Source organism: Lupinus angustifolius, chromosome LG04 (genome assembly GCF_001865875.1).
Source record: "Lupinus angustifolius cultivar Tanjil chromosome LG04, LupAngTanjil_v1.0, whole genome shotgun sequence".
Classification (NCBI taxonomy): Eukaryota; Viridiplantae; Streptophyta; class Magnoliopsida; order Fabales; family Fabaceae; genus Lupinus; species Lupinus angustifolius.
This window is the reverse complement of record NC_032012.1, coordinates 25,954,830-26,026,918: the sequence shown is the minus strand read 5'-3', so window position 1 is coordinate 26,026,918 and position 72,089 is coordinate 25,954,830. Positions and strand designations below refer to the sequence as shown.

General features: G+C 32.6%; 4 protein-coding genes and 1 pseudogene across 6 annotated transcripts; 2 read left to right on the top strand and 3 right to left on the bottom strand.

Annotated features, from left to right (window-relative positions):
* LOC109346664 (protein LONGIFOLIA 1) lies at nt 3,266-7,046 on the bottom strand. Its single transcript, XM_019586354.1, has 4 exons — nt 6,718-7,046; nt 5,431-6,630; nt 5,120-5,312; nt 3,266-4,085 (listed from the first exon to the last, which is right to left on the bottom strand). Exons 1-4 carry the CDS (start codon nt 6,871-6,873, stop codon nt 3,511-3,513), a joined length of 2,124 nt encoding a protein of 707 aa, XP_019441899.1. The 5' UTR covers nt 6,874-7,046; the 3' UTR covers nt 3,266-3,510.
* Nucleotides 20,214-23,529, bottom strand: LOC109346663 (guanine nucleotide-binding protein subunit gamma 1-like). 2 transcript variants are annotated; one of them, XM_019586351.1, is made up of 4 exons: nt 23,006-23,518; nt 21,494-21,546; nt 21,102-21,146; nt 20,214-21,015 (listed from the first exon to the last, which is right to left on the bottom strand). In XM_019586351.1, exons 1-4 carry the CDS (start codon nt 23,129-23,131, stop codon nt 20,934-20,936), a joined length of 306 nt encoding a protein of 101 aa, XP_019441896.1. In that variant the 5' UTR covers nt 23,132-23,518; the 3' UTR covers nt 20,214-20,933. The 2 variants fall into 2 exon arrangements, with proteins under 2 accessions (XP_019441896.1, XP_019441897.1); XM_019586352.1 differs by having other exon boundaries at nt 20,952-21,015; nt 21,102-21,151; nt 23,006-23,529.
* LOC109346662 (2-methyl-6-phytyl-1,4-hydroquinone methyltransferase, chloroplastic-like) lies at nt 26,507-29,883 on the top strand. Its single transcript, XM_019586350.1, has 4 exons — nt 26,507-26,640; nt 26,742-27,324; nt 27,948-28,254; nt 29,515-29,883. Exons 2-4 carry the CDS (start codon nt 26,759-26,761, stop codon nt 29,668-29,670), a joined length of 1,029 nt encoding a protein of 342 aa, XP_019441895.1. The 5' UTR covers nt 26,507-26,640; nt 26,742-26,758; the 3' UTR covers nt 29,671-29,883.
* LOC109346659 (protein SPIRRIG-like) lies at nt 39,315-59,097 on the bottom strand. 2 transcript variants are annotated; one of them, XM_019586348.1, is made up of 19 exons: nt 58,459-59,097; nt 57,329-57,398; nt 57,138-57,223; nt 56,443-56,578; nt 56,297-56,353; nt 55,817-55,996; nt 55,294-55,485; nt 55,029-55,094; nt 51,909-52,023; nt 50,321-51,498; nt 49,410-50,112; nt 49,233-49,335; nt 48,025-49,136; nt 46,286-47,927; nt 43,078-46,128; nt 42,466-42,774; nt 41,835-42,141; nt 41,607-41,753; nt 39,315-41,078 (listed from the first exon to the last, which is right to left on the bottom strand). In XM_019586348.1, exons 1-19 carry the CDS (start codon nt 58,632-58,634, stop codon nt 39,897-39,899), a joined length of 10,812 nt encoding a protein of 3,603 aa, XP_019441893.1. In that variant the 5' UTR covers nt 58,635-59,097; the 3' UTR covers nt 39,315-39,896. The 2 variants fall into 2 exon arrangements, with proteins under 2 accessions (XP_019441893.1, XP_019441894.1); XM_019586349.1 differs by having other exon boundaries at nt 49,410-50,109.
* Nucleotides 64,327-68,212, top strand: LOC109346660 (annotated as a pseudogene).

The following is a 72,089-nucleotide window of genomic DNA, read 5'->3' as shown; positions in this document are numbered from 1 at the left end:
TACTCATTACTTTTTTATATCTACATAAACATTTCATAATTTTTATATTTTCATTATACTGATCATGCATAATAAATAAGTGTAATTTTTTAAACAAAAGATATGATAAATTCAATTAAGTTAAACAAAACATGATTTATTGTGGAGACAAATCCAAATAATATATGAGTTAATATTTATTTATTATTTTTGGTCCGTTACAATATATTATAAGAGCGATTTAAACAATATTTCTTTAGAAATGTTGATGCATTATGTAACCAAAAATAATAAAGATACATTGATTTGTATATTATTTGGACTTGTCTACACAATATATCATGTTTTGTTTAACTTAATTGCATTTATCACATTATTTGTTTAAAAAATTACACATATTTCTTATGCAGGGTGGTCAATGTAACGAAAATATGAAAAATAGGAGATGTTTGTATAGATATAGAAAAGTGAAGAGTGGTTTGTATAATTTTACTAAAACTTATGGAGTTTCGATGTAATTTACTATTGATTTTAATACATGAATACTAGTGAATAAAGAATCTGAATAAGAAGTGTCAATAAACACTTTGGAAAGATAATTGCATATTCCTTATTGATACATACATAACTCATGTTTGGACTTCAAATTTTGATTTGAAGAGATTGATATAAACATGTATGTAAGCATGTGGAATTTCAATGAAGAGAGGTGCATGTCATTTGAAAGCATCACATTTCATGGGTGCCCCCAATTTTTGTATCACTCCATGTATCAATCATCAATTCTGATTCGTTGAAAAAATTATTTAAATTATAATTGTAATTCTTAAATATTTTTCTGACCAATCACACATCTTATTATATGGAGTGACACAAAGTTGTAGTACATATATGGTTGAAAGGGTGGTTATGATATATAACATTAATTGGAATACAAAAAGAGGATTTAAAATGCGGCAGACTGAGTTAAGGAAGAAAATGAAAGTAGGGTCTATAGAGAGACACATGACCCCAGAATAGTTGATATCTCCTTATCCAAGTTGGTCACGGCATTTCCCATTCGGAAATATAGGCATTAAACCATTTTCATAGTGTGGTGCTAGAAACTAGACAAACTCAACTTAATACCCATGTCTCCATTTACTTCTATAATTTCTAAACAACCATCATGTCCATCAAATCTATAATGTATTTTTTCTTTCAATTATTATATATCGTTATCACCTTTATCAGAAAAGAAAGGGGTTCTGATACAAAGTTCAAAACTGGCGTGTAAGACATTATATGATTGCCACCTTTTCAGATTATTGAGTTACAAGGTGGTGGAGTTCTATCTTCTACAGCTAGGAAATGATTTTTAAAACATATTTACATGTTTAAAATAGAAAATTCTTCTGCTTATAATCGTTGTAAATATAATTCTTTTGTATATCTAAAAAATACATGTTTAAAAAAGAGTAAAGCATAAAAAAAGTTACTGTCACTTTTAGTCTTTTGAAAATATAAAATCTAGAATTAGTCCCTAGAATTTATAAATGTTGGACAAATTAGTCCTCCCATTTTCATTGTGAGTCAATATTGGTTTGATTAAACAATTTGACATAAGTGACATTGCCTATTTGTCATTACTTCTTTCTTCTAGCTTGACAAATATTTTAGTGACTCAAATTGGTTATCTAAAAGAATATTATGACTAAAAATAGTCTCCCATCACATAACTTATTATGATATATGGTCCATTTGCTATTGCACTCCAAAATATGAAGAATATTTGTGCATGATACTGTAAATCCTACATTTATAAACAAAGTCATTTGATCACTATTATGCACCTAAAAAAGAGAACATCAACAAAAATATTGTACATCATATATGTATTTTCCGCTACATGTTTTAATATTCACATTAGGTATTTCACGGTGCTATAATTGGCATGATGGTTGTCAAACTCATGAGTTTATGAGTCTAAGTGGTGAAACCGAATTAAATTGCATACAAACTAATACTTGGATGAACTTTCATAAACTCGACTAACTTCACAAAAATATTTAATTTAAAAAAAAAATGAAAAATTGGATCATCAAAATTTTATTTTTGCCATGTGTTATAATAATTTTATCTACGCATTGGTCTATCCAATAATAATGGACAGAAGCCAAACTCTTGGTGAAGAGAAAGATTTATGCGGAAATATATGTATGTAGAGATAACCAATGAACTATTGACAACATATTAAAATTTAGTTATAAATAATACCACCAAAAAAATATAAATACAATTGTCTTCAAATATGATGTGTTAGATACGTCTCCATACAAGTTTTTCTCCTTAGCCAGTGTCGCAATCTAAACCAACTCTGGCTAGGAAATAATTCTATGATTAATTGTGTCCCACTCAAGTTGATTTTGTTTGTTTTTATATTATTTCTATAAGTAAATTGACTATTTAATAGTCATTATATACACAAGTATCATATGATTTTTCTTTGGTGTAAAATATTATTTGTTTATGTCATTATGTGTGGTGTATTTTGTTTTCTCCTAGCAAGATATACAAATATCTGATATGATTATTAACACATGGCCAAAAACATATAATTAGTGCAATATAGTTTTGTTAATATCTGAAGGGTCACACTGACACAAGTTTGTTTGAGTTTATTTAGCTAACAAAAATCCGACAGGTACTAAAGCTAATCACAGGAAGGCAAAATTTGGAAAACTCGTTGCATAAATTGGATGCACTTTCAAATTAATTGGTAATAGATATTATGTGAATAAATGATGATAACAAGTTGGAATTTTAAGTAGTTCAATTTCTTGAGATTGACGTGAATGACCTATTTTAACCGAATAAAAAAGATAAAACGATTAAAGTGCGTGCAAACTAACCTTGTATTATTAGGCATCATGTCACCACAATACCAAAAAAATTGAGCATCTCAAAGTCCAATCAATAGTGGAGCACGCAAGTTTTAATCTTGGTATAGCAACTTCACTGTAGTATTCTTGTTTTGCCTCTTGCTTTTTTCCAATTTATTAAAAAATGGAAAACATTTTAATGATTAGGAAGCTAATAGTAACACTGACATATGGATGATGATAGCCAAGTAGCAAACCCATATCCACATTATGATGCCTTTCAATTCAAGCATTACTTCCTTGTAATTAGCTTGCAACGAAATTGATTAACAAAGTTTCTTTTAATGGATTGTTCATTACGTTTTAGATCCTATAAAAGCAATGGAATTGAGCATTGAGCACCACACCGCAGATAATAATAGTAATAATAATCGAACACTTTATGGCTATATTGATAGAAGGAAAAGTCATGGTCAGATCAGATTTGCCTACATTTCATATATAAAATTCCTAATTCGGCCATTAACAAAAATAAACCAAATATCATAAGAAAGCAAGCAACTTTAAAAAAACAAGCGCGCGTAAATTTAAACATAGCGTGCGACCCTTTTTTTGTGTGCTTTTTATCTTCTTGTTTTTCTTTCTTATTTTCCCTTCACTGATTGAAAATTCAAAACATCAACTTCCTACGAAGTGCAGAAACAAGGTTAGAGTTGTTGTCACCAAATGAGGCAATTTGTTGAATGGTTTCAGCGATGAGATCTTTGAACACCAAACGTTCCATATCCAACACAACATCTCCCATTTCCATTGTCCATTCTCCCCATCCACTCATTTCTTCAGCCATATCTTTCTTCAACACTCCACATATCACTTCGAACAACTCCTCCGATTCCTCCCGCTCTCGGATCCTCCGAAACTCCAACCAGATTCTATGCCTCTTTTCTCCTAATGACACTGCCTTCCATGGTGGCAACTGTTGTGTCCTGTTGAGAATTTCGTTAATTGTGTCGAAGATCAATCGCCTTTGTAGCTTTGAAGCTTTTGAGGTGTCCTTTCCTTTGAGAGATTGTTGCTTCTCCAGTAAGAGGAAGATATCGATGTCTTCCGGCATGTAACTGCAAGCACGGAGGATTTCGGAAACATAAGCGAAATCACAATCCTCTGATGAAGCCTCTTCCGATTTGGTTTCACTGCTGCACAAAACTGCACTCCACATTTCATCTTCTGACTCCATCCCGAATTCTGTAATTTCAGTATGATCAATTTAAAACAATAAGGAATATAATGCAAGGTCAGTAGCACTCTTAAATCTCAATTCTGTATCCGCACTTTTTTCTTCGATTGATGATAATAGGAAGAAAAAAAATCAAAACTGTAATTGATTACAAGAAAATGTGAAATGACAATATGCACTGGTAATAACAGTTTCCTGTATTATATATATAATGATGTATAAAAATATATAAATTGTGCATTTTTTAGACGGTGAGCACATTGTGTATAAGCAGGGTACTCCATCTGCCAATATTTATAAATCAAAAAGTAATTATTTATTTTCAAATAAATATGTCAAGATCTAAAAAAGATACTCATACATTGATGTAGCTTATCATGAAAAAAAGTACAAATATCTATGGAAATATGAACAATTAAATATAGGTTGAAAATAATAAGGATATGTTTGTAATTTAATGTCGTCTAGATATTGTAAAATGAATTATATTTATAAAAAAACAAGGGAGCAAAAAAAATTAGAAAATAGAACATGTTGTTCCATCGAGAGAAGTAAAACCATATTGACTAAAGCAAAACATTATCTATCCACCTATACGTTAGAATACTCATTTCTACACATATATCTATAGAAAATGTTTTATATACATTAAAATATGGACATCAATTTATTTATACTTTTTTGTTGCCTCTTTATGTATTTTAAAATATGTGTACAAAAATATAAAATAAGAAACATAAATAAAATTTGACAATATCTAACAAACATTCAAATTTTGTAGTTGTAGCTATAAATGGATTCTATATCTATTTTACTTCAAAATAGGAAATATGTTAATATTCACTCCTAGTGCCCTACAAACTGAGCGTACTTAAAAGAACTTAGTTTCCTAAAATGAAAATGCTTAGCCATACATCACAATGTCACATCCACATGGGCTAAGTTTGGGTATGGTATCCTTTATGCCAAAGGTGTCAGCAGAGGACTAAAATGAATGAAGTCTTATGTAAGCAATGACACAAGTAAGTAATGTTAAGTATACCTTTGTAATCAATGCAGCGTTTGGTTATTGGTGAAGGTGAACATGAATCATCTCTATAGAAAGATGAATCAAGCACTGATACTGGACTTGGTTGTAATTCATTTGCTGCTGTTATTTCCGCTATACTGTTAAGCAGTTTATCACACCTATCCAACAGATTTCTCCCTTCCCTGTACTCCTCCAACCTGTACCTCTGTGTATCCACCGCATTCAATTCAATAACAACGTTAATAATTACATCAATAAATGATGACATCACTAACACTAGCAGTAGTAGTAATAATAATGAATGTAGTTAATGAATATAGTACCTCCATATCAATACGTGAAGAGGTGCTGAAACTACTCTCTGAAACTGTGGATAATTCATCCTCTCCCACTACTTTCTCCTCTTTATGAATCACTTTTCTCGTCCTGGGGGACCCACTTGCTACTTGTGCATTCCGTCTTGAAGAGTTCATTATCCTCGGTGAATTTACTGGAGACACCCTTCTTGAATCACCACCATCGTTTACTCTCCTCCGGTTTGGGCTACTTGAAGGCGAGCTCGAGTTTTTGCCTCGAACTTGAGTCCTAATATTTCGATCAACTTCCGAACGCTCAATGCGCCGAGCCTCATTCACGGGGCTCGCGCTGCGGCGAACCCGAAAGCTGGGCCCGGAAAAAGATCTAGTTGGCTTCATCACCACAATGGGAGAGTCTCTGGTTGAAAGAGTGAAATTAGTGGAATTGGAATGCAATAGACCCTTCAGCTGCAGAGCCTCTAAGATATGCTTGAGAGTGTCAAGATCCTTAGAAGGCTCATCAATCCCACGTAATTTCAACCTCTTTTCAATCTCTCCAGTGTGTTTTGGGTCTGGAAAAAAGTCAGTAGAATCATAAAAACTCTTTTTTTGTCCCATTATCACTCCTCCCTTGTTGTGTCTGGGTGAAGATTTGGCTCCATCTACCTTCCCATTTCGTACACAAAACTCTGTTCCCACTCTGCCATTATCAATAACAGAGTAATTATTGCTGGAAATGATGCCCTGACTATTCTGCTGTTGCGACTGTTTCAACTGGAAATTGTTGCTAGTATCAAAGAAACGATACTGTGGTAGATCTCTCGATACTCTCGATTCAGATGCGGATCTTCGAAGTTGCACCTTCTTTATCGGTTCAGGATCCGAATCTGGTAACGGTTCTAGCCCCATGAGTCTCACAATGACGCTTGTGGAACGACGCTGTTTCTCTACGTCGTTCTCTGTTGGGATCTCTCTCGGGTGAAGGCTTCCTTTGGCATCTACAACGGCTCTGCTATCCAGAGAAAGACGTGGAGCCTCTCTAGAAAATTTCCATGAAGACCTCGTTCCTTCCTTGAATTCCAAAACCCGAAGAGGAAGAGTCGCCTTCGATGGAGTTGAAGGAGATTGCGGTTCCCTCGCCGGACTCTGCTTCACTCGCTCCGGGGATGGTGTTGTAACCACCGGAGAGTCACCGTGTTTCTCTGTTTCCGGCGACGAATCCAATGCCTACATAAAAAACACGAAAATATTAAGGTTAAAGAAAATGTAAAAAAAGTTAACGGAGAATGAAAGAGAAATGAAGAAAATTATTACCGGAGGAGCAGAAGGAGGGAGTCTTTTGGGGGATTGGATGCGTTTTCCGGTGAGAAACTGGTGGCGATCGAAGATGTGAAGGAAACCTGACATGCACCCCATCTGTTTGTGAATATGTTTCTCAAGATTCTGATCGCGTACTATACCTGTAGTCATTTTCTACCACTTCTTTTCCTTTATTTTCTCCTCTTTCTATGCCCTCTATCTCTCACTCTTTCCCTTTGCCTTTGTCTTAGATCACTGTGATTCTCACTCACTCACTCACTCACATTCTCTCTCGCTCTCATGCTATTCATATTCCACTCCTACCTTTTTATCTCACACTCCCGCTTTTCTGGTCCTTTAAAAAGGGATGGGCACACTATTATCAAAAACATACATTTGCCCTTTACTTTTATGCAAAATGCCTAACATGTCCTCTCTTTTTTTGTTCATCCATTTCGGGATTCATAACTGACCCTCCCAACAAATATCACTCTCAAGAATCGAAACCTTTGTTTGTCGTCCTGAGTCGGAATCTTATATCACTATATCAATGTTGTATTGGTGGATACACATCTGTTATCCCACAAATTATGTCAACACATGTATCACTATAGACTGATTGATTAACTTAAAAACATATTTTCAACTAATCTGATTGTATATGCAATAACAAAAGCTATGAGATAACAAATCACCCCTCTCTATTATTAATTAATGATGAAGGTTTATAAGTTTGGGTTTAGCAATTAACAAGTATCAAACACACACTTAGGTGGTAAGGGGCTTTTAATGTATGGGCCTGAAGCATAGCCACCGTGGGCAATGCTCTCTGCCCGCGTGTCAGATAAATGAACTCCATTGAATTTTGTGCCTTTGAACGAAGACTACTACTCTACAGTTAATTTCTTAATTCATCTGGATTCCATATTCATCCAACGGCCTTCTATATGCTATTGAATACAGTTTTAGTATTTGGATTTTGATCCCTCCACCAATTGGTTTCACTGGTCATGACCATCTTAAACATGCAACTTTTTTTGTCACATTATTACTTTTGTGTACATCAAATAAGTAAAATGATTACGCATAAAAATGTACCGACTACCCTTTTTTATTTAGTTTCTCTTCATTCCTTTTCCGACAATGGCACCGCCCTAACTACTCCGACCACCGAGGTTATCTTTGTCGTCATAAGTCTTACCATCCCAATAGACTTTAATAATGAATAATCACAAACAAATAAAAATATATATAATAATTTAACATTTTTATTCTTTAAATATAATTATATAATATTTTTGTCATTTATTGCAAGTACAAAAATAAGAAGTTTGCACAATATAGCTAATAATAACTATACTTTTATGGAATGAGAGTTTTTATATTAGTAGCTTTTTTTTAGCTCTCATAGCAAACATTTCTATTAGTTTATGTTTATTAAAAACGCCAATTAATTAGCTTAACTATTCAAAGTGTGTTGGTAATCACACATAAATATGATTAATGAGTATCTAATGTGGGTTCCACTCTGTCATACAAGGCTCTGAACATTGGAGTCTTTTGCAGATTTTTCATACATCATTTTCATATAGATCGAGATCTCCATAACTGAGGAACTAGAAGCTCTTTGACGTGATTGAGTAACATTACTATCATTTCTTCTTCTTAGAGTTTTATATTACCATGTTGTCCTCTTCTTAATATTTGATCCATTTACAACTAGAAAGTGATAGTTCAATTCCTTCCTTATGGATGTCATGCTACTCCTCAAATTATTTTTAATTATTTTTTAAATAAAAACGTTATGCTCTGAACTACTGAGAGATTCTATTTTGTTGCCTTAAAATATTAATATAGATTCAATAAATTAAAATTGAATGGCAGTATATATTTATCTAGCTAGTTTTTGGCGTGTACGAACTATACCATCCAATGGCCTAACTTACATTGTCAAACATATTAAGAATTTAATATGTATATACTAATGAGGTAAGTATTTTACATTCCGTATAAATATATAGTGAATGATATGTTATCAGTATAAAAATTACACTATCGATATATATATATTAAACTGATATATTAATCAATGGTTGGTCTAATATCTTTTTGGGGTTTCCTGCCTATAATATACCGTTCTCTATATTCCTGATGGGATAAACTTTTGCAATTGAATAATTAAGTACTAATTTTATTAATTCATTGTATGATTAACTATATCTTTGTTTTATTTGGGGTGCAAGAAACTTATTATAAGTCTATGGATTTCCGCCGTTTTCATTATTTTATTTTGGGCTTGCTTTTATTGGACAATACCGTGTATAAGGATTTGTCAATTTGATTAAATAAAAAGTTTGTTATCTCATAAAACTATATCTAAAACAAACAAACAAAACGTTGGTTCAGTATGTTAGAATTTTAGAAAAAATAAAAAGTTTAAAAGTTAGATTTCTATGAGCGATACTTATTAGGAGATATAGTCACACATCTCAAAATGATTAGTTTCATACCCAAAATCTTTTCCAATAATAGATAGATAAATATTTCAAAATGAGAAATAAAACTTTTAGTGACACATTTATCATTTTTATTGCAATGAAACGACAGTTTTATCATTAATAACAAAGAAAAAAATATGTATTTGTCTCTTCATTAATGAAGATAATCATTATCTATTATACACAGGTAAAAAGATATCATTAATAGTACCAAAAAATATTATAACTAAGAAGTACACATATTACACAAATAAGTGGGAGTTTTTCAATATTTTCACAAGTATTATATTAATTTCTTCTCATATGGTTCAGCAATTATTACTAATAGAAATGAAATAAAAAAAAAGTGAAATCATCATATATTTTATAGTCTTTCAAAACCAATCGAAGAATATTAACTATTTTTAGTATATACAGTCTATATTTTTTAAGCTTTAAGTTTGTCAAGTTATTCCTATTTTTTAATATTTTAGAAACATAATATATATTTATATTTTATTTTTCAACTATACTCTAATTTATTACTCATCTTCTTCACCTCCTATTTTTCTATTTCATTTTTAATTAATTTAAATTAAATAATGTTATTTTAGTCAAATTTAAATCACGTGCATAACTCTAAATATCAAAAAATATATAAAAAATAATGAGAGCGTGTATTCTCTCTATTTCTTTAAAAGTTTTGTGTTTGTAGAACTTTTTGTTTAGATTTATCTGCTATTTTTAAAATTAAGATGATAATTCTTTCTTTATCAATTTATATTATCCTCATTGTTTTGAGGGAAAGAAAAGAATAATAGTAGAATAAAATGTGAAGGGAAATATAGAAGAGTATAATAAAAAAGATGATATCAACTTTATTAAAAACATTAAAATTTAATGTCTCCCTTCATCTATTTAAAACAACCTTCAACAACAAAATCTAACTTATTTGCGTGTGTTTTAATGCACAATATTTTAATTTTATTTATACGATATAAATAGGTTCAAATGATACATGTTTAATTCTTCTTAAATAAGGTCTCAGATTTAAGTCTTATGGATAAAAAATACCCACTTGAAGAATTAATTCTACATACTTGTGAATATTTTTGTATGATAATATATGTGGGAAACAAAAAAAATGATATGTCATGTAATAATGAAGATATTGAGAAAGCAGATTATAACTCTAATATGATGTCTCTACTTCTCAACAAGAATAACAAAGATGACAACTTGATGTGCAATGTATTGTTGTTTGGGAAAGGGCAAACTTCCTTACTTCAATATTAATAAACCTAAGCACGAGATACTAAATCCTCAATTTGAGCACCTCGAGTTGTGTTTTGTGTCAATTGCATTGAGTTGATTGAGAAAAGCAAAATTAGGATCTAGTTGCACATTATAGTCTAGATGATATGCAGTTTTAGGGATCCAACTTGTAATAATGCTATATTTTCCTCATAAATTACCAACAAACAAAAACAACAACTAAGTCTTAGTTATACTAATCCAATTATATTGTTAAGTCTTAGTTTTAGTAATCCAATTATATTGTTTGCATGAATTGAAATCTTTTAAAATTGTTTTGTTTATAGTTTTTCTTGGTATATTATGTCTCTAAAATTTGGATTAATTTTTATTTGACATGCTCTTGTTGTTATGTCTTTTCAATGGTTTCATCCACACTTGTTCAAGCTACTCAATTCATGATTCTACAATATTTTTTTATAAAATAGCTACTCCATCTTGTTTAGTGTGATTAATCATTCAATACAGCATTTTCAAATTGTTACATTAAGTTTATTCTCTTGTTAAAATTTTATTGCTCAACATCCAGTCTCGTATAACATTTTGGGTCTTATAGTTGTGCGACAAATTTTGTCATTAGATTTGATGACAATTATCTATCATATATGACACTGAAACACTCCTCCATTTCACCCATCATACTTGAATCCTATGAGTTATACCTACCTTAATTTTTCCACTGTGTAAGATACTTAAACCTAGTGACTTTATCTCTAATTTTTACCTCTATAATAGGGCTTGTTCATGGCTTGCTAGACTTATACCTAATATACTCTATCTTACTTTGAATTAGATGAAAAACATATGCTTCTAAAGTTTGTCTTCACATTTCTAATTTATCATTTAATTATCCTCAGTCTACAAGAAGGACATATCATTGGGGTGATACCGATTCTTAGATATGCTCACTAAGCACATCAAGAGCAATATAAATATGTATGGATCGACGTTGACCTTTGATATAACACTACATCAATTAAAAAATCTTAAGTGGCCACATCATAGGTTGTCACATCGATCTTGACCATGTCATAAATTTCCTTGATCACTTAAGGCTATATTTGGTTAAGGAAGGAAAGTGGAAGGAAAGAAAGTTGAAGGAAAGAAAAGTAGTAGAAAATGAGATGATAATTTTATTGTTTGGTATGATTGAAAATGGAAGAAAAGTGAGAGGAAAAAAATGCATATTTAAACATGATATATTTAAAATGACGTAAATGTCCTCATTATATAACTAAATTATATAACTAAATATTTATTTAAAATGACAATATATAATTATAAAATATGTCTAATTTTTAAATACTATTTTTTAATATTGCAATTACATAACTAAATAATTTATTTTTAATAATATTGATTAATATTTTTAAGTTACTAAGTTTAATATAATAATTTATGTTTATAAAATTCAACAAAAATTATTGACATCTTATATATTCTTCTCACCAATGTATCTAAGTAAAGTATAACTAATTTTTTACAATCACTTTTATATTTTTAACAATCTCACTTCTATATATTTTGCGTTTTGTCTTTCTAATTTATTTATTATTTGTCTATTTGTTTGTAGTTATGTTTATTTTTTTCTTTTCATTCTGGACAATACACAATTATTATTTATTTTTGAGTTTAGAAGCAACGAAAATAAAATTAAGTTAACGAATTTCACATCAAAATGAATTTAAACAAATAATTTTACTAAATTGTATATATTTTCACATAGATTGTGGTTCTTTAAATTCATTCATGGTGAAGGACAAATTTGGAATTTTTGATGTTTTTCTCTCCTTTCTTAATTTTCTTCACAAAATAGGGAGGAAAACTTTTTGTGTGGGACCCATGCTTATTTTTCCGTCCCCTCATTTTTAGCGTTGAATCAAATGGTGGAAAATAATATTTTTCAATACTTTTCCTTCCTCCTCTTTTCTTTCATTCTTTTTTCCATAGAACCAAACATAATGTAAATGTAGGCTATTCAAAATCCTTTCCTCTAACACGGCTCTAGGCACCTTATCATTTGCATTCTCCATATCAATGAAAATTAATTTTACCCCCTTTTGTCTATTCAATATTTCTCCATCAATTATTATAGTAAGATTAGCCTACATATTTGACCTCTCAACATAAAATCAAATTATTTTTTAATAAATAATATGTGTCTTCTCTCCCAACCTTCGCTTCATTATCTTCATAATATGGCTCATAGGTTTAATTCTAATATAGTTTGTACAAATTTCTATAAATCCATTATTTTTATACCAATGGATTGAAGTGTTTTTTATCTACTCAAATAATATCTTTTTATACCTTATAATCTCATTAAATAACTTTGTAAACCAACTAATACCTTACTCTAGTAGCTCCTTTCAAACCTCAAATTTGGATCATGAAAACGTGACATATTTCACTTCTCACCATCATGTGAAAACTTTCCTATGTTTAGTTGTATTTTAAGGTTGATTTATTATGATAACATTATAGCACACATTTTTTTTCCTTTCAAATTTAACATATGTTGGTCGTTTTTAGCATAAAAGGAAATACATTCAAAATATGGGCCCATGCATGATATATGTGTCCTATGCTAACAAAACAATTGGATGATCAATCACATGAATACCCCATCCATAAGTACCCTACTCACTATCAATATATATTCAACAAGTTAAAACATTAATATGCATATCTAACTGATTATTGATGATATCCTTATGAAGATTATATGTTCCAAATGATGTTTCATTTCATGTGTCAAATTAATGAGAGTGCTCTATTTTATTACTTTTTTGCTTTTAAATTTTTTATTTTATCAACATGTTAATATATAATTGGCTTGGAACAAGAAATGAAACACCATTAAGAATATGTGATCTTATTCGGTCTTTAGAACTCTTCATAAAGCCTCTTTCTACCAAACCTGTACAATTGTTTACATAAATGTTAAATCACTGAAAGGAAGAGCAAGATCCTTTTTCCTTTTTGCTGAAACTGTCTCCTTCAACAACACAGCCTCTTAAAATATTCATAGAGATAGCAGAAACTACTATATAATATACTGATTTATCATCACAAATGCGGTCAAGCTGCCAACCCATGTGAATGGTCCTGTTAACTCTTTTCTGATTGATCCATGTGACTCTATTTGTCTCGGTGCATTCCTCTATATATAAGCTCCACCTATCTTTCACACCTTCACTCTTATTGGTCACATTTCTGGTCTAGTAGTAATAATAATGTATATATGCATGTTATGAAATAAAAGCAGCTACAGAAATCTTTTATTTAAACCACATGCATTTCAGATATGCTCATATTCATAATCAGTTTCACCTATCTTATAACAGAAATCTCATCCTAATATATACCATCTGATCTGACTTTATATAAAAACACATGTAACATTAGTAGTCATAGACTCATAGTAAATTAAATACTGAAGACCCTCTTACATAACTTTGTTTTAGCTAAACTCATATACTGATGCATGCTAGTTAAATAGTATAGCTGAAGTGGAATATTGCATTATTTAACACAAAAAGGGAAAAAAAGGATTAAAAAGGAGAAAATTTTGAAAAAGAAGAGGAGTTTTAAATGAATAGAGAAAAGTGAGCTGTCCCCATCATCCTCAATTTCCCATGTCGTGGTTATATGAAAGTGGTAAGAGAGCTCAGTTCCCAATCCTGAAACTACCATGATCTGTCACCGACCCTCTTCCACTGTACATTCCTTAGTATCCTAACATGGCTTACACTGCATTTCACATTACATTCCATGATATCATATTTAACTAGAATATCATTACACTGCATTTCACATTACAACAATAATATATATATGACATATCTATATCTATATATATACACATATATGATATCATATTTAACTAGAATATCTAGTGAATATATATATATAATATAAGTAGATAGTAATGATATTATTATATATAAGGTTTAGATGGGTGTTCTCTTGTCTTGATATGTTATAGTAGAAATAAGGTGATTGGGGGAAAGGATATGGGAATGCTGAAACAATGATGAAGGAGAGATGGGATTCTGATTCCTCTATAAATCTATATAGTCTAGGGTTCAGTAGTTGGACCACTTCGAAGACTGTTAAGTGTTAATCCTCACACCCCACTCACATGGATTCTCTGATTCTTTTATGTATGTATTAATGTATGTATGTATGCATGTCCATCTTCACCAAATTTTGTTCCTTGTATTTATTTATATATTTAGGTAACTTTAACGCCAGGCACACTACACCAATTGTTTTGCCTTTTCCTACCCACTTCATTACCCTTGTTACTTAATCAAGGCAGAGACACTCAGTCAATTTCTCACCTTATTTGCAACGAAACCAAGAACATTGCCTGTGACCAAGACCTGTGTATTATAGATAGAGAGAGAGAGAGAAATTTTTATGTGTACTTGCAAAAATAATATAACTGTCCAATATAAACATAATATATATAGTTATAAATTATGTGCTATTAGATTAATTTAGTTTTATAGTAAAAGGTCTGACAAAAACTGTCCTATATGAGGGGATTTTTTGGGGGTAGACATTAACACATGAAGGGATTCTGTTCATGCAATTTTTATATTTGTTTGAGTTGAATAGAATATATAACTATATCAATTGAGGATTTTTTGTCCAATCATAAAATGACTTTTGTAATTGTGATTTGTGAATATAAGAAATGTATATGTAACGTTATGTCTTTCCCTATTATTTAACTCCGGTAGTTAATACTATTTGTTTGTATCTAAGTGCAGATAACTTGCTACATAGGGAGAATTATTATGGGTAATAATTAAGGTTAAAGATTGTGTATCTTAGCATGTTCTTGTAGATAATGTAAAAGATTAAAAGAGAGTTTTTGAAATTCTTGTTCATGTGCATGAGTACTTGGCATTCTTGTCATGTAGTGGGGAAGGTTAATCGTAGTTTCCCTATGGAATTTGATTCTATTATTATTACCCTACTCATGTTCTGACATTTATAAGAGATAAAGGCATAAGCATGACCTAATCTAAAACATGAGTCAAATGTGTTTATATCAACAACAACAAAAGAAACAGTCTCCTAACATTTTCACTTTTCACATGCCTTTGCCTTTGTGTTTTTTCTTCCCTGAAAACAGGCAATTTAAGATCCAAATCCAAAAGAAGATGTTGTGATGAAAAAGAAGAAAAAAATGAATCTATGCACATGTTATGCGGGGAACAATTAGTGTGTTCTTCTGTTAGATCTTGTTTTATATATATGATCCATGACCATATATATCACTTTATTCACCAAGGATTTCTTTCGTCTGAAGTTAAGGAAAATCATTCTGATCTAAAATACTAGTTAAGTAGGATCACTGAGAAAAAATAGACAATAAATCAGGAATCGTACATTACATGAGTATGACACAATTTACATATACATGGTTGTTTAAAAAAGTATACATATATATATGTTTATATGTTTTATTCACTAGATAAGATATCTTGTTAATTAAATCAATGGGGTCGATAAAATTATTATGCTTGTAATTTTATATAAGAAAACAACTTCACACATTATTATGCATTGAAGTGTAATTGTGTATAATTATGTGAATTTGTAAGTAAAAGTGCAATTAATCTATCTCAATTAGTTTCAGGCTAACTGAAGATCCATGAACAGAAGATGTCATCTTAAATTAATCTTGATATGCTATGATATAACTTATAGCTGTGATCTGAACTGGGAGCTTATAAGGGTGTTGATGAGATGAAAATTGAAGTAAAGTGGGGTTTTAGATCATGGGTCATTAACTGTTAGAGATGTTATTTTTAATTGGAAAACAAATTTTCTATTTTGTGTTTTTCAAGGAAAGATGAGAGAATGCACTTATGAGATTTGAACTCTAGCAATTATATTTTATATTTTGGCTTTTTTCATCTTTGACCAACTAAAATGACTTTACAAGCACATAGAAAAGTTATTGATTAATAAGTAAGTGATTTGATCCTTTATTATTTTAAATTATATCTCATATTTTATCTTATATCAATAAAAATATGATATATCAATTAAAAAAATTAAATCCTTGACAACAAATTTTTGTTGTTACATGAGTCCTCAATTGGTGGAGCCAAGTGGTATTATTACAATATTACCTTATAGTATATGTGTAAAAATACTTAATTTGATATAGTAAATTATCCATAAAAAACTTTTGTTAAGATGGCTATAATCCTAATACATAAGTTATGATGTTGGAATCCTTTGGGTTTGGAATATATAGTAGACTCAGCTTGATGACTCTAGCTGGGTAGACCACTGATTCATTCTCTAGATGAAAGTAGGAAACTGCAACAAAGCAGAGGAGATTCCTCTGCTATGAATGAGGTCACATTTTATAGGGTTTAGGTATATATCACAACATATAAATGGAATATAAATAGCTTAAATTATATTATCTGGTGCAAAACAAGTGTCAACTTTAATAAACAGACCTGTGTTTATTATAGTTTTCCTTCAACGGAAGGCAACTAGCCAATAACATGGCCGTTTTCATAAACTTGTGTGGCTCATTTTTCCATGCACTTGGTAGATTAAACTTTAGAAAAAAATAGAGAAAAAACTATGGAACATGGATTAGTTTATAGAGCTAAAAAGGGAGGACAAAGTGAAAGGGATGCATAACGGTCCTTTGAGTACAAAATAATAATAATGTGAAATATAAAGTATGTAGAAAGAGTAAGAATCCTCTCCATTAATAGAGAGACAAATGATTGTTTTTGCTCATATTTTTAATAACAAAAATGTGATTCCATGAAAAACAAAATAATAAAAGTGTTATTACATGTTGTCTTTTGTCTCTTCATTAATGAAGATGATTCTTATTCGGGTATAGAAAAAGGGTTTGGTGGGAGGGTTATGGAACATTTTAATATGGTTGCTTGGGACATGGACCCATTGATGTGGCCAACTGCAGTGAGTGGCATCGATAATAGGTATTGCTCACATGCTTGATGATGCTCCCCTCTCTTCCTCTGCCAACTTACTGGGGCACTTCATTGGACCCTGCAAAACATGCTTCATCCACACTCCATACTGCATTCTCACAATCACTCCTTATGCTCTTCTCTTCCCCTTACTATACTCATCAAATTCAACCTTTCTATAAATTTTATTATAAATTTCTTCAGTTCTTGATGATTCCATTTTCTTTTCTTTTAACTGATGAAGGACACTAAGTAAGCTTAAGCAAAGGGTTTCATTCTTTTTTTGGTATGATAAAGTGTATCCTCCGCTTATGAATAATAAACTAATCATTTTCGAGTTATGTAGCTGTCTTTTGTAAAAGTGTCGTTTTCAGAAATCGAATCATTGATACTTAGTTTACTTGAGAATATAACGGGGTCTTACACAACTAGACAATATCTTGTTGGTAATGGTTCAATCTTTGCTAGAGTATTAGTGTTTAACCCTAAGTTATTTTTTTTAGTACTATCAATGATATCTTTTCGCCTTTTTATAAAGAATTAATCTTTTTTAATAAGTATCATTCTCAAGAATCGAACTATTAATATTTAGTTTACCTGAGAATCTAACAGAGTCTTACACGACTAGACAACGTCTTGTTGGTAATGAATGGTTCAGTCTTTGCTATAGTAATATTAGTGTTTAACACTAAGTTATTTTTTTGGTACTACCAAGAGTGTTCTCTCACTTTTTTTAAGGAATTAATTTTTTTCGGGGTTCGTGGATGCCCCTCCCAACAAGTATCGCTCCCAGAAATCAAACATCAACATTGGGAAGCTAGTAGGGCCTTACGTTACTTCACTAGACCAATACTTTGTTGATAAGTTATTGTTTATGTTTTGTGGGATAAATTTTATTTTATTATTAATGTCAAATATAATAATGCATAACTACTTAATCAATGTTGGGAAGTGAGAAAAATCATGGTCAACTAAATATGGAGTTTAACTGCAATTTCCTCTACTAAATCCTTTTTATATTGTCCATATATTACCCGTCATTCATGAAATTAATGATTAACTAACATTATATATATCTGATATTGACTGTGGAAGTGTTCATGTAGATTTTGTATTAGCATTATTGGTAGGAACAAATCATTCCTTTACGTGATGAACTTGACCCCAACAAACTCTTATTTTTGCTTATGATCTTGATTATGATTTTTCTCGAATTTCGGGGAGTTAATATTGGAATTTGCTTGAGCATTTTTTCAAATTCAAGGAGATAATTGTGTATTGATTTTGTAGGTTGCCAAGACTCTACGGATGAGAGAGGAAATATTACCTAAACAAGGACTCAATTTTAACTCAATTAGATCAACACTAAAGCCGAGATTCATACACCTAGAAACTAGGCATCACGCAATTTGTGGCACTTGAGATTTGTCCTAACTCTTAAGCCCCTAACTAACAATTATAGTATATATAAGTCTCCAATTGGTGCTATTTGTAGAGCTCGAGGGGCATAGCTTAAGTGCTGAAAATATTTGCTAGTGGCACATAATTTAGTGGCATGAGAATTTGTTTCACTTATCAATGACTTTCTAAGATATCATTTTACAACTTTAATTAATGTTCATTTGTTAAGAAATATTTCATCACGGATGATCCAAAATTAATGCCACAATTTCTGGCTCGGTTGATTTTCTAGTTCAGAATCAGACAAAGCCTAATGCTTACTTTTAAGATGTTTGCATAAACGTTACATGTTAACAACTACAAGACACTTGAATCTATTTTAAATAATTAGCCTAAGAATTATTTTTTAAATGTATATATTGAAAATAATGTGTACATGTAAAGAACTGCACCTCTTCAATAGGATGAGGTGAATGATATACAAATAGTGTAAAAAACTTCAATTTTCAAATAATCAATTTCATATTTGAAGTTTTATATTTCTCCTTTAAAAAAAGGTGACTTATTAAGACATACATATGGGAGAATAAATTGTGACCAAAGCATGTATAAACCCCATCCTAACATGTACACTTGAGTACTTGACTAGCATAAAAAAGTTAATACCTATTTTTATTTTATTTTGCAATCAAAATCATTTTATTTTTGTTTTGTTCAGATAAGATTAACATACAAGTATATACACAATGCCCGTGTTTACATTGGTCTTGTGCAGCATTACTCCGTTCAGTAATTCAGTAGCATTTTTATTTATTGTAATGGTACATATCTGTTGTCCCACACTTTGTGTCACTTTATGTCTCATGAACATCATGTGATTGATCAGAAAAAATATATTTAAGTTAAAATTTAATTATTAAATATTTTTATGACCAATTATAAGCCAATGATACATAGAATGACATAAAGTGTGGGACAGTAGCTGTACTCCCTTATTTTGCTATGTATGACAATGTCCAGTGCAGTTTCCACTACATGCCTGAAATACCATCAACATCACATTATTATGTCAACGTACTTCCACTGCTTGTTGCTGCTGCTGCTGCAACATCGACATTGAATCCATTGCCCAATATCGTTATCATCATTGGTATAAGCACAGGCCTATGTATATCAGTGTTGCCCACATCAAATTCTTAATAGCACAAGTCCATTTCAGTTACTTAATGAATAGGCTTTAGTAGATGGCCCATATAAATTGTTTACTTGTTAGTTTAATTTTCCTTTCCTAATGGGGTTTTCACATTTCACTATCAAGTCAAAATGAGGATAGTTTTTCAATTATTCTTTATTTTGTGTGACACTACAGCTACAAGTATTCACCATTCTGTTGAACATTATAAAAAAATTAAAGGTAGCAGTCCAAACATAACACCATCTAAAAGCAATTTTATGGAAGGACAGCATAAGGGTAACGAAATTAAAAGGCAAGTAGAGAATGCCAAAGCATTTGTACACTAAAAACTTGAGTTGATTTAAAATTAGAAACAACATTGATTACAGGATCAATCATAACAAATTCACTTGTGAGATTAGGGATTATGAGCATCTCTTCGCTTTACCCATCGTTACGAGGTCTACCTGAAAACCCTCATTCTCATTCTGGTTCAGTTGACAACTCATCAACTCATTTTTAGGCCTTTCTAAAGGTCACCTCCTTCATGGATGAATGGCGTTGGCGTTAAAATATGTCAACCAAGTTTGACTCATCACATGTACCAGTTTTCACCAAGGCATGTTAATAGTTGACTTATGATTACATCTAACCAATGGGCATAAGCATAAATAATGATACTTCTCAACTGAATGCAGTAAATGAATGTGATTTCACATGAACAGTATTTGATGCAGCATCTAATAATGTAATAAAAGCAAGAACCCATCAAAGATTAGTGTGTTGTAAGAATATCTCATCAAACATTTTCCCCATTGTACCAGAATTACTTCTATGCAGTAACATTTGTCATCCTATTTGCAAGGCAAATGCTCGAAATCAAAGTATCCAACATCTACATGCTGGATCCTGAGGCCCTTCAAACCATCTATTCCATAACAGGTTTACAGGTCCAGGAATTCTGTTATTAGAGAAAACTAATGATTAAGCATTACACCTACAAGCAGGATTTAATGCAAAGTAAAGTTGAAGGTAATAGAAATTTACTGTGGAAGTAGTGGATCAGGCCTACTTTCAATACTTTGTAGCAACCTGCACTATGTCAAGCGAAACTTGTTTAAGCCTTTTAAGAAACACTTTTTAGCCAACGTAAGATTAGATTATAACTTTCAAGTCTATGTCATAGTTTTAGGCTTTTAGCTTTTTGAAGAAGTGATTACAGAAAAACCATAATTTGTGCAATCAGCCCCAACCAGCCCCCAGCACTAGCAAAACTCCTATCAGCAACATGCTGAATAGACAAATCCAACAAGCATTTATCTATTTCAGACGTTGGAAATAAGAACATGTATAAGACTCCCATAAACTATTTATCAGGATTATCTTATTTCTTTTTTAACAGAGAAAAGAAACAACACAATTGTTCAGTCAGCACTTACTCCATGGATATGGTTGACACATTATCTGTTTTCTTGAGCTCTTCCAATTCTTCCTGTATAATATTTAAGAACAGAGAATGAACTATGAATGAGAAAGGCAGGAAATGAAGTAAGAGAGATGAGTAACTTTTTTCAAAACAGTTAGTTCATTATTGCCTTAAACTACGAGGAAACACTAAAAAAAAAACGGAGCAACAAATCTGTTACTAAGGATTGATGTCTGGACAAGATAGACAAATTTATGAGAGCCACGTGAAAATTGGCTAGGAGGTGAAAGTCCGAAGACATACGCATGAGAGATCAGTGTACCTCCTCCATAAGTTATTCTATCTTAATTGTTCTCCCCTCGTTCTAACATTCAATGAAACACAAACGAAGAGAGCTGATATTTTACGTAACACAGCTTTCTCAGAAGAAAAAACAATACATAAAGCATATGGTTCTAGATATGTTACAACTTTCAAGATAAATTTTAGAATGAACTGTCCGTATGTACCAGGAAGGTACTCGCATTACACATCAAAGTTGGATTCCTCTCAAATTAAAAGCATATGCTGTTTTATCAAATATCAACGTACATAGCTGTTCGCTGCTGGGGGGATAATTTCAAACAGGGCAGTAAATTTGCATGACAACTGAGAAATGGGGAACACCGGAACAGCATATAAAAGCTTTGGAACCGGTTAAGTTATAAATCCAATCTGGTAAGAAATATACCTTCAATATTTCCTAAGTACGTAATATTTACTAGCAATTTATAAAGAGCTTGAAATGAGGAAGGATAAACCACACCAATAATTCCTTGGTATATCTTCGAAAATAACTTAACAAGGCGGCTATTATAGGAGCTACCCCATTCACCGAACTGACGACCACGAAATTTCAAAGCTAACAAAGTTGAGAAGATTTACGAAAAATTGGATGCATATCTGTAGCCTAAATCAAGAGCATAAATTCAGATTATTGGGAAGTAATGACTTCATTTTGGGAATCAGTGACTTGGTAATTCATTTCAACTTTGACCAAGTACCCTTGTTTTTAACATCTATGTTCAAGAGTGAAAATTATGGAAAATGGGTAGTAAAGCAAGGCATGTTTTGCTAAAACTAAGGTTTAACGCAACGTAACAGCCCCAAAAGCAGATCAAAATGGGAGTTCCAATGTTTCCATATTTACTTCCACTTGCATAACAACATGGTTGTATAGTAGTATAGTACCATTCATCTTTAATACAAAGGAAGAAAATCATATTACTCTACAACAAATTCCTTTCCATAACCACATTGCCAAAATTTCCACTAGTTTTAGTATAAGTCTCATACCTTCAATTTCAATCCAATGAATAGTAACAACACTATTATTACTGGACAGTGTAACAGTTTTTTACACTGTCATTTTTCAATCATCGACTCTTTACACTGTCGTCACACTTATATATTACACTCTTATTATTAGAAAGAGGATAAATTCAAAATAGAAAAGGGTTACAAAGAGGAAGGTGGGTAAGTTAACCTGAAGAAAAGTAGAGTCTTGGTGGAGACGCTTCAATTCAGCGAGAATCCGATGCTTGCCTCGTTTATCAGCAACCACAATAGTTGTTGTTTCTTCATCCGCAGACGACGACGTTTCAGACGCCATTACTATTTAACAAACCACACTCTTCGTATGTGATATTAAATTAAACAGATCTAAGATTTTTTTGAAACACTAAAAAGCTACCACTACCACTACCACTGATCAATCAATATTCTTACTTCATACACATTTCAATTCTCTTCTTCACTCACTTTTAGTTCCCAGTGCTAACAAGCTTGCAAGTCTACTTTTTGAAAAAGCCGTTTAGGTAATTTTCTACATGATTCCGTTACTTGAACGTTATTATATATATGGAATAAAAAAAAGGGTCGCTTTTTTTTCCTACAAAAATTCTGAGTCTTGTCTTTTTCGCTTCTGTAACCTCTCTCTCTGTTACAAGACACAGTCTCTGTTTTTGTTTTGTTGGGAATTCAGATCATTCACCCCGCATTCCCAACACCAACCGACTCTCTCCGGTAAATGGCATTCCTATATTCTTCTACTAAATCCTTCTACCCACAAAAAAAATGACTTGTAAATTAATCATTAATAATTAATATAAAATATTTTATTGTGACACGTGTCATCTTTTTGTGGGTAGGAGGATATATCATTTTCCTTTTATAAAACATAATTTAGGTATTATCACACCAATGAAACTTACTAATATTGTTAATATGGTTAAAATATATGATAATTAGAAATATTTTATTAAAAAAATGGTTATTCCTTAATAACATTAATCACTCTCTCTTTTTATTCGATTAAATATATTTTATAATAAAATCAATTACTGTATGTAAAATTAGTAAAAAAAACTTATAAAAAAAATCAAAAGTAAATATCTTATAATATTACAAGAGGACTAGAGGGAAGAAGTGCCCATACGTCACTAGAGACAAGTAATTCACTCTTCATTGGTATTTTACTTTTTTTTTTCTTCACCTTTATGTTATTATTACTATCATTATATAATATAGGTAATCCTATCGGTAAATTAGTCCTTAGGGTTTATTAAAATTACAATCACTTCTTATTATTTCTTATTATTGGTGGTTTAATATTTTAAAGAATATAAGTGGTGAATATAATTAAATTAAACTTGTAAGTGTAATTCATTGTTTAATGAGTAAATTACACCTACAATCATTATGTTTATTAACCTGCAATAAAGTAAATTATATTCATAACATTTAATTTAATTACACCTAACACATGATTTAAATATTATACACAAATTTATATAAACTAAGCGTGAGTTGGACCCAACCATAACTGCTAATATGTTTTGACTTAATTATGATCGACCTTGAGTATAGTTTGGTTTTATCGGGTTTAGAACAAAGTTTATGTTTAAAATTTTGACTCAATTAACATTTAGGCGTCAGTAAAGAACAAATACGATCCAATCCAACTTGTGTCATGGTCACCATGCCTTTGTATGTGCCTATTTAGTTCGGTACAAAAAATGAAATCTTGTTGGGTCCAAATTGTTATTCATCTCTGATTTTTTTCATCACATTTACATACATATAAATAATTAACAAAATATCTACATCTATATCATTTCATATATCAAATTAAATATTCATAATAATAATTAATATTGAGAATGTTCTATGTAAAATGATATACATTATATTTAATCAGATATATTGTCGCGTTTGAATTCAAAAGCTAACCCGATTAGTATTTGAGATTGGTTATCCATCAAGTATAAGGCTGAATTCGGGTTAAAATTATATTTCGTCCAACATTTAGGATCGTTTAAGGCTTACCAATCCAACCAAGTCGATGTTCAAAGAATAGAAAGAAAAAAAAGGAAATACTACTTTTAGAAAAACACTCACATGATCAACAAATAAAATATCACGAATGATTGTGAAAGTAGATAAAAAATTGAAGTATAATATATATACATTATTGTTGTAAAATTTTATATACACTAAATTGCATTTTTTTTAAAAACCAATAATAATTAAACATGATAGTGAATAATGAAGTGACTACATATTACACTCATCCATTATTAACAAATACATTTTCTCTCTCTAGATTTTAAGTTTGTTTCGAAAGTATTCAACTTATATATATTTTATCATAGATAAATAAAATATTTTTTATATTGGATTTACTTTATGTTATATATTTTTTTGTATTTTTTATAATGTACAATTTAATATGAGATATGTGATTATTGTGTTAACCGTAATTACCTAGGATTATATAGGTTTTTGTGTGTAGAAATTAAAAAATACCAAGGGCCAAATATGAAATTGAAAGTAGTTCATGCTTAAATTAAATTACTCCAACTAAAAAAGGAAATTGGAAATCAAATTAAAATAAGAAATTGAAAATTACACCATATAAAATAAAAATTTTATTTTATATATAGTATAAATATAAATGAATGTGGTACCAAATATTTTTATTACTTTAAAATTTTATAAAAGTAAAGAGTATATTATCTATTCTATACTATATATAAAGACAAAAAATGGTGTAACTTCTTCCATGATGTAATTTTCACTTCCTGATTTGTCCTTAACATTATTTAATTTTACAAAAAATATATAACCCTAAATAACTATCACTAACACATTAATTAAACATATCTTTTAACTTAAAGTGATTACTATCATAAATACAAAAAATATAATATAAATTACACAAACATTAGAAATACATTATAATTCTAAAAAATAAAATATATCTATATTTATATTTGTACTTCTATAATCTATCTATAATATATTCTATACTATATATAAAGCCAAAAATTGAAATAATTTTCCTCATGGTGTAATTTTTAATTCCTATATTGCCCTTAACATTATTTAATTTTTACAAAAAAACTATATAATCCTAAGCAACTACCATCAATGCATTAATTAACGACATATCTCACCTTAAACTAAACATTATCATAAACACACAAAAAAATATAATATAAAGTACATTGAACACAACAAATATATTTTAATTCAAAAAATGAAATATATAAAAATTGAATATGTAGTTCCATATAATATTGATCGTGTACACACTAGTAAATCATAATGGAAGAACACATTTTACTAAAAAGTCATTAATGAAGTAATAATAATATTGGCTTTACAAGTTACAAGGTGCAAACAAATCTTAAAAAAAAATACTCCAAGAATAAAGTTTAAAAAATTATTTAAAGATTTAAATTTACTCCAATAGTAGGTTTCAAAAATTTAATGGTTTAGATATGTACCTACTAATTCAAACCATTATATTTCTATAAAATTTCTGACTAAGATATCAAACTTTTTTTTAAACTTATGTTGGTAAGTCATTTTTTTCTTTAAACATAATCAAGAAGTTAAATTAAATTTGTAGCACTAAAAATGGTAATGAAGTTAAATGAAAAATAGGATTTAAATTAAAAAAATAAAATTGGTGGAAAACAAAAAAACGAAGGGATAAAGGCAATGGTTTGGGAATTGCATTTTTGGATGAGTTGAGTGGTGAGAATTGAAATGAAACTGTGGTGAGCGACAAAACACAACACACTTTCATTCACTTCCTCCAATCCAGTTTTCAAGGTTCTACTTCTTCCTTCTCTCTCTTTTTCATTTTCCTTTTTATACTTTTAAATTTACACATATTCACTGAATTGAATTGAATTCCTTTGTTCTTCTTTCAGATTCATTCAATATTTCAATGGCTTCAGTAATGCTTAGTGGAACTCAAAACCTTACTCTCTTCACTAACAGAACCCCAAAAGGGTTAGGTTTTACTAGTTCTAATTTGCACTCTAAAACGCACCCAAATCTGCGTTTTATTGCTCCTATTACTAGGACTACCCTCAATTGTAGGACCATAGTACCCAAATGTAGCATCTCATCTTCAAGACCAACCTCACAACCCAGATTCATACAGCACAAAAAAGAAGCCTTTTGGTTCTACAGGTTCCTTTCAATTGTGTATGACCATATCATCAACCCTGGTCATTGGACTGAGGATATGAGAGATGATGCTCTTGAACCTGCTGATTTGAATGATAGGAACATGTTAGTTGTTGATGTTGGTGGTGGTACTGGTTTTACTACATTGGGTATTGTTAAACATGTTGATGCAAAGAATGTTACCATTCTTGACCAGTCACCTCATCAGCTTGCTAAAGCTAAGCAAAAGGAACCACTCAAGGATTGTAAAATTGTTGAAGGGGATGCCGAAGATCTTCCTTTTAGAACTGATTATGCCGATAGATATGTATCCGCAGGAAGGTACATGTCTACCTTCTCTTTCATGTTATTTCAATAATTGATTATATGTGTAATTGATTCAGTTTTGTGCTTAGATGTGCATGCTGAAAGCAATTGTAGTCAAATGTATTTGGTTTGAGTTGTGTAAGAAAATCACTTTTATATAGTAAGTTTCTAAAACGTGTATGAAGTTATTTGTTTGTATTAATAATATTTGGAGCATAGTTAGTTCTGCAGGGATTGTATGAGAAAATGAGTTTGGTCTGAAAATAATCGAACAGCTTTTTTCAAATAAGCTTCAAAGTTCTAGCTTCTCTAGAAACAGTTTTTTCATGCTTAAATGAAGATTGCCATACATATCCGATTGAGCCCAGAACAGCATTTAAATAAAAGCTGTTTTCTTAGAAAATAGTATTCTTCTGAATTCTGAAATACCCACTCTATGCTGTTTCCCATGTCCTTAAATAATAGAATATGCTCAACTTCTATAAGAATGATTATCCTTGTTGGTATAAGTTTGCATTTAGCATGCTTTAGTTGCATTATTTTTATTCAAGCATTTAGAAGTTACTCAGTGATGATATTCATGGTTGTAAAGTTGCTTGTCTTTAAAGATATGATGATAATATGCTTTCTTTTCTCAGTATTGAATACTGGCCAGATCCACAGCGTGGCATCAAGGAAGCATACAGGGTTTTGAAACTTGGAGGCAAAGCATGCTTAATTGGTCCGGTCCACCCAACATTTTGGTTGTCACGTTTCTTTGCAGATGTTTGGATGCTTTTCCCTAAGGAGGAAGAGTACATTGAGTGGTTTGAGAAGGCAGGGTTTAAGAATGTCGAGCTGAAAAGGATTGGACCAAAGTGGTATCGTGGGGTTCGCCGTCATGGCTTGATCATGGGTTGCTCAGTGACTGGTGTTAAACCTGCATCTGGAGATTCTCCTTTGCAGGTATTTGTCACCCGAGCTTTTCAATCTATATTTTTATTGATGGTTGCCCTTGTTTCCTTGTTGGAATTTATTGATATTTTATTTGCATTTGAATCAAAGGTTGTTTTTAATGTCTGTATGCCTTCCTTGTTGGTACGTGTCTGTTTGTGTGATGATACATCCTACCATTTTATGATTCACTGACCATAAAAAAGTATACTCTAACCTGGAGGGTGAACAGCAATATAACATATGTTTAAATAATATAGTTTTATGATTCACTGACCCTAAAAAAGTATACTCTAACCTGGAGGGTGAACAGCAATATAACATATGTTTAAATAATATAGTTTTATGATTCACTGACCCTAAAAAAGTATACTCTAACCTGGAGGGTGAACAGCAATATAACATATGTTTAAATAATATAGTTTATAGGTGATAATGTGTTTAACCTTCTGTCACTTTCCACTGTGAATACCTACATATTGGACATATGTGCAGGCTGTTATGAGTTTATGCTTAGATGATGACGGTCATATTCATATGGTCGAGAAAGATTAAAGAATGGGAAAAACTTAACTATTGATATGTGTTAATGAACCTGATGAGAAGTAAAAAATAAAATGACTATACACTTAGCATGATGAATGTGTTTAACCTTCTGTCCCTTTCCACCGTGAATGGCTTCGTATTTGACAATATAGTTTATAGGTGATAATGAATGTGTTTAACTTTCTGTCCGTCTCCACTGTGAATGCCTACATATTTAACATATCTGCAGGCTGTCATGAGTTTATGCTTAGATGATGACCGGTCATATCCATAGGTCGAGAAAGATTATATAATGGGAAAAAGTTAACTATTGATAAGTGTTAATGAACCTGATGAAAAGTAAAAAATAAAATGACTATACACTGATGAACTAGCTAACTTGAGTGTTATCTTTAGATTTTTTTCCAATCAATGATATGAACTAACACATTGGTTTAGAGTCTGGATTTTCAATAAAGCACTAAAATTTTCACCTTCTGCTTACCATTGCTGCCAAACATGATGGATTTTTCGCTTAACTGCAAAATGTCTATAATCATCTTATGATATTATAGTGATAGAATTTAAGGGTTTCATTGAATGTAGTAGTTGTTCTCAAAGAAGTCACATCATGTGACTTGGATTTGCTGAATGGTGGTATATTAATATTTTTTTCTTCATCAATTAACAAGAGAGAGTAGTGTGTAAAATGTGCTGATTGTTTTTGGTTTCCACAATTTGCTGCAGCTTGGTCCAAAGGAAGAAGATGTTGAAAAGCCAGTAAAGCCTCTTGTCTTCTTAACGCGCTTCGCTTTGGGTGTATTGGCAGCTGCATGGTTTGTATTGGTTCCTATTTACATGTGGCTCAAAGATCAAGTTGTTCCCAAGGGTCAGCCAATATGAGAGATATTGAGAGTAGTACCTTGTGGTACTATCAAGCAGTGTCACGTTCAATATGCAAGATTTTCACCTCTGGAATTGAGAAACATTTTGTTACCTCATAATTACTTTGTTAATTAGTTAATCTCCTCACTTTTTTCTACATGTTTTTTCAAGTCCACTTGTGATTTTAATTTGTCCACTACTCTCATGTTATTAGAGGTCAACATTTCAACATTGCTTCTTGTAATGAATTATAAAAGATGTTAAAAAGCAGTTGTTGTTAGAAGTCACCTTCCCATTTTCCCTCAAATGCTATTATACTAGATAGCTATATTAATTTTCTGAGGGCCACTAATTTGTTAGTTGTGCTTCTTTAAAAGAGTGAGCAAGGTGACTCACTGTGAATACAAGCTGACTCTGCTATTCAAGGAAGATGATAGAATCTTGTGATGTGTAGCACCATTTGGGCCATGTATGCTGGAAGTTCAAGTTAACCGTTGCCCAAACTGGTATAAGCCAGGCCTACACAAGTGTTTATTTATTACAAAAAATGATTGTGTAGCAGCTGAAGTAATAGAACCATGTTTCTTCTGGGTGGAAGATTCAATAATATATTATCATAAATCATTTCTATATACAAAATGTTCCATGTTTACTTCACTAATGATTTTTCTTCTTCCCATTTAACTACATAAATGGGCAAACTTTCATTTGTTTTCTTCTTCCCATTTCTATTATACAAAACCTTCATTTCTTCTATCCTTGTAATTCACATCTACAATCCACTTAAGTGAGATTTTATCACTTTTTCTATAGTAAGACCTATGCCATTGTTCTCCTCCCTAATGCATTGGCCATTTAGGCTATGATGTATGTAGTGTCACCTTATAAATTGGTATGTGAGACATGAAACAAGTCATATTGAAAGTTTGCCAAATTAAATAGATGATCCTAAACACTCATCCGGAAATTTTCCTGCATTTTGAATTGAAAATTCTCCACGAAGCGTGCTTTGACCTTTTCAATAAATGATAAAAAGTGGGCCTGCTTATGCAGTTAGGCATCTATAAAACCAAAACGAAACAGGGTTTGAATAATTTCAATGTACATACCAAATTAATAAAAACATATCATATCAATTATCCTCCTCCAAGATAGATTTTACCTTAGTTTCCACTACAGTTGAGCCTACAGCAGCAAAAAATGGTAAAATTGAGAAGAAATACAATATATGATTAGGAAATCCAATTAAAGAAGAAATACAATATATGATTAGGAAATCGATCTTGATGGTAAAAATGAGCATCCACTCCAATTGACCCGTTTTAACATTTGTGACCTGATATTCTGCTAGATCCCACACTCTCTATCCAATGTATCTATGTGCTCCCAATTTGGCCATGACATCTACCCAGTAGTTTGTCTGACGAACCGAGTGTTCGCGCCGGGTGTTCGTGCCCGAGTGTTCCAATTTCTACTGCTGCAATGGTAGCAGAAGTATGAATATAAGAAATATCACTCTTGACCAAGGAAATAGTATCAAGATAACATGGATGACAAATAATGTTCCGAAAACCCACACATGGTCAATGACTCAAGGTCATGTAAAGTGCTTTAAGCTTCCATGAATATTTTGCAAATGACTTAGTTTAAACTTTAATGAGCATGCATTAACAACGTCATGTTTTTTACACAAGTGATCATCCACTATGATTTTTACTTGAAACTTAACATTCAGAGCTTCACAAACCCTAATTCTACACCTTAAACATAAGAAAATTCTCGTGCTAAGATTACCAGGCCAAAGTTTTGGAGGTCAACAACTTCATTTGGCTGATGCTGAAGGTGTTTGTTATCGTAGGCCTAAGTTCTTGTTGCTTCAAACAAATAAAAGCTTTGACTAACATTCCCCTAATTCTAATTATAAGATTTTATTAACATTAATAATAAGTATACAAAAATCTAGCTCTCTATCTTCAACTTTTTTCGTGTGATGAATTTCTATCTTTATCTAAGGTAATGTAAAGTATTTAAAAAATATAAGCCAATGTAAACATTTTTTATCTTATTTTGAAACATTTTCTTGTTTATTATATTCTAACATTCTAAATTCTAAATCAAAGCTTAATATTATTGCCTAATTGTTTGCTTCATTTTATTTTTACTAGCATTGAAGGTTGAAGACTTGAAGCACTCTCTTATCCCATTCTATCAAATCAAAACTATTAAAGAGGAAAACGGTACTCCAACAATTCCCTTGTTATACAAAAAACAGAATCACACATTATGTGGTGATGCAGGCCTCAGATCCCTTATCCAATATCACAGATCTACAAATAGAATCATATAATATAAATCCCTATAGTTAAGCAACAACAATTGTCATATACGAAAAGATAGTGCTACTGTTCCTATATTGTTTAGTTTTTTTAATGTAATATGCACCGTTGATTGGTGTAAATATTTAAACTCATTCAACATATTATCCATTATTCATTTGCATCATTTTTTTTTAATAAATAAATGATGATTAAACATGAATAATGAAGGATAATACAGTGACATTATAGAACTTATATTTTTTGCATATATTTTTATGAGAAAAAAGTGTCTGTAATTGTAGTATCTTTAACAAAACCCTTTATCATCTCTCTTTCAGTGATGCATTATTACCTATTAATGCAAAGAATAGATTATAAAATGAAAGAGTATAGTTGGTGCATGAAATTAATTTTCTTCTCAAAGAATGTAACTAATCCATACACTTGCACCCCATTTTCAATACAAGAAAGAATTCAACTACTATAAAAAGGGTTCTCAGTTCAAAACAAGAGATAAAACATGCCGAGGTTAGCTTCAATATATAGCAGTAATATTATGTAGATGTATGAAGTTCAACTCGTACCTAGCTATAATATAACATGAAATATTATGGACCACCGACAGAGAGATATTTTGTTCATTTCTGCATAAAAATGGCCCCCAGCAATGCCCTAAGACAAAACAGCTTAAACATCATCATAGTAAAATGTAGTTGTCTGAAGTTTCAAGCCATTCTGAATAAGATCTACCTTAACAAAGTAATAAACAAAAGAACATAAAAAATAAAAGCAAGTGTAAAGGAATACGGATATAGGGCATGCCTGCAAAAGCAGAAAGAATATAGTAAGTTACAGTGTTGCACTCACCTTTAGCTTTTAGGGTTTGTGTCTTTGAGATGTAGAAGATGGTAAGAATGTATTGGTCTCCAAAATAGGAAGGAGTGAGGCTGGCACAGCATGACCTAGTAAAGGTTAATTAACACTCTTCTTCACTAACCAAAGCTAGATCATGCTGGCAGCTTCACTTTTTCCTTTGTGACTCTTTCTCCAAATTGTGTAGTGGGAAACTTTGAACCTCAAAAACAAAGTGAATGCAGTCAAGGTTGTTTTCATTTCAAATAAGCAAGGAAACATATGATATAAATCCAAGTTCAATTGCCAGTATTCACTATTCACCTTCAGTTTTCTTTCTATGTATTAATTAATATTCACTATTCACCTTTGAGTTTTCTTTATATACAATTATTATATTATCAATTATTTACTTATATTACTTTTTTTTAAAGAGTAAATGATAATTAAAAAATGAATAATAAATAATAAAATGATAATATATAAAACTATTATAATGGATATTTTTTTCTCTTTTCTTTTTCTTCTTTCAAATGTCAATATATATTTCACCAGTTAATATTGTTGTGTTTTAATTTTTTCCAACTTCATTAAGGAAAATAATATATAAAATAAGTTCAGTTCCAATAAAATAAATGCATAATACAATCTAATATAAACATTTTCAGACTGTCCAACTAATTTCCAACAAATGTCGTTAAAATAAACAAGTTAAAAAAATAAACTGATAGTTATTGGGAATAAAATTAATTAAAAAATATATACAATGATTTTTTATAAATTTCATATATATCATTCATGTTTGATAATTATAGACTCTTCATAAAAAAGATAACATAAATTTACGATGAATGATATGTTGGTTGTTTTTAAATTTTTACACTTTAAAATTAATCACTCAATACAAGTCATGTTGCATAAAATTCTGTTAATAATAATCATTTTACAAGTGATATAAATTAGATTAGTGTCATTATAATTATGGGATAGAATGAATAGAGCTAGTTGGAGTTTTGTGATGAGTGATAGTAACCGAATATGAGCATGGTGAAATTGGAAATCGTGAGAGTAGAATAAAATGATAAACAACAATGTTAACCATGTGTTCACATTTGCTTTCATTAGTTAAATCAATAATTTTAGAAGTTAAAGACCATACACAAATTAGTTTTGTATTTTCCATGAGATTGGAATGAGAATGGTAACGGTTTAGGAATAATGTATAAAGAATAATGGGACAAATATTGTAAGATAGGTTGAATAGGAAAGAAGAGACAGAACCCACCTTGTGTAACAGTGAAATAAATAAAGAAGCATACATAATAACAGTACACAAAGAAATTGAATACCGTATAAAATTTATACACAGTAGTTCGTTGTAAAGATTTATGTGCATGTACCTCACCATTTATCACTTATTTGAATTATTTTTTTTTAAAAGTTAACAATAATTAAATATTAATGATAAATGATGCAGTGATAGTACATAAAACTCATACGATGTCAATGTATACATTTTTTCAATTGAATAATGAATAGCACAGAGCTGGAAAGTTATAGAGGAATAGGAGAGGCATGATGATGAGGTAGTTTGGTTATAGGATAGGAACAAGGATAGGGGTCAGAAATGAATAAGGCGTAGCTACTTAGCTAGGGCGGCATGCCCGTCTAGCTCAGATCTTCGCTCTCTCACCTCTTCTTTTGACGTGGCGCCACAAATCATCATGTACTTTCCCATCAATACAAGTGATATATATTAAATTAATTGAATTTTTTTTTTTACTTTTCAAAAAAAGTAATCTAAATTAATGGCGGATGAGAAAAAGATGTATGCACTGATAGTATATGAGTTTTATATAATGTCATTATATTATTCATCATTGATAATTAATTGTTATTGACTTTTCAAAAAAAAAATCTAAATTAATGGTGGATGATGTAGCGCATGTGTATAAATCTTTACATCGATCCTGCATAAATTATATACTGTTTTGTAAAGAGAAAAAGATGTATGCACTAACAGTGTATAATTTTGTACATTTTTACTGCATCATTCATCATTGATATTTAATTGTTATTGGCTTTTCAAAAAAAGTAATCTAAATTAATGATGGATGATGAAGTGCATGTATATAAATCTTTACACCGATAGTTATAGTTGCATAAATTTTATACTCTTTTTGTGAAGAGAAAAAGATGTTTGCACTAACTAACTGTGTGTAATTTTATACACTGTCACTACATTATTCATCATTGATATTTAATTGTTATTGGCTTTTCAAAAAATGTAATCTAAATTAATGATAAATGATAGAGCGCATGTATATAAATATTTACACAGACAGTATATAAATTTTATACGGTTTTTTGAAAAATAGATACTATTATGTATTCATATTAAATTCTCCTACAATCATTTTGCTTATATGTAAATCAATTATTAATAAATTAAACATTGTTTTATGACATGTACTACTTTTTACATATAAAAAAATTTGTAAGAAAATTAAATAATGCATATATCATTTTCCTTTATAAAGGTATATATGTATCAGCCATATAAAGGTGTTTTTATACTATTGGATATGACATTAGTGATTGAGTTTATTAGTTATGAAGTTTATATTGGATATAAGGTAAGAAATGAAATAGTTTAGAAGTAGAAATACCCATTATGTTTAGGTTCAACACATGATGTTTCACTTGTGACTCTTCATTCTTTTCATACTCTGATAACAAAAGAACTCTCAATGGTTGGAGGCTTTCGATCACAGTCTCGTTCAACAAGTGATATGAGAGTCAATGATTCGGCTTGGACATAACGAACTTAGGGGAGCGAATAATTAATTGTGTTACTCACACTTAGAGAAATGATTGTTATGTTACATTGGATATGAAGTGAGAAATGAAAGAGTTTGTAAGTGAAAAAAAACTATAAAACTAATTCTTAAGGTTTTTGTTGAAGATATGATATCTAATTTGTGACTCCCATTCTTCTCATATTCTCATAACAACATAACTTCATACGAGACTTCCAGTCAGATCCAATAATACTAATAGGGAATTTGATAATTTAAAACGATGTTATAACTAATGCGGTGAAATTTAAGATGAGTGAAATAATAGGGAATTTGATACTTCAAACTAGTATTATGAGGACCAGAATATACTTGACTGAACTATCAGACTTAATCGAGTGACGTAATTTGAAAACTGTTTAAATTTATAGTCTTAACTAAGTGGAGGATTGAACTTAAAAAATTATAGAATGACCGTAATAAATTGGTTGAATGTGTTTTAATATTATTAAGGGTATATTCTAATCTTTATGGATAATGAATTAATTTTTTTTAGAGTTTCTGATTGCCCATGTCAACATTTATCGTTCCAAGCAATCGAACATTCAATCATAAAGATCTAGTAAAATCTTACACCACTAGACTAATATCTTATTAATAATAAATTTATTGAATTTGAATAACTTCAAAATTGAACTGATGATTTAATTAAAATTATAAAAAAAAGTAGAACACAACTTAAATGATTTTTAATTCAGGTCCAAAAAATTGTATATACTTTATTTAATATAATTATTAATTATATAAAGTTTTACATTTATATAACTACGTATCATAGATAATTATATATGATATATTTCAGTCCAATCTAACATTTTAATTACTTACACATAATATGAGATATCTTACAAATTCACGTTGGACTTGAAATTCATAACATTTATTAAAATCCATTACCTGTACAATTAAAATATTAATATTAATTTATAAGAAAATAATATATTCTCATTCAAATATTTTTACATTTAAAAATAATAACATGTATAATAAAATAATATTTTATTTATTATAAATATGAAAATTTGATCGGAGAATATAATTTAATGCCATCAATATTCTAACTTTCTGAAACAATATCAATTCACTGTTGCGCCTTCTGGCAGAGACAAAAGGCTACAAGCCTCTACAATTATTGGGTTGCGGAACAAAAGTGAAGGGTTGTTTAGAATTTCTAGGCAATATCTTTTTGGCATGTTTGTCTATAATACTTGTCATTTTATGAAATTTGTATCTTTCACAATCATAAATATTGATTGGGCTGTTTTTTTAAATCTAAACTGTGCTTAAACTTAAGATTTACCGAACCCGATTAAAGTTACATTAAACTCCAACAAATGTATTTTTCCTTTTAAAATTAAGTAGTTCTAATGTTTAATGTGTGTTGACATATAAAATGAAATATACGCATATATTTTGTTTATTATTTATTTACTTATATAAATATTTAACGAAAAACTAGAAAAACAATCAGATATAAAATAGTATATACAATATAACAATAAATTATATATATAAAAGTATCTTAAATAATTAACAAAAACATTTTTACTAGCATGAGATAATACTGCAATAAAATGTACTATCTTCATTGGATAAAAAATTTCAGTACTATATTCACAATTGAATAAATATAAGTTTGATTGATCGTATTTATCTATTACTTAATCCTAAATATTCACTGATTATATTATTGTTGAAGTTTTTCGAAGATGTAATAAAATGAGATGATATTAGAATATAATTATATGAAGGGGTGAAGGGACTAGGTGGTGGTGAGCATGTGTGATCAACCTCAGTTGTCAATTCATGTTTCGAGTTATTTCAATTCAATGTTATTTCCACCATTCGAGAAATCAAATAGTAGCACCAACAAAATACACTTCCTTTTCTTTTCGTACCATCTTCACAGTGCCAATATCTGATTTTGATTCATTTCTCACGCTAAACGATGCACACAGGAGATATATAATGGGAAATGTTATATATCATCGTATTAAGTTAAGTATTTGTATGAAGAAAAAAAAATTTATATACATTAATAATATATGAGTTTTATATATTATTATAGTTTATTTAGTGACAGCTAAGTTCTGTAAAGTAAATCTGATTCAAGCTGTGTATATAGGCTGATCATAGACCTGTTGTAAATGGACAATCAATTTAATTATCAACTTGCTTCTCATTCAGATTCCATTTTTTATTTTGATGTTTGTGTCTCTACACATATGCAACCTTAAGATGTTAACATAACTATCACTTTTTCAAATTTCTGATTTGCTTCACTAAAATAGATTTGTTATTCATTATTTTTGGGGAATTTTTTAGTATTATCGAAAATCGAAATATACTAGCCATATATATTGATAAAGGGAAAATGTACCCAATGAACTGTGAAGTGATAATTTTCAAGATTTAACTTTAGACCTTTTATATCTTCCACCACATATTAAGAACTTTGATGTATTAGTATAGGAAAATTATTCTCCTTGAAAATATTACTTCATTTGATATAAAAAAACTTAGCTTCATTTTAATAATAGTGATTAACTATTATTTATGAAAACTATTTGTAAAATTAAAACAAATATTGATGTTTATAATCCACCAAGTTTACACTATTATTGAGTTTGCTTGGTCATGCCTAGACTATAAATCTTACGGTTGTTTTCTCCCTAAAATCTTAATAAAACTTTTACCATTATCGCAATACCTTACAAATATCAGACACTTGAAAATGGTTTATTATTAAAATAATGAATAATTATTTCCATAATTGTGATATGTACTTTCCACGTGTTAAAATAATACCAAATGGGCTTCATAAAATTATGCCAAATGTCAATAGAATTTTGGATATTGCAGATTTAGTGGAAATGGGAATGTGACTTAACATACTTACATCTCTGCATTTTTCTCTGCACTCCATGGACCACTAATAATATCTTGGAATTAATATTCAACAACATCATTAATATTCAACGCTCTAGCTAGGGGCTACAAATAATATTCAAACTATATTTGACATGAATCCAAGTCAACTATATATCGACCTGAATGGCAGCATGTATATAACATGGCCAGATTATTAACGTAGCATGTAATCATACTAGTCCAAGACACAATATCTTTGGATTCAAATGCATGTTTAGCTTAATCTACATTTGATAGCATTTTGTAGCAAAGTATAAGGTAGATAACTTATCAAAACGTAGCCATGAATTTCTTTAATGAAGGTTTTGGATTTCGACCCACTACAAGCCAGCAAAATGCTTCTAACCATCACGGGATCAACATTCATCCCTTATAACTGAACCTTCCGGAACAGATTTAAAGAAATCAAGTATTTTTCAGACATATTTCCAAAAGCATGACTCATTTTACTTGATCGAGTAACGTGTAATGTGGTTGGTTTGGGTAAGATAACAAGACACTATTAATAATATTTCTTCATTCCATAATTCACAATAGAATAAAAGCTCAAACAAGGAATGCCCAATGTAATGTTTGGTCCAAGGAGTGTAAGATATCTCACTCAAATCCAAACATTGAAGACAAAAAATGAAGGGAAAGGAATTTAACCCCATCGGTTTTCATCCTCTTGTCCAAGCAAATAACTAAATAGACTCGAACAAAATGTACAAATCAAATGAAATAGGCCTTCCAAATTCTCCCTTAAGGGGACCATTAAAAGAAATGCCCCAATGTAACTATGCAAAAATAATTTCCGAGAAAGGATAACACTCATAACTCATCCCAGAAGCAATCACAATCATATCTAAACAACAATGGGCCTATCAGTCAAATCAATTTCCATTTCACCGCACGCCTATTACTATACAACTTAATTACACACTACAAGCTGCTTCACATATTTACATCAAAGAAAAAAACACGGATCCCAGCATAATCAAAATATTCTTCGCTGGTCACCCAAAATACAAAACCACAGGAACATGTACTTTTTCTCCTTGCCCCCCCTAGTATCATCAAGCTTTCTTTATATATGCTTCACCCACCAGAAGTAACCACGGTACTACTCATGCATGTAGCCTCTTAACCCTCTGTTCCTGGGTGTGGTCACATCTTTTCTGTCAACCTTGATTGCCTTGTTTTGATCTAGGCCAGCATTCTTCTTTTGCATTTTTCACGAATTATGAACATGAATCTGGCTGGCCGAAAGCTGAAGTCTTCACAAATTAACCATCATCTATCAGTTTCACCCCTGATTCGATGAAACTCGCAGACTCTCATCAGGAAGTGTCCAGGAAAGTAAATTTCCACCCAAATCCCCACTCAATAACTGTTTCAGGTCAGTTGTGAGGTGGAGGGCAGTGACCGGATGCTTATGGAACTTAAGTACTTTGCGTAGGATCAACTTGTATTCTGGTTCTTTAGAACCAAGATTTGAACCTCCCAACCCACCAGAAGCTGAAGATTTGCTAAGGGAGCTATCTGGGTGAGAGAAATGAACCATTTGCCACACCTTAACAGATCCGCTCTGATGACCTGTCGCATACCATTTTGTGTCGAGCCAATCAGAAAAAATACTGCTTGACACTGAGAGAATAGAATCAGATGGCAGTTGTGAAGTTTTGATCATTGCCAGGCAATCCCCATTAATACTCCAAACAGCCAGAAGAATACCAGCTGCTGTAACAATCTCTCCGGTCAAGTCATTGACAAAAATTGCAGAAACTGGTGCTGGGAATTGTGGGAGCTGCCTCACAAATGCCATCGAGCTTAGATCCCATATAATAACTGTGCAATCATCCGATCCACTCACAATAAGCATGTAAGGCTGGCTAACCTGAAGGCATGTGATTCTGGCTGTATGCCCACAAAGTGCCTTCTCCAATTTCAAGCGCCGCAAGGCACGAGGTCCAAACTTACTAACTCTCCAAACATTAACTAGCCCATCATCAGCCCCACTAACCAGAACCCGACCATCATGACTGACACCAACACACTGAATTTGATTACTTCCATGTAAATTCTCGTGAGTTGAAAGAAGTCTATCCTGCTCATAACTAATAAATCTCAAGCTACGATCAGGAAAACTCCAAGCAACATATTTACTATATGTACTTGGTTTAAGCAAATTGTTAGATCCTGCTATGAGAATTTTATCATTGAAAGTAACAATTTGAGTAATAGGTGAAGAACTTTTGCGAATCTCATGTGGAACAAGATGGCTGGAATATTTAAGAGGGTGGGGAGGAAGCTTTCTGTCAGTTTGCCTTTTCACGTGGGGCTTGAGGAACAGTTGTTTTGGTGTCTGCCCAAAATGATTAATTTGTGCTAAAATGGATGCTTTCATTGCAGGATCTGAAACTGAATCTATGTCCACACTCCCCTCGTATGTATAATGATAGAACACATTCACTGATTCCTCAGCAGCCTGTCCACAGCACAGGAAAAAATAGATATTAGGAACACAACAGAAGAAATATAAAGGTAGGTAAAGTTAGCACATTAGTTGATAACGTACTTATTGACCTCACTACTGTCAATCTATGTTTAAACGCATATGATGAAGTTTCCACAAGTTTTGGGCAACAAATAATATAACACCGGCAGGTAACTGCTCACTACAAAACCACGGTGGCTAAAATCTTATCAATGTGAATGATTTCATGATTTTATATGCCAAAATACAGGCAACTAAAGATAATAAAGTTGCAAATTAAGACACAACAGAACAGATGCAATAAAAAGACTGAGAATTATAAAGAAGGTTGGGCAGTGATAGAAATAATTTTATTTTCCCCTACTCTAAAATAATCAACGCATGTGAGGGATTGTAAAGCAAAACCTTTAACAATAAGCATGAATTAGAGAACAAACATGATATTAAGATTCAGAAATTGCAAGAACAACCAGAACATATGAGAGGACAAGTATCTATACAGCAGACCAAGACACCCACCTTCCCCCTTTGCTTATGTCCAAAAATGAGGTCTATCCAGTGATGCAAATTTTCTGAGACATAATCAGATTCAAGAGCTTCCCTATGCTTGCTGATGAACTCCCTAGCACTACCTTTGGCCCATGTGGGTAGAATAACATCCCCAACCTGAAAGAAACGCCATAATAAAATTTAAGTCTGTGGCCTACACTTCGGCACTTGGAGAAAGTAAAATAACACTAGGATAACCTTCTCGCCAGACTGTTTCTCTCCCAAGTCAAGATTGAATTGATTATCCAAAAACTCAGGCATGTAGAAAAATTCCGGAATCAGTTCCTTCACATCAGATGTATTTCCCTTCCCAGCAGCACTTAACCAAGTATCCCTTATACTATTGAAAAGGCGATCAGCATGGTCAAATTGGCCACCTTGAAGCTTTTGATTCTCTACACTGAATGGTGGCAGGCGGAGAAGATAGAATAGGACAATTCCAGCACTAGAATAATGAGATCCATAATGAAACTTTGGGACCTCGGGGTCATCCCAGCTGTCATATCTAATAAATAATGATAGTGTTAATACTATATCTGAATGAGAAGGAAACTACCTTCTAAGTGTATAATTATTATAACATCTTACATTAGGGACGTTATAATTATTATAACATCTTAATGCAAGGATTAATCATGTACTATCTCATTAATGGATATTATAATTGTAGGATGAGACCCTGTTTTTTTAAATTCTGTTTCAGTGGATATACATGTTCCTGCATGCTTATTGCAACTCAGCAAAACATTTAGCAAATAATGGCAGGTAGAAATTACAAACAGCACAGCATATTTTTTGTTGAAATATGACGGCGTTCATAGAGACCAACCTTTTTCTAAATTCATCTTCGCCTTCAGGTGTCTGGCAGCCCATTGGTTTATCAAGCCTGCGAAACGTCTTTGGGTCAGACAAATCAAGATTCTCACTCTCATAATCTGCAAGGACCCATGGAAAGACTGGATATTGGGTAAGATCACTGTATCCACGACCCGCCAAGGTGTTAAGATGCATGAGATACTGAAAATTGCTTATTTCTCCATTTTGCCACCTTTTTGAAAAGGATTTCGCCATTATCTTGAAAAGACGGCTACCCTCATTGCTTTCTTGTTTCAATGATCCTGAAATAGTTGTGTCCAACCTGATACAATGCAGAAAATTAGGTTCAGTAACCCGAAAAAGAGAAGCGAAAATATAAAAACAGAAATCAAACGTATGGCATAACATAACATTAAAAGAACAGCTCATGATTGATTCCACATATTTCACTAACAAAAAAGCCTTGAGCTTTTTATGCTATAAAGCATCATCAGTATTGCAGCATATATGCTAAGTTCGCAAACCAGCAATCATGTCAAAAGCATTATGCTACTGCCTACTAGCAATGACAACAAATATGTAGAACCAAAATAAAACAATTAAAACCAATGGAAATTACTCTTACATGCTATTCCGAGGAAGATTTATGGACACTAGATTTTTAAAAACTTCTTCTCTCTCTTTTTTGTGGAAAACCAAAAGATCATTACATCCATCCATGCTAAATATTTCAACAGCAACAGGACGAAGTTGGTAATCACGCTTCAGAATCTCATGAACACTATCAAGCTTCCACATTCGCCAAGGATGATGTAAATTTCCACTGCTCTGCACTTTCTCCTTCCCCCATGCACCACCACTATAGGCCCATGCCCTTCCCCCAACCAATGACTTAGCTGTTGTGCTCCATGATAGAGTTGATTTGGATTGAAAATCTACACTGCCCATAACATCTTTCTTAACACCTAGCGCTTGATCAATAACTGAAAGTTCATCCACACATTCTTTCTCACAGAAGCAACCAGAGTCATCAATATAGAAGTTTTCAATCACGTACAAAGAGAATTCACCTATCAGGAATATACCATCATGTTTGTCAAGACCTACAACCCGCTCACAGTTATATTTATACCGTATTTTCTCAAATGGTTCCAGAAAAGGTCTAATCAAGTATTCACCATTGTCATGCATTTCTTTATCATATTTATCATCGGCAATCTTAAGATCATCAACTTTCATAGAAGATTGTCTTGGAGATCCCATATCAGATCTTCCTTGAGTGCTTTCTTCTATTGGGACTGATACTGCACTAGACTTGGCACCATGCTCAAGTGCAGAATGGAGGCTTGCTTCAATTATACTACTGGCCTTATCATCATTCCACTCGTTCTTGTTAGAAACTGCATCCTTTACACTATCCAAGTTATGAAAAAAAGAATCCTCAAACAGCTCACCATCAGGGCTACTCTGTTTATCACCATCGCTCAAAAGTTGAAAATAAGGTTTTGAATCCAATGCATCATGAGTGTTTTCAGTTTTTCCTTTAGACTCTGGTTCCTCTAATTCAAACTGTCCATCGAGAATATTTTGTATGGTGTCAATTTTCAGTTTGCAGCTCTCAAGTTTTTTCCGCATTCGATATGGACCTTCAATGGGACAGAGCTGCCATTCAGGCTCCTCTGTCAAAGAGGATTTACTGAGTGGGAATATGCCCCTTTCATGCACAAGTTGCTGGATATGGCATTGCCACTCACTCTCAGCATGAAGAATCCATCCGTACTTATCTTGCCTAACAACTCTCAACTCAGTGGACATTGCATCACGGACTAAATCCAGTGCATATCTTCTCTCATTTACCTGTTCCCAGTGCCTTAAATCCAGTTTTGCAGCTTCCCGAGATTTTCTTCCCATTTCCCTCTTACGACGGCCTTCCATGCCTTTGATTCTTACTCCAGGAAACTTTGCTGATCCCGCAATATACTGCACCCACATAATGCCAGCGCACTGTTCCAATACCTTATTCACAGTCGGTTCAGAATTCTGATACCACTCAAAAAACTCAGACAAACTTCTAGTCAATAATTTATCAAAACCACCATGAAGCACATCAAGTAGCTGCCCCTGATTAGGTTTGGATACAAGCAAGTCTTCCAATGCAGCCCTCCTATGTACCAGAAGATACTTGAACACATCAATTGCAATATGCTGTACATTTTGTCTTTTATCACGAAGAAGACAAGTCAGATTCATGCATAGACAGCAATTAAGATCTGTATCCGTATTGCTGGGACAAAATATAATTCTTTTATGAGCAACCAATAATTGCAGGAATGTGCATATGTCAATTCCTGAATCATCTGGGCAGGAAGTTGAGGGTAATCTCTTTTTAGATTCAACGAGCAAACCCAACGCTGAAAGAAGATCATCTTCCCCAATACTGGCTAAAAATGATGGGAGGAAACAATATAAAATCATTCTATTGGTGTTTTTAAGAATTGAATGAATATAAGCCTCAAGTTGCTTATTTCCTCTTGAAATTGATAAGAGTCTCTTTCCACCAGGAGCAGCTTCTTCAATTTTACCATCTTTGTTTGCCAATTGCAACATTGATAAGAAGAACTCAAGTGTTTTCAGTACCACTGAGGGCTGAGGAAAAGCACCCATGTATACACGATCCACTATCATCCAGCACAAAGCATCCAAATTTGAGGACCATCGAATCTTATCCAATTTTTTCTCATCTTCTTCATCATCACGTATCAGTCGTCTTTCAAGAAAGTTTATAAATCTACTAAGACACAGGCCCTGGAAAACTAACAAAGCTTCACCATCAACATATAGAGGAACACTTTCCAAGATATTCTCTATGACCTGTGATGCTTTCACCTGCTCGGTCACAAAATCAGAAAGGACTTCTGCAATGAAATCTAACACAGCAGTAGCTCCTGCAGAACATGGACCACCACCATATCCAGAATCGTCTATATCCAAAAGCAGCTTTGACGTTACAGAAAAGTAAGCATTTGTGGCAGATGGACCTTGAGAAGTAGACTTCAGGTCTGAAGATTGATCAAACTCCCCAATAGACATCGAAGAATCAAAAGAAGGAGTTGGTGTTAAGGGGGATTTTGCTTCGTTGTGATTTGCACTTCCCAGCCAAGATGTCAATGCAACGACTGGCGAAGAAGAAGGGGGGATGGGAATTCTAGAACTAGACTTTTCTGAAAAATCAGGAGAGTCCAGTACAGCAAAAGATGCAGAACTTTGGGAATCTGTAGGTGGGAGAACCTCAGAAGCGCCTTTGATTCCATGAAAACTGAACTCGACTGCACTGGAAGTGGCAGAGCCTTTATCAGCGTTATCAACATCAAAGCTCTGAACAGTTTGTAAATCTTCCTGGACATATTTATTTGATTCCAGCACAGATACAGGAACATTATTTGGTAATCTCTCACCAGCCATAGAGTTAACTGGTGCAGCCATATCATCAGAACTTGTACTTAGTTGTCCTTGAGGAAAACTTCCAACGCTAATAGAGGTTTTGACAGACTGATCCTGATAAAGAGGCAAGCTAGAAAATGTATTTTGGGAACTGCAAGTGTCATCACCATCATTCAAGGTTTTCTCTTCCACCACTGCTGAGAGATCCTTAGCCATTTTAACAGCATGTGCAGCCCTGTAAGCACAAACAGTTTAGTTCAACAAAAAGGATCTGTTTCAGTTGTACTATGATAAAGTGTGACAAAAAATGCACATAAGTAGTCTCTGGTTATAGATAAGGAAATCAAATTGAAGTAGTGCAAAAAGATAGTAAGAGACATCTCTAGACAAACCTCACACAAGAAAAATATAGTTCAATGCAGCTTTCAAGAAATTCTGCTCGTCGACAAACGGCAGTAAAAGTGGGACACATCTTAGCCAGATCAACCATAAATCTAAGAACTGAAGTTGCAGCAGCAGGGGCTGATGCCTCTCCACCCATAAGGCGAGCAGCATATGTCTTGTGCATCAGAGCTTCCCCCTGAAGATCACCAGCCAAGTCCGAATTTCCTTCAACAAGCTCAGCCACAAGGCTAGCACCAACCCGAGAAAGATTACCAGTTTGGTGGGCAAGCATTGATTGCATGCTGACTCTATCGAAAGTAGTTCTTGCCATAGCAATAACAGATTCCAACAATTCTACGAACCTTAGTTCAGTATAACTTCCATCACCTGGCATAAGGGCATGAAAGTCCAACATGCGGACCTCTGGTAACCTAGGATAAACTGGCTTGCCAAATATCAAACAGAACAAAATATAATAAATGTCTGGGGAATCATACAAACTTGGGAGCACACGAACTAAACCTTGATAACCTCCACTGGTGCGAAATTTAAGTGCAAATGTTGGAGAGGAAGTAATACACACACCAAGTAGAGTCATGATCCATCTCATACTGGTGGGATGAACTGCTTCATCAAGAAAATAAGTAATTAACTTAGACGAAACAACTTTATGCCACTGCTCAAGCAACTCTTCTGATTTTATAGTGACTTGTAGATCGATAAGCATCTCTAGTAACATATTTCTAACAATTACATGTTTCCCCATTGACTCTCTCATAATTGGACGCTGTGGGGCCAACCCTGGTGGATCAAAAGTCATAATCACAAATCTAACAACATTTTCAAGCTCAGAAGATAGAAACCCATCTTCCAAAATGACCCCAAGCAATACAACCAATTTTTCAAGGACAGGAACTTCAACATCACCCCGTTGCAAAGTCACTAGTAAATGTTGAACAAGGTTAATTCTCCGCAAAACTGTGAGATTATGATTTCTGTACCAATGCATGGACACTAAATTCTCAAGAAACCCAAGTAATGAAATTTGGATTGAAACTGGAGCTGTTACCCACAGTGTCCAATCCAACAAGACATGTTCAACCATGTCTGCATTTGACAATACAACGCAGTTTGAAGTTTCAGCAGCAATATCAGTATTTTCCAGCTCTGAAATGTGACTAAATGAATCCTTTTGGACAGAAAAATCATCCATGTCTCCATGAGATCCAACAGAAGAATTATCATCATGAAACTTTGACAAATACTGATCCTCAAGGCTGGTTTCCTGCAGGGATGCGGCAGGAGACAAAGTAGTTTCCAACTTTTTTGGTTCAGAAAATGAAGCTTCACAAGCAGCAATCTGGAAGAAGATCTCAAGAGACTGCATGTCAAATAATGACATTCTGCGACGCAGAAAAAGAGCAAGCAGATGGTAGCCCCTATATGTTTGCATGTCCTTAAGATTCTGAGGATTTTGATGAAGCACACAGGCAAGAAGTGTAAGTGCCATATGCAGCATATCCCTAGTTTCTACAGCTTCAACAAGTGCAAGGACAAGTTCCATCCCGCCAATAGTACGGATAGTCTCTCCAATCACACCTTGCTTACAGATATAAATATCTCCCCAGAGACGTCCAAAACGGGGAATACCTGCAGCACACAAAATAAGAATAAATCAGAAATTTAAGAAACAACTCGAACAGGAGAAAGAAACAAACACCGTCACTTTATAAACTTCATTACACACCTCCAATAGGAGAAGCAGCAGCTGACATGGGATCAACCAGATTGAGCATTGAAAAACTACTAGATGATGGAACGAATTCTGTAGAAGTTCCATCAAAAGCAAAAATAAGTTTCTTTCCTGATAATTGCAAAGAAAGGTTTCCCAGTCTCTCCAAATCCCAGACAATTCCACTCCCATCTGCCTTTAGGTCTCCCTGCTTGCTGCTAGAATCTAGTCTCTGCCCACTAGCAGCCAAAGTCAAATCAGCATCTAAAGAATCTAATATAGCCATACTACCACCTCCACAGGCCTGGTTAGGTACAAATCTCAGAAGATCTGTGTCCTGGAGGAGCCCTCTGTACCCTCTACCAAGTATGTACATAAAACATATACATCCCGGTGTAAGCACTTCCTCAAAAAGATAGCAAGAGCGAAGTTTCCACGTCAAGTCACTAACTCTAGCATTTCCAACTGATGTCCCAATAGTGACCTGCAATGGTCTACCTACTGGGGATGGTGAATATCCTAATTTCCCAGTATGTCTTAGCTTTCCATTCAAATAAACATATGCAACACTAGCTTGAAACAGCCCAGCAAGAGCATTTGGTTTACTGTGAATGACAGCAAGGTGATGCCACCTCCCTTCTTCAAGCTCTAAACCAGGAAATGATAAGAAGGAAGAGTTACTGGTTGCAAGAGTCAGAACACCATCCTCCTGGAGATAAAGTTCAGCATAGGTCGCATTATCATCATTAGTAGCACCAACTGAAAAAATTCTTAAGATATGCTGCTCGTGCAGTCCATTTGTGCCAGACCGCTTCTTGGATGGTATAAATTTTGAAGGGTCGGTCTCTTTTGAATGTGATTTCAAAAATTTTCGAAACTGAAACCAACAAACAAATGAATAACCAGCAGCTGGGGGCCATGATCTTTCACCCAAGGAAACCTGAATGGCAGCATGCCCAATCTTGCTCATATCCATCTCCACAAACGGTGCAAGAGAGATGTTTTCTGAGGCCATATCTTCCGTAAGAATTAATTTTTCCATCAGCTCAACAATTATACGTCCTGAATTTTTCAGTCTCATTTGCAGAACATATCTGATGAGCATACGAAGTTCAGATGCAGATAGCCTAACCAAGAGAAAATTTGTCATTCAAATATAAATAGAGGAGCTGATTAAATGGTTGCAATTAATTTTAGTAAAAGCCATAAAAATATAATCCTACCTGTAAGAACCAAGGGCTTCCACAATCTTTAACGCATGAGAAAGCAGTGGAGACGAACTCATAAGAAAAGGGTGGATTGTCTCTAGCAAAAGTTCAACACAACCTATAGACACAAGGAAAAGAGTACATGAGTGTTCAAGAACAATTGCAAATAAAAGCAAACAATTTACGACAAACCTATAGAAGTGAGGTTTTCCTGATTGAAGGGACCAGCACGAGCCAGCTTGTCAATTAAGTCTAGAAGTTTTAGCTGCACCATAGGAGTAAACAGCAATAATGCACGAATCAAAACTCTAATGGCACCAGCATTGTAGACTCGCTCTTTATCAGGATTAATTGGACCTGATGGAGTCAAAAGAAGATTATGGGATGACTCATTCTCAATTGCATCTGATTGTGTCAAACCCTCTGATGCTAAGAAAGGTGGAATCACTATTTCAAGGGCAAGTTCCAACATCAACTGGATAACTTGTTTTTCATGCTCTACACAAAGTAAGCCAGACTCACATAGAAGATCAAAGAAAGTCTGTGAAGATATTATTGCATGCAACTTCATTCTATTTACAGCATTGTCGAACACCCCAACAGTTACAACACGCAACAAATATGTAAACACCTTAACGTATAAGTTCAATGAAGATTGGTCGAAGTCCCCACCATCATTTTGGAACCCATGGAGTGTAGTAAGCAAAAGAGAAAAACCAGTAGCTTCACCAAAAACCTTCTGCGCAGAGTTGTTCGCTCCCAAAATCCGCCACAGTGCTCCCATTGTGTCACATTTTGCATCAATGGAAAGACGGTAGTGGGATCCTAAAGCACTGCTCACCATTCCACTTTTCAAAATTTCAACCAACACACCTAATTCTTCAGGATGAGCCTGCTAAAATTTATAATCAGATACCTAATTGATTTCAACTTAGCAATAAAAAACATGTAATCTTATAGGCGGGATTCACCCCAAGACATATTTAGGGCATTCAAGAACTATCCTTTTCTTATTATACATGCATATTATAACTTACAAGCTAATTAATGCACAAACCCACTCAAATTTTAATAACATAAAAACAGAGAGAATATGAACAAACCTGTGAAGCATCTTCAATTATAAGACAGCACAATATCCTGAGGACCCCTTGACGATGTACATCAGACACCAGAAAAGGCAATACAGCAGTCACACCATTAGCTGAGCGGAATGAAGCTTGATTACCCTCGGCTTTTTTCAATAAAGATAGCATACAGTCCCAAGCCACAGAAATTGTAGCTTCAACTTCAAAAATAGGGAACTTCCCAGAACCAGATTCCATAAACTTCGGTGAAGTAATAATAACATCCTTGCCCAGATGTTTCTTGAAATTGCTAGAGCTATCTTTCCTCTCTAGCTGGTTGGAATTAACATTCGGTTGATCAGGAGCCAAAATCCTGTGTTGCCTCAGATCATCTAACATAACTTCCAAAACACCAACTTCACGCAGAACTTTCTTATACTGTTGGTCAAAGGACAAGAGTTTTACAAAGAAAGAAAGTATTGTCTGCTTCAACCCTGATGTTATTGGTTGCTGCAGTAAGCAGCAAAGTGAAAGTAACTCTTGCTCAGGAACACAATTTACAACAGTCACAGCATATTCAAGGATTTTCAAGATTATCTCTTGCAAAGGAGCAGGAAAACCACCCATATTTAGGATTAAAAGTGGAACAGTTCGTAATTGCTGACACAGCTTATAGTTCTCTAGGTGGCCAGAAAATATTTTAAAGAGTCTATTCAATACTTCAGCCTGCAGCTCCTGGCTATTAGCTTTGAGAAGAATATCTTGTAACATCTGGACTGCTTCGAGGTCCTTAATTTTATCATTGTCAGTTGCCCATAATTCATCACCAATCCAATCAGAAGATGATGTACGACTTCTGCTTCTGCTATGACCATGACCACCACTCTTGTTTTGAGAAGATTTGGAACCCTTACCTCCATATGCATGAAGAGGCTCATTAGGTCCAGTTTGAGCTAGACTAACAAGAACATCAAGCATCCTAGATAGTGTAGGTGAAAGATATTGAATGGAGGACTTCTCTTGTTTGTTGGAATTTTGTTCTTTGCTATTTTGGGACCTATCTGAAGCAGTATCTTGGTCATCAGACAAATTGGAACAAATAGACTGAAAGCCCTGACTTTTTGTCATGTTGGACAGAGTTAGTGCAAATTGAACAAGGAATTGATAACCATGGGCATTATGTATATCCTCTCGCAGTCTGACACTACCAGCCTCTGCAAAATCAATATAAAAAATCAGAAATACTAAACCAGGAGAAAGGAGGTAAAAAACTTTTCATAAATAACTAGCAGCACCCATGGCAAAAAAAAAAATTATTCAACCAACTTTCATGCAATGATAACAACTACATTTATAGGAACTCATTCATTCCTCTTCTGATTTATATCATTTATTAACTATTAGAGAAGTAAATTATTTTACTGCAAAATAGTTATTTACATGTAGATAGAGGTAGTCAGATGTGTCAGCTATGCTAAACACATGTACTGTATATACTCAACCCCCTTTGTCATCAAATAATGAAATCATAATATCAAATACAGAAAACAGTTTCAGTTTCTCCCTGAGCTTCTCTCTTCACATTCTCTGTTCACATTAACAGAAGAACTAAGTAAAAAATTACCAGGTTTATAGGACAATTCCACACATTTAAGTAACAAGTCAACAATCCCTACGGTATACGCAGAATCTCCACAATCAGGATCAAAATCTTTCACCGCCATTAAAAGAACTTTTATCTGCATGGAGGGAAGAAATTCAGAGAAGATTAATTTAAAAACCGTATAACGACTACAATGAAGAATATGAAAAAATATTGCTGCAATATCAGATTAATTTCAAAACCATAAAATGAATACAACGAATAGTGTGAATTATTATTGGTGCAATATCCTGTGAAAGGCACTGCTTCAAGGCTATTACACTAAATTTCATGTTGATAATAATGAATACAATTAAAAAAATGAATCACTATTGGTTCACTATCATATTAATTTAAAAATCATAAAATGAATACAGTGAACAATTTGACTCATTATTGGTGCAATATCCTGCAAAAGGCACTGCTTGGAAGATGATTACACTAATTTCATGTTGATAATGAAGACCTGACAGCAAGAACCAACATAACCAGCAGATAAGAGACACTTCTAAGCATTAAGACACGATTGTCTAATAAAATGATCTATTTTATTAAGATGTGGAAAGACTTCAGTGCATCTGTAGAGTAGTAGAGTGGTTTTAAACAGTTTCCCAAATTAAATGGCAACTTCAAGAACGGTCTTTGGTTAAGCAGAAGAAATTTCCAGTCCTGATGTTTTATGACTGAGTATGAAGTGAAAACTATATGTTAAGCAGTTAGTCTTGGTTGCAGAAGAGATGTTTGTAAAAGTTCTATTGTGGTCAGTTCAATATTTCATGCATAATACAGAACTAATTTTAAGTAAATGGTCCTATTGCCTTGTCTTTGAGGGATATCCAAACTGATCAAGAAAAAACCAAATGAAGCATTAGAGAACAATATGGACAGTTCCTTTAATTTTTAACACAGCTACTTTGGATTTGTTTGTAGTTTCGTCCTTAATAAGAGCGCCTAGGGTGACCTTGTGGATACGTTTGCATTGAGTAACAGATCTGTGTTTCTATTACAAAACCTAAAACACTTTTTACGAAACATAATTGCCCAGCAAGGTAATTTAAGTTCTTATTTGTAGTACAAAATCTGATAGCTATACACACTAATTTTATCTTAATTCGACATAAGGGGATCCATTGGTCACCAATCACCATGTTCATATCCTACAACTACACCAACCCACCCCTGGAGCCAAAACCTGAAAGCAAGAAAATAAGTTTCTATTATAGGAGAGTTAGAACAATAGTTTCCGTATTAAACAAGCCTGTGATGTTGTTGAGCACTGGCATGTGTGACTTTAAGTGATGAAGTTCAACAAAGACTACATGACAATAATACATACTGAAGCACTGATACGTCAATATATGGCTACACTTCGATTCATCTTTGGTACGTATTCAAAGAGTATCTGAGGAAATAAAATTAATTTTTTTACCTAGACACTATGTGATTCCAGATGATACGCGAAAGTGGCATGCCGATTCATTTGTTATAAAAGACAAGGACACTTCAGAATTTGGTATGCCCCAAAAATCACGCAAAAATAAAAGATTATAAGGCATGGGTTCGTCAATTTCTTCATATACTGACTTTTCTTTCTCTCTTGAGTGTTGAGAGACTCTTCAATTCAGGCATCGAAGTTCTTGCTTCATCCTTCAACTCGTCGACCAGAAATAGCCACAGCTTGCAGCTATGTCGTTTTGCTTCTGCTACGCTTGCGGAAACTTTTCCTTGTCATTTCTGGTTCTGTAATTTCTTCTCTTCATTGTTGAGTTTGGCTGTCTCTTTGCCATTTCTCATTCTGTAATTGCTTATCTCTATGCCGTCTATGCTTGTTTATTTTTTGGCTTTCCATGTATTGGTGTCTTATTCAATTATTATTATTATTATTATTGTTATTATTATTATTATTATTAGTTTACTTTATTAATTTACTTCTGCACCTTCACATGAATTGCGAACCTCAACCCCATGTGACCTGCTTTATATGTATCAGTATTATTACTGGTATATATTACTTCTTGTGCTCAAAATGGAGCCATAATCGAACCCGATACGCGGCAGGTGAGAGTTCGTGTTGAGTATGTCTGCACACATACCTGGTTTGAACCCACCACCCGAAATAACAAAAATATTGGTGCGAGGTTTGAATTTGGGTTTGTTGTGGTACTGAACGGCTAAAAACGACAAATCGCACACAGACACCAAATCACAATTCCCTAATTCGCGACATGAGGACGAATCGCACACTAAATTAGGATTCCCTTTGAGAACAAATAACAATCACGAAGACGAATGTGCCATGAGTCAATACAGATTCAGCCCCCAATGATGCAAATTGTAACCCACATCATTTTTGTTCAATTATCCGTTTCTGAATCATCAGAGTCGCATGGAATTGTTGTTGTGGTTTTTGGATCGAATCTAGAACGGCAGGTCATGCATCAAATTGGGTTGGGTTGCATGCTACCCAGATTCATACAACCCGAAAACACTTCTTTTCTTGTTTAATTCTTTATTTTAAATGATTCAGACTGGACCTATTTTGCTAGTATAAAACCCAGACCTAATTTCAAGACATTCTCTTGTTGGAAAAACATTAAAACACACTACCGTTTACCAATCATGTATTTTTACCCCAATCCAAATTTATTTCCTACTTTTTTATGCTACTTTTTCCTCTATATTCCATTTTTGTTTCCTTTCCTTCGTTTTATTATGTAATTATACTCTACTTTTGAAGGAAATAAAATACCCCATAATCGATAATGTACCACGTACCCGTGTTGGTGTATTACAGCTTCCGATAGATGATCTGTTTATATATTACTAGAATATATTTCACATGTGATTTGCTTTTTATATTGCTTGTTTGTATAGCTGTGCTAAATTATATTTTATGATTTTTATACACATCCTCAAACGTATCATTTCCTATATTTTCAAGAATTTTTTTATCACCATATCAGATACATTTTCGTATCTGATACTCGTATAGGTACTAGTATTTCATAGAAAATACACATATAATAAGTATTAGATTAGTATTTGAGACCAGCTATTTGATGTACCCAAAAAAGAATTCAGAATTTGAAGTTAATGACATACCAGATGATGCTTACGGATATATTTGGCTGTGCTTCCATTGTCATTGACCAAAAGGAGAACAAGTATCTAGAAATAAATAAACAGCAACAGCATAAATATTCAAATATCAGAAGCACGAGATCAGCATATCTAGAGTTAAATAAGTAACAGCAACATAGATATTAAACTATCTGAAGCACAAGATCAGCTCAAACGACTCATCATAAGCAAAATTTACAACATTTTCCATCACTCTTTTAATTGTAGACAATGTACTACACTTTACCTGCATAGCATGCCTATGAAGTTGTATACTGTGCAACGGAACAAGTCCATCCTTATAACGAGAGAAAACAATCAAAGAACCCTTGGCAACCATTTGAAAAAGCAACTGAAGTGAATCATCCTCTGCTAAACTTTGTGCTGCTGATGCATGGCTTGCTAGTGCTTTCATGATATGCACAACACTTCCCTCTACCTGCACAAGAAAAATAACAAAATATAAATTAACAAAGTGCACAAATTTGACCTTGGATGATCCCAATCATTTACTTGTAATCAAGTCATATTTTTTGTGTTCTATGCTTTATTGAAAGGGTTTGGACAAAGGAAACATAGAGTTTATGTGACAATTCACAATAGTATTTAGAATTAAAATCTGTTGAATAGATTTTAGTACATTCAAATTGTAAAAGTCTGCCCAGGCCAAAGATACAGACTTAAAGAATTCTTCGAAAAAAACTGAGTCATCCAATCTCATGTTGCAACATGTAAACAGACACGCAAGACATAAATCAAAAGAAAGGAACCTCAAGCTGGCGGTCTTGCTCAACATCACCATTGTAATGTTTTTGCAACACAGACTGTTCTTCAAGATCAACAGCAGCATTTGGCCGTTGGATGGTTACATCGGGGTCTAGAAGGACATTGAGAACATGAATGAGACAGCAAAATATCCCAGAGTCAAGTAGAGATTGCTTGTCAATAGGCTGCAAAAATATATATAAATTACTGCTTAATGCTCATGAGGAAACTTAAGTAATTACATACAAATCAAACACAGTGTGTTTCTAAATAACCAAAGAAGTTACCACAATAAAAACAAACTCAAATCCATCACTTATAAACACCAATGAGTAAAAGTATGACACGCCAAGATTGCAAATATTAATTGAACAGATTTAATTCAAAACAAAAAGTGAATGTCAATTGCATGTTTTCTGTCAAGTGACATCTGCACCATGGCCACTAATGTAGAGACCTGGCACAAAAACTTATAAGAAGCATACCCCAGAAACAAGAATTTCCACTGAAGCTAATAAATTTGCTCCCGGACTTATCCCATCCTGCACAAAAGGGTGTCTCCTTAAATTACAAAATGTAACAGAAAATAAGCAAAATCAGCCATACCAAGAGAGAAATGTAAAAGCCAAACCTTTGTGACTTCAGAGAAAAACTTTAAGACTTGAGCAACATCCAGAGATCTTGTTTTGCTGCTTATTTTTAACTTGTCTATATCTGTCACAAATGCTCTTCCCACAACAAAAGAGAATATGTGTGTTTCAACTAACCTGTTCACCATCAACATTATAAGAAATCAGTTAAATTCCTTAGGAAGATGAATAACAACATATTTCATAATTCAGTATCTTTTAAGTGCAGCAAATATCTTTAAGCAGGAAAGTTCCAGTCAATATTTTTCATTATCCAGAAAGATAATGGGAAGACCTGAACCTCTCAAGATTATTTATGATAAAGGAGTCTCTAAATCTACAACTTGGCATATTATTTTAGTTACAACAATATTAAATATAAGCATTTTCTTCACCAATGCTTATTTATATCTAAGCACTGGAACAGAACAGTTAGACATGTAAGTAGCACCAAAATATGTGTATATACTACAATAAAAGTACGAATTTTGAATGATAGACCAGTAAAGCACATGCATACAAAAATATGTTGCAGCTTCCAACTGAAGATTCAAGTATATTAGGGTTATCATTCTACAAAACCAACCATTCCATTACTTCGTGAAAAAACAGTTCCTCTTACTGCCTGATCACAACAATGCCCTTGCATATATATTATGGCAAGTAGCAATGAAGCTAAGAGGAAATTTTTCCTTACATGGTAACTAATTGAGCTACATTAGCTTGCTGCTTTACTAATCTACAAAAGGCATCTATACTCAAATTCAATGCCGCTTCCTTTTCCTGCATAGGCATTAGAAAGCATTAGCAACTCCTGATTTACCTTAATCAGCCATACTAGGTCAAATATGTATGAGACCATCAAACTAATGAATGGCAGGAAAAAACCTTCTCAGAGCTGGATGAGCGAAACTCTTCCCAAAATCTCTTGAAGTCCAATTCCAGTTCATGTCTGTCCCTGATTTGAAGAATTGAAGCTAAAAAGGTCATAATCACATTTAATATCATAACCAAAGCATGTCATAATAAAAACAATCCTAGAGAATTAGTTCTTACTTCTTACCAATCATGAAACAGCAGTTATAAAAATATGAATACATTTTCATAAAAATTAGACCAAACAATAAACAAAGGCAAGAAATGGTCTAAAATCTTTAATGCTACTATTTGGCAATAAAATTATGCATCAGCTTACGTGTCCAATTGTCCACTGAAGAGTGGACATGTGAAATTAAGAACTCGTGCATTTTCATTAATTCCAACCATTTTCAAGTCAATAATCAATAAATATGTCCGTTTCATAGCCGACAAAAACTAAACAAGCAAATAAGCCAAAACTTGCTAACAACTTGGAACTCAACTCCCTATTTGAGCTACCCATGATGCAGAGATGGCCTATCACACAGCTAACCTTCCATAACGGAAAATAACCACTCTGTTTGAACCATGCATTCACGGTACAAAACTGGAATGTTACCGGTATTAATGAAGTTAGTTCTATAACTCCCTCGCGAGATAATAATTCAATCAACAGCCGACACAAGTTGAAACTATTAGTTCAGAAATGCTGGCAATCTCATCCGCAACTAAAATTCTAAAACTGACACATGGGATAACTACCCCCACTAAGAACCAAGGAGACTCAGCCTTTCTACCCAGCGTTTACCAATTTCATAAGCTAAAGTGCTAAAGTGAGCTTAGAAAAATCCTTACAGCTTAACACATTAACACGTTAGATAAATATCAGCTCAAAAAAAAGAAACAAATATCAGCAAACATACACTACTAAAGGATCTAATAGTTGTAATCTGTGTCACCTTATTCAAAATGTAAACCCTTCCGATCACACCAAGTATAACTAACTTATCGTTTTTTTTTTCATTTTTCTGACAAGCAAAAAATGAAGCAAATGCAACACTCAAACTCAAATCATCTCACTCAATCAACAATAACTACAATTTTCATAGCATGAACTAAGCATTGTATAAAACAAAAATCATAAATATGCATTACCGTACCTGGTAAGAGACGAAGAAGAAGATTGCGAAGGTGAAAAGGCATTGTTATCGCGAGAAGAAGGAGGAGGAGTAGGAGAAGGAGAAGGCGATTGAGTAAGGCCAACCTTCTCTTTGAAATCCTTAAGCAATGTAACCCATTTCATTGTTTTCCCCTCCTTCGATCTTCTCTGAAACATAATATGAACAAAAACACTCTCATACACTAATCATCATCACCACCGTTCATCAGATCCGATCAAAATGCCGATCAAAGTCCTCCGCCACCAAGATCTACCAGATCGATTCTCGATTTCTTCAGTTTCTTCTCTCCCTTCGTTATTTTTTTGTTTTGTTTGAAATAATAATTAGTTGAATGAAGAATCTAGAATTTGGTATGAAAATGTTGATGGTGGTTTCGTAGCCCTAGAAAGCGGGGAGAAGCTAACGAAACTAAAGAATAACGAAACGGCGAGTGGTGTTTAGAGAAAAATGGCAGATTAGGTTCAAACTGAAATTAAAAAAAAATGAAATAATAAAATAATGGGAAATAAAAATAATTGTAAAATCGTTTTTTATTTCCTGTTTGGGATTGTTACTCGCGCCTTGTTCAATTGGCTCAACAAAAACAAACACACTTGCACCGTTGCACGTTCTCTCTCTCTCTCTCTCTCTCTCTCTCTCTCTCTCTTTCTCTCTCTGTTTCTCTCTCATTAACTAAGGGGTTAGGTTGGGTTGTTATTTGTTAATGTTATATATGAATATGTGTATAATAAATAATATGTGTGTTTGTTTGATTGAAGATTTTGAGTTTTGAGTTTTGAATTGATTCTGGAACACGTCAGCGTGGGGTCCAGGAATGGGAATGCAGAGTACGTGAAAGCCTCTTCTCTCCCACTCACTCCTCTGCATAAATGGGTTCTTACTTCTTCCTCTTCAATTCAATCCCCTTTCACAACCTCTATCACCCATACAAATTTTTATTTTTTCTTCATCTTCAATTTCGATATGTATCAACATCAAACCTTCAACTTAATCATCTATCATTTTAATATTAGCTAATTTTGTCTCTGTATTATTTTTATTTGGAAAGTCATCATTAAATATAAACCTTACATAATACAGTCTATAAATTTATACATTATTATTAACTTTCGGAAAAGTAATACAATTAAATGGTAAGTGATATATTGATTATGTATAAATTTTTTTATATTGTCATCTAAATTGAACAGTAGAAATAAGATAAATGAATTGACATTTTTTATAATATAATATATATGCATCATTAATGTAAAAATTATCATCTATTATTCATTTGTATTACTTTTTTGAACAGTAAGTGATAATTAAAGTATGAACAATAAATAATATATTAATAGTTTATAAAAATTTTACGTGCATGAGTTTTTTTTTTTTTTTTTAACAAAATTGAAACCTAAAGAAAATATAAAGTAAGGAAAAGTATTTTAACTTATAATATGTTCATCATTGTATTTTATTTGTTATGAACGGAACTGGTAGGATTAATATATAGTATAGAGGCATTCCATGGTGATTTATGACATTACAATATTGGTATTCCTTAATGACAAAGTCATATATGACGGAGCTTAAGTTCCTTTGCGTAGGAGGAAAGACATGCCAATTTACATTTAATGAGGACTTGTTGCAAAAATTACGCTTTACTTTTTTTGTGTTTTATTTTCTTTACACCTCTGCCAAATCCAACAACCCTTATTAATATATATTTCTGCTTAACAAAAAGTTACAGAATGTTTGTTATGTTTTCCTTTTTATATTTTTAATTAATAAATTCAGAATCTATCTTCTATATCAAACTAAAACTAAATGTACCAAACATGTATTGGTTCAAGTAATACATATTTGATTCTCCTTAAGTAAGATATCGAGTTTGAGTCTTGTGAATGAAAAAATGTTCGTTGAAATAGTTAATCTCACATACCTATAAATAATTAAAAATGAATGGTGAACAATGAACTAACAGTGTAAAATAAGTTTTCTGAAATACATGTTTCACTGTTATCCCTTCTCTCAATTCACAACAGAAATTCCATTGTAGAGTAATATATAACAATTTTATAGAAAATTTGACATATAAAATATTTAGGTAGTGTTTGGCACACTGACAAATTAAAATATAACATATTAGAAAATGGAATATAACATACATGTCATGCATGCAGTGTTTGTTAAGTATTAAAACCAAATAAAGGACATACATGAAGCCATGTTCAACATTTGACGCGGTAGCCATATAAAATATGATACTGTCATCAATTGTCTTTGTAATAATCATGACTTATTAATGTCTGAATAGCCACTTTAAAAAACTAATTTAAATGGTTGCATTTATCTGTTCTTCAACATCATTTTCCAATTAATAATTAAAAAAATAGAATTTCACAACAATATAGGTTTGGGATACACATGTTATATACAAATATAATCAATTAACAAATTTTAAAAAGAGTTTAAAATCTTAGTGTAAAATATTTTACATTATTAATACATTATTCACTATTTATCTATATTACTTATATTTGAAAATAAATGATAGTTAATATATGAATGATGAATAATTTGTTGACAATGTAAAAAAACATACCCCGTCAATATATATTAAGGGAGAAATATAGGTTGTGAGAAGGAAACTATGTAGTCACATTTATGACAGTCATAGAAAGAGGAGAATATATTAAAGGAGACTTGATTTAAAATTTGGTTGATATGCATTATTAGATATATAAATTGCACAACTTAAATTTAATATCAACAAATCGCAATCTAAATATAGAATTAAATCTTGGGCGTTCAATTTTTATCCAATAGTAGAATTTACCCAAAGTCAATGACTTGCTCACTTAAAAGTCAAGAGAGGTGATTAAGAGTTAGAAAGCGTGTCAAGTGTATTTTTGCTAATACAAACTACATATTAAATTGGTCATGATACATTATTTTTAGTTAACCAAAATATTTTGCTCTTTTACCTAATCTTTGTTAAGTTTACTTATAAAATGGATCAAATATGAATTTTTTTTTGTATAAGTAAGAGTATTTCTCTCACACAATGGATAATGAAGTAATCTCATTTGGAGTGTATAATTGCATATTCCAACAAATATCACTTACATAAATCAAATAATTTTTTTGAAACATTGCACCATTATATCAATATTTTATTAGTATGAGACATTAAACATATATGTATTCTTATTTCATTATAAAATGTCTACGAAATGGTATCTTTATTGAACAACTAAAACATGTTTCCATTCTCTCAAAACATATGTTTTAAGAACTCCATAAAACATTGGATTGGTCCTTAAATATAAATGCTACTAACTTGGCTATACAAGGAAAATATCACCTACCAAGTCCACAAAAGATAAAAAATGACAAGGCATTGGTCCTTCTAAAGACTTATGTGGTGGGACTTCAAATCTCTAATAGACTTAAAGTATTTTTTTTTTGTTACATTGATGTTTTTTGGTTGAGGAAGAGAAAATGAGACGAGAGAAATATTGAGAAAAATAGTGAGAGAAATAAATATATAAGAATCACAGTAAAATTATAGTAGAATTGTATATTGTTTGATATAACAGAAGAAGAGAAACATAATTGTTTTCTTCTTTCTCCCTTTTCTGGTTGAATAAAAAATGAGAAGAAATATATTATTATATATAAAACAACAAAAGTGTGAGAAAATAAAAATATAATTGATTATTAAATAATATTTGTAAATTTATTATATATTATACTATTTTTATTAATAAACTTAAGTTGACTTTTAGTTAATTCTTTCTACATCAATTTTAATAATTCTATCTTTTTATCATATATATATATATATATATATATATAAAAAGTGCCCTAAATCAAGTATATATAATATACAGGAGCTCAAAAATATATATGTCTACCTTAACTTAATTTATTAGTTTTAATTTTTTAAGTTTTTATTTGAATATTATATATAAATATACTTTTTTGAAGATCATGAATTGTCTATTGGGGGACATCCAATAAAATTGGAATATTATATAAGTGTTTTTGTCTTAGTGTGGAAATTTAAGTGTTACTAATAAATGAATCTAGATAAACTTACCTAATGTATCATTTTGCCACTAGTTTTTTTCCCTATCTCTTCTATTTGTCTCCTCACCCAAGTGAGATAGAGTAAGAATCTATATCCAATCTCTCCCTTCTTTCTTTCTCTCCCCTATATCAAAAGGAGTGTAAGCGATTTAAGTCTTATTCTACACTATATGGTAATATTAGAGTATCTATTGCATATTATAATTTTTTGGACCCACTTGACTTGCGTATACCTATATCGAAAGTTTAAAATCTTCACTATAGAGAAACAATAGGGCTTCATAACTTTTGAAATTATAACTACTAGCTTGTTGAAAAGTACAAAATCGATTGACATTGCATGATTTATATTATAATTTTTTTTTATGTTTAAAACAAAAAATATAGTTAATTAATGTGTTGATGATGTTCTCTCACTAGGACCCATACAATGGTGGCTTTAACTACTTGCAGGTTCCTCTTAATTTCTATTATACTTTTTTCTGAGCTATTCCTTTACTCTTTTATGTTTAATCTGTTCATTCCAAACAAATCTGCATAACATAACCAATTCAATAGTTGAAGTAACATTTTAAAAACACACCATGACCATTGCTACAATTACTTCAAAGTTATGTTTAAGATTTTGATTGGTTATGCACAATAGGAATGTATCTATGTAAGAATCACTTGTTCATTTATTTTATTATGATTGATGATTCAAACCTAGGCACGGGTCGGGTTTTTTATGGTGATATTGGAAGCCATGAGAGGGTAATTGATTTGTATGATATTGGAATTTTTCTATTTCCATGGACATGATGTAAAATTAATCTTTGTTTTTCCATTGTTTGAAGGTTCCTCATCCATTTCATTGATTAAGCACCAAGAAGGCATTGATCCTCCTTGCCTTAGACCACAAACTCATGATTTGCTGGGTTTTGGTATTGAAGGTGCCTATCTGTCTTTGGAAGGTGTTCCTGAACAAATTTACTTAGCACAGGTCAAAATCCAATACCTAAGATTATACACCTTCGTTTATTTATTTCATAGCTTGACAGTGTCATATTTTTTAAGGATTTAATATATATACACCGAGAGTAATACAAATCAACAGTGGATATGTGTTGACAGTGTAAAAAACTTTACATCGTCAGTACACATATTTTAAACTCATTTTTTAAAGGAATTTTGGTGACTTGTACTTCAGCTGCCAATTATGAACAGTGATGCTGAGGAGAGGGTTCAATTGGAAACTCTAAGGGAAAACATTCAGATCGTTAGTGCATTTATCCTCACTATTTTGTCATGTAGTCTATAATTATGCATGGTACATTGTTATTCCTAATAGGATTTTTTACTTGGAGTTCTAATTTAAGCAAGTTGTTGTCTGCAGCCTCCATTTTTGGCGGCAAAAGAACTATCTTCTATAAATTTGTGGCTGCAAACAAGGTAAGGTATATGTATTCTTCCTTTTCTTGATGTATTGTTCTATGCCATGGCATGAATTTGTTTCCACTTGCAATGGTGGAGGCGCTCCATGTCAGGAACATGCTATCAGTTTATGTGGAAAATCAAATCGTCGTTATGGCTTGCTGATGCTCTAATCTAGTTAATGTGTAAACTAATGTAATAGTAAATAACTGGAACTCTATTTGCTTCTTCATGTTTTTCAGTGTTGATTTCCCAGGCCCTATCTGGATTCAACTGTATCATCAATTACTACTCATTATCGTGATTCATGAACTAATATTTTTTGGGTCTAGTTTTAAATTATTACAAATCAACATTTTTTTGTATAGTTGTTACAAATGAACTGATGAGCTTCGTTAAAATAGGTTACAAAAAATAAACTAAAACACAAAATGTTTTAATTGTGCTTAGTGATTCACATACTGATACAGTTTGGTAAAGTTCCTTTCTAGGTATTTCAGTTACTTACTCTAATAGTCCTTCTCAACCTTCTTTCCTTCCCCAATCCCCTTTCTGCCCTTCTCTAACAGAACCAAATTCTCTGCAGTTGTTTTGTGGTGTCCTTCTGCTAGTCCCTCACTCTATCCAATGCCTATATATGGGGAAGCTTCCAATCACACGTATTCTAAAGAAGCATAATGAGAAAAAGACAATACAAGAGAACTACTGTATAATGGATGCACTCACTGATTGTTAGGCTCCCTGTGTGTGTACACTGTATTTGCCTAATTAATAGTGTTATAAAGATGGAGTAGACATACAATAAGATAGCAATGAATGTGCTAGAGGGAAAGCACGTGTAGCACCTATTATCTAAAAGATGGTACAATATTGCCTTAGATGGTTTAGCTATGTGAGGATAAGACCTTTTGAAGTACCATTAAGAAGAGTAGATTAGGTGGAGGATATTCTAACAGTTATGAGCAAAGAGAGAGACAAGAAAAACTATAGGTTAAACCATTAAAAAGTACTCGGATTAAAATGGCAGTTCTAAATGAATGGTTTACAATAAGGTCACACTGTTATAGTGACGTCATTTGGTCATGTAGTCGACCTCATCTATTGGGAAAAGGCTTCTGTGTTGGTGTTTGTATGTTTGGTTGTTAAAATGGTATTAGCACAAACACACTACTTATTTAGGTATGTCCGATTGACAATGTGCATTTTCTTTTACTCTATAAATTTCTTAGTTGCCTTTCCCTTGCTCACTACATATCATTAATTTCACCACTGTTCTTTGCCTGCAGGTTCCACCATGTAGATAGTGATGATTTGACCCTTGCTATTAACTTTTGGTGGAGATCCAACATTATGTCTTCCATGTTGGAACACATGGATGCTTATTATTTGCGCAGAATATTGAGAAGGTACTGGTGAAGTTGTCTGTTAAAATTTGTCACTGAATAGATGCTTGTGTTATAAGCTGACATTTGATTGTTATTTTTCTTTTCAAATGACCCAATGGATACATTCGAAGACTGATTGACAAAGAAATGGTATGTGCTTCACTTGGATATGTCATTTACTGCAGATAATATTAATAAGGCCCACCTTTATCTTTTTCCTCCACTTGTTGAGTGTTTGGGGATTGGAGAATAGACCCTACTTTGTTCATTAGTTTACTTGTGACCAATCTGCATATTTATATATGTAAACAGTTTATTTAGGACAGTTATTTTCAATTTCAATTTAGGACAGGACGAGCTACTGCTTAAGTTGGGAATTGGTAAAACCCCTATGCATGCATATAAGCTGCATGATAATGGACAATCAGGTAAATTAATCATAAGATAGCTGCTAATAATGATGAAATTGTTGTCTCCTTATAGGAAAAATAATTTTCCACCTTAGCTTTTCACCCATAGCTCTCTAACTGGTCTTGATAATTTTGTTACCAGATCATGGCGATGACAATTATAGTCAGATGTTGAAAGGGATGGATTTAAAAGAGGAAAGACTTCAAGAGTGAAACACATTGCTTGAATTAGAACCTGCTGCCGCAAAGGTGCTTCATGACCTTGTTTCTTTGGTTCACAACCATGTTGGTGCTAACCAGGACCAGCAATCACTCTCAGCTTCTGTAAATGTTAATGAGCTTAGAGAGAGTGATAAATGTGAGAAAAAAGTGAATTTCAACTGGAGAGATGATCCAATTGCCAAAATTCTCTGGGATGTCGAATCACAAACTCTTCAAAATGTCTTTCTTGCTATGGCGGTGAGTTTGTCACCTACAAAGCTTGCAAATGCCAAAAATGTTTGGTGTCTTAATGCATTCTTGATACTTTGAGCTGTGACTTGGGTGTTTTAATTGTGATTAAACAAGCTTACGAAGTTATGATTGACATATTGCAAGTTGACAGCTACATTTTGTTTTATGTTTCTCATTCTCTTGGGAATGATTTCATGTGATTCTCTTCCATGAGAATAATTTACCTACTTGTAAGGGAGCTGGTTTTCCTTTGCATTTCCTGTGTTCTGTAAAATGATGCTTGGGTTGGAGGTGTTTGAGAATTTTGTTTGTCTTATTAGGATAGGGGCACTATGACTACTTCTTTCTGTTTTACATATTGTGCTCCATCCTTTTTCCAATTATCAATGTTATTGGAGCTACTGCTTCTTCTGCAACTCATATCGTATACTAATCTCGTTTTTCATCCATGATCGTGGGGCTATTTGTTTGATAATTGATAGTTCTAAGTAGTACTATATTATTTGGTTTCAATTATATTGACCCATTAACTATTTTCAGCACAACTTCTCAAGAACATTAGAGGCTTTTGTACTGCATGTACTTTCACCAATTGGGGCTGAAGTCATTTCTCAAAAAATTGATGAGATGGATCAACAAATTCTTGAGGAAGATCGGTACGATACTTATTAATATCTTGGTAAGTATTTCATGTGATTGTTTGTCAAGAAAGTAACATCTAGTTTATAATTACAGGAGTAGATTCTATGAGGTTTTCTTCAGTGCATTTGATGACCAATCTGCAGCAATGAATTTAATTCTAAAAGGGAAAGAGTCATTCACTCAACAGGTAATTGCTGTACTGTAGACGTTTGTTGAATGAGCTATTGCTGGGAACACCGTGAAGTTATTTCCATCCCAGTTTCAATTACTGCTGCACTAATCATGAAGCATATCTGGGCATGCATGATTGGCTTTTCATCTGTGTCACTACTGTATGGCAATAATTGCACTTTTTAAATCTTAATAACATCTATTACATGTCCTATTCTTGCTACTCTAACTTCATTTCTAGCATTTGGTTTTTCATGATGTCTATTATTGTTTTTTATGCCTTACCTTTACTTTCGTGGCATATTCTTTGTGTCATTTTCAATTTGGATTCAAACTCATTATGGTTTTCTGACCAAACGAGCTGTTTTTGATTTCTTGGAATTTAGTGCTTTTGACAATTTTGACTGCCTTCAATTTTTCTGTATTTTTTCCCGTGAGAGGGACAGATTTCCTAAATATACTTTGAGATGGCATCTTCTCTCTTTACAATTGTGTATATCCTCATTATTTCAGTGCATGAGCATCTGACATTGGTCCCTGCATGTGCATTGAGACTCTAGTTTCACTGTCATACACGAGAGAGAATATGCTATTTGGGTTATTAGATTTTTGCAGTTTTCAGACAAATAGTGATTTAAACGTAATGTGTGCTAATTAAACTAAACCAAAGCGAATTATATTACATGCTGGATAAATTAAGAATGTGCACAATTTTGATGGCGGTTGAATTGAAAATCTTATTTTCTTTTCATTTCTTACCTTTCTTTTTCCTGTGTGGTTTAGGCATTCAAGAGCGTAATGGGAAAATTTGTCGGACTGCGTCTGGAAAGCTCAAAGCCAGGGTCAGATGAGATGCCTAGTTAAGTGAACCCGATGGATGAATTGGCCCATCAAGTACCTTCAGAGAGCAAATTGGTGCATATTTGAAACTGAAGCTTTTCTTGGTCGAAAATTGCTAGTTAAGTATCTCCATGGCTCATTCAACGGGTGTCAGAATCAAAGTGTAGGTCTGCAGAAAACGGGGTGGAATAGTTAACATTATAACCACATGTAGAAAATTGTGTAGAAGTGAGGCGACATTGGATGATCATCACTAATATGAATAGTGTTCAGCATCTTATGTGTAATTACTTAATACCAGTTGTATATGCTTTTAAATAACAAATTGGAATTCTATTGGGTTGATTCTGTGATCCCACCGTTCATTTTTTCCTTTCTTAATAAGAAATCCCATCGAAGCTAAACCAGATTACTATACCAAAAACAATAGACTCTCAGTGTAAGTAACTAACTAATTATGGTTTCTCCTTGAAATTCTTCATGTTTAACCTGGACTGGAACGATTAAAGGCGTGATAGAAACTGTGATTTTGATTTGAAATAATGACCAAAGTCATTATTTAGGATCTGATTTATGTAGGCAAGGTGGACAAATTATTGCTAGTAACCAGTAACACAAGTTGAGGAAGAATCTTCCCTTCGTGTGCAAATCTAATGTTACTGTGCACACTTTTATGTTTAGTTATATTTGTTGGCATGTCATTAGTATCTGCACTCTGCAGCATTGTTCTCTTTGTTTAAGCTAGATTATGAAGAAATTCAAGCAGGCATCACTAGTATATGCATTCAGCTGTATGCAATCTTTGTTTAGGGGCTTGAAACAGAACCATGGTGCCTAAATCAAAGCCATGAAAGTTCTATTTCAATTATAATAATACAGTTAGAAATTTAATCCTAGATGCTTATTGAAGATTGGTTTTTGTAGTGGGTATTTATCCAAGATTGCATTGAAATTGCAACCTTTATATCTGTCATATTTGTGGAGTGGATGGTAGGATTTGTAGCAGAAGGAAAAAGGGGAGAGTAGCACTGTAAAGAAAGTTTAGGTAATTATTAGGATTGTAAGGAATAAACAGGAAGAAAAGTAAGGTTTGATGAGATGAGATGAGATTCCCTAGTGGAAGATGACACATACAAGTATGTTGAGAGAGAAAGAAAGAAAGAAAGAGGAGGGAATAGAAGAGGCTTTTGGTTTGTCCCCTTGTGCTGCAGAGGGATATTAAAAGAGCCAGTCTTTTTAAGTAGGCAAATGAGATGTATTGTACCTTAATCCTGCAACTTACAAATATACTTTCTAAAAGCTTGGATATACCATAACACCCAAAATCTTGATATACCATAAAACCCCACATTACCCCTTTTGTTAATCCCAATGCTCTTTTCCCTTACCCTCTCTTTTGCAGTGAATATACCCAGTTTTTAGTGGCAGGGAACATTTTCCATTCCTTTTGCTACCTTATATGCTGAGCATGGAAGTGCAACTTTAATACCAACCTTAATAATTTCCCACTATTAAGTATATTTTTGGAGGCTTTTATTATACACTTTCTCTTTGCTTCATTTTCAATATGGCATTGGCATTCTATTTGAGGAGCTTTACAAAGACCAACTAAAGAATAGACATGCAAATTTTGAAGGGTTAATCCTTTGGAAAACCATGAGCAGATAATTATGAGAGTTTCTTTTCTGTGAGGGGGTTTATGTGTCTCATTTTCATTCACTCTTAGGATCATTGTTAAAACTTGACAAATTGGTGGCTCATAAGTAGTTAAACATTCTTTATATTGACTTAGCTAATGTTGAATTACATTTATGAATTTAGTTGCCACCCAAAGGCTATGATGTGCACAAAATTTGATAAAGTGTTTACAAAAAGAAGTCTGAGAATTATAATTCAAACTTTCAAAGCACAAATACATATACACCACAAGCTTTTTTTCCCATAATCGTTGACATTTTACCCTTTATTTTCTTTTCTCTTTTCCTTTTAATTGATTACCACTATTTGTAACCCGGACCACAATCACACTCAGCACAAATACATATACACCATAAGCTTAGTTTACCTTTTAACTCATGCTTATACCCCTTGCTCACTTGCTCCTCTTTATAAAAGGCTCTATTTCTTGAACCCATCCATTTTTATCCTTCATCCCTCAAGAAAAAGTGACGAGGAAAAGAATTTCTTGGAATTTGGTTAATGCTTTGGGCAATAAATGTTGCCAACCCCAACATTCCCAAAGTTGATAAACCGTAGTTGCTTTAGGATTCTCAAGTCTTCATTTGGAATGGAATGAAGTTAAATAGATTTTGCTATGAAAGTGAACACATGCATGTATGTAGAAATGTTTTTTTCTTAACTTGTCTGCTCCAATTTATTAACTTGGTTGCCTTATCTTTGCACCCTTTTCACTATTTATATATATATATATATATATAGATGAATGATCATTTTACACCGAAGTTAAGTCACACTAGTTACACTCAATCTCAGTCAATCTAACAATGGACCAAATGTGACATCATGCACTATGGTTTATAATATGTTTGGTAATTGCAATCATTTAGTGGCCTCAGACTCACGGGCTACACTTTAGAATTTCACAAAGAGATGAGCTGTTTCACTTTGTTTTTCCATTCACAAAGATTGTTTGGGTAAATATGTGAATTAAAAATAATAATGACTTACTTGACCCTTATGCATGCATGGCACAAATAGAGACAAAAGCTAGGGACATAAGATTTGTGGCATTTAGCTATTAAATCCAAAAAAATAGCGTCACTTCTTGAATACAAGCTTGACAATCTCCATCATTTGCTATCTGGACAAAGACTTGCACCAAATTAGTATACAAATAATGTTAACAAATCACAAGCTCCCATACAACCACAACCAATATATTTTACATGTAACCTTACTCGTGGGAACAATCTTTTTTTTAGTATTAATTATTTGTTTCTTATTATAACATTTTTTATGAAGAGTTCAGACCATGTGCAAAAGTGTTATGTCATTCCTAAAGTTGTATGGCTATGGAGGATGACCCACCCGCATGTGATAACCTCATCTAAGTAATAACCTCTCTCACACGCATTCTTTATTTTCATAACTCGGAATATATATCATTCGCATTTATGAATTTTACACATATCAATTGCTCTTCACATACATTTTTCTACAGAATTTTTATTTACTAAATTGATTCTTAAGTTGTATAAGATCATATGATATGCTCCTTTATTTGTTAATATCTAACAACTTATTTAGTATACAAACTGTATGTCGATATTTATAATCTATCATGCAACATTGCTAGTCTTTTTTTGGTAATCAAAATATATTATATAAGTAAAAGAGTACCAAGATTACAAGAATTTATAAGGGTAAGACAAAAGTAAAACACATAATTACAACCATAGGCTAATCTAGGAGCAATAGGAAACTAGACATTCCCATGGATTACATTTTCATTAGAAATATGGCATTACAATGTGATCACTTTTTCGTGACCACATCTGCTGTTCCACTCCATGCACCACTTCATATACTATCAACTTAGATTGGCTGAAAAAATTATTTAATTTAAAATTATAATTATTAAATATATTTTTGGCCAATCACATCTCTTGACACATGGAGTGACACAAAACTATGAGATAGTATATGTGCTCCCCACTTTTTCCTTGTATCTAGATTCATTACATTCTCCACAATTTGATGTATAGAGGTCTTGGTAGAGTTGAATATGATCTCATTTTTTCAAAGATTGGAACTCATGGATAATGGTAAGTAACTTCTTGAGATTAACTTAACTTTTCCATACATGTATACACTTGAGATCAAACCCATGATATTATGCTTGAAGAAACCATTAAAATACCAATTGTGTTGGGCTGGTTGGTATTGGATATAACTCAACTCATCTAGTTTATTTATATAATGTATTTAGTATAAGCATGGTTTTTATAACAACAAAGACATGAACATGATAATGGAAGAATCTAAAGTATACAGAACTAAGTTTTTTTCTTTTAAAAATAGACCTAGACGAAATCCACATATATCTAAATGACTAGCAAAAATACAAATTAAATAAACCAAATTTCGGTAGTATGTAGCACACAAGAGATGAAAAGCTGGCACGACAAAGATAGGACATTGATAACAACAAAAGACTAATGATTATAATGTTGCATGTGACATTTTCTCTGTTTTCACACTG

Coding starts and splice junctions, on each gene's coding strand:
- LOC109346664 (XM_019586354.1), bottom strand. CDS start 6,873: ATGACTACAGGTATAGTACGCGATCAGAATCTTGAGAAACATATTCAC. Junction 6,631..6,717: donor TCCCTCCTTCTGCTCCTCCG/GTAATAATTTTC, acceptor TTTTTTATGTAG/GCATTGGATTCGTCGCCGGA. Junction 5,313..5,430: donor CTTCACGTATTGATATGGAG/GTACTATATTCA, acceptor GTGGATACACAG/AGGTACAGGTTGGAGGAGTA.
- LOC109346663 (XM_019586351.1), bottom strand. CDS start 23,131: ATGGCGTCTGAAACGTCGTCGTCTGCGGATGAAGAAACAACAACTATT. Junction 21,547..23,005: donor AAGACTCTACTTTTCTTCAG/GTTAACTTACCC, acceptor AATATTATACAG/GAAGAATTGGAAGAGCTCAA. Junction 21,016..21,101: donor CCTGATCCACTACTTCCACA/GTAAATTTCTAT, acceptor CTCTAATAACAG/AATTCCTGGACCTGTAAACC.
- LOC109346662 (XM_019586350.1), top strand. CDS start 26,759: ATGGCTTCAGTAATGCTTAGTGGAACTCAAAACCTTACTCTCTTCACT. Junction 27,325..27,947: donor AGATATGTATCCGCAGGAAG/GTACATGTCTAC, acceptor TTCTTTTCTCAG/TATTGAATACTGGCCAGATC. Junction 28,255..29,514: donor CTGGAGATTCTCCTTTGCAG/GTATTTGTCACC, acceptor AATTTGCTGCAG/CTTGGTCCAAAGGAAGAAGA.
- LOC109346659 (XM_019586348.1), bottom strand. CDS start 58,634: ATGTTTCAGAGAAGATCGAAGGAGGGGAAAACAATGAAATGGGTTACA. Junction 51,499..51,908: donor GGAATTGTCCTATAAACCTG/GTAATTTTTTAC, acceptor TTGATTTTGCAG/AGGCTGGTAGTGTCAGACTG. Junction 47,928..48,024: donor TGCTGCTTCTCCTATTGGAG/GTGTGTAATGAA, acceptor TGTGTGCTGCAG/GTATTCCCCGTTTTGGACGT.